This window comes from Papaver somniferum, chromosome 4 (genome assembly GCF_003573695.1).
Source record: "Papaver somniferum cultivar HN1 chromosome 4, ASM357369v1, whole genome shotgun sequence".
Lineage (NCBI taxonomy): Eukaryota > Viridiplantae > Streptophyta > Magnoliopsida > Ranunculales > Papaveraceae > Papaver > Papaver somniferum.
In genome coordinates, this window is record NC_039361.1 from 116,977,890 (window position 1) to 117,040,896 (window position 63,007).

Genomic DNA, 63,007 nt, shown 5'->3' on the forward strand with positions numbered 1-63,007 from the left:
AAAATTGTTATGCGTGCCTTTCTTCAAGCGCGTGATTTTCAATCATGGGTTTACGTTGTTAATGGTTATGATCCTCCGGTTATTACTATAGGCATTGTAAATGTTCCAAAGGATATTGGTGAATATGATGCTGTCGAGATCTTGCTGCAAAGAAAAATTCTGACGGATTGGATGCAATCATCCATGCTATTACCCCAGATCTAAAGATGCTTGGGATATATTAGAAACCGTATTTAAAGGGAATACCGGTGAAAAAGAATCTAGGCTTCAAAACCTAAATTCTGATTGGGAAAACCTTCGTATGGCAGATGAATATTCATTTGATGAGTTTAATCACAAAGTTTCTGAAATTGTTAATGCATCTTTTGCATTGGGTAAGACTATTCCTGAAAAGGGCATTGTGATGAAAATTCTCAGATCATTGCCATCTAAATACGATTCTAAGAAACATGCCATCGTTGAATCAAATAACCTTGATGTGCTTTCCATAAATGCTCTTGTTGGAAAGTTAAAATTACTTGATCTTGATCAGAAAACAGTCAGAACATCTGCGTTCAAAGATGTTACCAACACAGGTGAATCTAACTTGTTTTGGGCTGATGAATGTTGTTCCTATCATATTGATTTTGATAAATCACTGATTTCACAAAAGATCAAGGATATTGTAAGAAGAAGAAAAAGATGTGAGAAAAGTCTCTCTCTAGTTAATGCTTTAGATGATTCAATAGGAAAAACATCATCCCAGGTTGTCAAAACCGTGCATACTTCCGATGTGTGCAATGAACTTTCAGCTCTCACAGCAGAAACTTCTTCCTACTCAAATTCTGATTCAGAGTTTGAGTCTGACACTGAGATTTTTGAATTCTTGGATAAGTGGGGAGAATTTCACCAAGAAAATCTCCAACTAAAGTCTTCGTTGGAGAAACTTGAATCATCACTTCAGGTGAAAATCGTGAGATAGATTGTCTTAATGATGAATTCACTAGAACCCTGTCTCTGAAGGAAAAAGAGATTAATACCTTTAAGTGTGACCTGCAAAGATTGTCTAGAAGTTCTGACAAAATCTCAGCAATGTTATTCGGTCAGAAATCTTTTAGAAACACAAATGGTTTAGGTTCAAAAGCAAAACTGTGACCACAAACAACTCATTTGTTCCAGCCGGTTTTGGAATAATTAATGATGAATGTTGTGATAAACAGGAGGCAAATAAGCAAGACAATAAATCTTCCTTGATTTGTTCATTTTGTGGAAATGCAAATCATGTCCAAGATAAGCGTTGGAAATTCAAGAGGAATAACAAAAGGATTGCCAAACTTCAAAATGACATGCAAAGAATGAGTCTGGCCCACTACACCAAAATTGTGGGATTCGTTACACGCCTGAGCCGTTACTAAACGGGTTGTAATGGCTGTTGCCTGTTCAAAAAGGGGTGTTACATTTTTTGTAACGGCAACGGGGCCATTACGATTTTAGTTGTAAAGGCTTTAGTAACATTTTTACGCCGTTACGAATGGACACGTGGCCGATACGTGTTTTTGGTAACAACGTGTTCGTAACATGCACAAACCGTTACTACGTGGAAAATTAGTAACACGCATGAATCGTTACTTCGTGGCAAGTTGAAACAGCTCAGAGCCTTTACGAACTTTTTTGTGACAGCAAAAAAATTACTGCCAGTCAACATTGACCTGGTCAAAATTGGTTAATTTTGACTAGGCCAAGGCTGACTGGCAGTTCATTTTCTGCCGGAATTCTAAATTCAATACCTGCATACATTCATCATCCACACTCAACAACAATTTCTTCAATCTATTCATATCACATTCATTCAATTCATATCAGATTCATATAACAAAAAACTGAAATTTCTCTAAGTACCAAACTTTTTTTTTTGTTGAGTATCAAATTTCTAAGGGAATACATGGAAGGTTCACTTGATAGATGTTTACATACTATAAGTCTATAACATATAGTGAAACTTATAGAAAAGAAGGGCTACCAGGAACTTTTAACGTATCAACCGTGAACTGTCTGAACTGTAGGTGGTAGAGTTGCAGGTGCTGAAGCTTCAACTTGTGCAAAATCTTGTCCCTCGAAGCTTTTTCATCAACCGTGAACTGTCTGAACTGTAGGTGGTAGAGTTGCGGGTGCTGAAGCTTCAACTTGTGCAAAATCTTGTCCCTCGAAGCCTTTTCATCATAACTGCGAGTTAAGAAAAACAAAAAGGAAATCAGACCATTACATGTTAAATTACAATCACAAAACCAGGCAATAGAGTACATAATTTCTTTGATAAGTCCCTTGTGCAAAATCATGCCATACTTAGTTGGCAGTGCCGCCCAGCCAGTTACAGCATGTTGTGATTGAGTTAAGCAAATAAAAGTGTTTAATACAAGAGATTACTATACATGAAATATTATGCTAAATACCCTACACATTTGCAGAATCAATTAAAGTCACTGATGCTTTGCTGGAAAATAAAGGGAGACAAAAATCTGATGCTCCTGCAACTTTGTCTATCCAAATTATCTGATTATGTAGCCAATGTTGATTATCTGCAACTGGCACAAACATGGCGAGCCAATCCAAGTCCATGGATTCCTGATAACTATGATGAGGATAGTGTTTGTTCAAGGTATAGGTGAACAACATTCAACAGCTAAGATTCTGAGATATCAATATGAGCTCGTATACCAGAGATGTAAACTCTAACTCAAACTCTAGACTATAAGTCCTAGTGCTAGGATAAAATATGAACGATACAATGAGAAAGATCTTTCAGATTACCTTAGAGGAGGCTCAAGGGATTTGACACAAGGACTGTATTCAATACGGTTAACTATTCATACTTGAATTCTCATTCTCCATAGATATGATGCACGCAAGCCTATCATGAACCTGTAACAATATTTTACAAGGCCCACCGTGAAATTCAAGAAGAGAGTCCTTTAAGGATTCGTAGTAACAAGCATCCGAGTAGGCATACCTCTAAAAGTTGCTTGCTCTCGTCCAGCAACTCTTTGCAATCATCGTACCTAGGTACATAGATGTGGAACCCAGGAAACTCAGTCACTCAAATAAAAGACATTCTAAAGTTTAGCAGAACAAATTTCTTTTGGCGGAATTCAGTAAATTCTCACCAATGACGAGGGAGTCCAGCTTCTTCTCAAGCTGAATAATTGAAGGGGCCCTTCATATCCACATTGTACTCTTTTAGTAAGTCATTCATTTTCTGGTTTCTCGCAAAAAAGCGGAATGTATTATGAAGAAAGTATGTACACAGTATGAGAACAAAATTAGAAATAGTTGTTGCTAACTTCTTTGAGTTTCGCATAAAAAAAAAGCTCTCTTTGAGTTAGCAACAGTATGAGAAAGAAAGTATGTACACAGTATGAGAACAAAAAGCGGAATGTATTACAGTAGGTGTTGAGTCTCCTCTAACTTCAGCTGCTCCACTTTTCGAGATGGAACTGGTCTTGGTGGCCCTTCATATCAAGTCCTTCCTAAAATCAAACATACACAGAAACATTAACAATATCTCAACCCAGGGGATGTGGGTAACGACAACCAACTGAACCAAGTAGGAATAGACAAATTTTCAATGGACATTGTATTCATTACCTCTTTTGGCCCTGTTGATAGCACCACTTCTTGTTGTGGCTGCAAAAGAGAAAGGAGTCATACCAAGATCAAACTAACGAAGAACTCCAAAAGAAAATAAACCAAACGAAAAAGAAGAAGTAAATGATAAGCCCCTGCATCTTGCAAGCTAACTCATGCTTCAGTACGAATAGTGCCAACTTCGCATACCACAGAGTATAAATCTTTTTAGATTTTTTTTAAATAACATCACTTTTGTACTTAAAAATAGCACGACAAAAGTCCTTGTCGTATTTGTGGGTACAATAAACAGACCTGCATACAAAGTTAGACCTAGGCTTTAAGCATGAAAAGAAAAATAAATGGAAATGCAATCAAGTGCGACAATGCAAAGTGCATGGTATTTAGAAATATAGAAGGTATGCACAATCGCAGAGAATGGCATTTCGTTGAGGTTTATGAATCTGCAAGGTAACCCAATTCCATATATAGAATATACGCTTGCTTATGATAAGATCCAATAATCATTTATATTCCATAATATCGGAAAAAATGCACAAAGAGGTTACATCAATGATTATCGACATGCCGTTGTACCACAACCACAACGTATGTGCCCAGAAAGTATTCACTCAATATTGGAGTATAAGCTTCATATGACCATGCCTTAGATTGAAGAGGTGCATTTTCAAAGAAACACATACCCCATTGTTTAAGAACCGGTGACCGACATATGAAACTTTGATGGGTAGACAGTTTAGTTGCCTCCAACCAAAATATTATATCATAAAATGACCTACAAAAGTAGAGATATTTATCTTAGTCAAACTGCATCATAAAAATAGTATAATCAACAAATCCCTATAGATCAATTTACAACAACAACGACAACCAAAAAAAGGCCCGTCTAGCTTACATTACATATATCGTGTATGGTTCGTTGGATCCCGACATTGTACTGGGATCAAGAACAACATCAACTTATTTGCTACGAATCGTCAAGTACGACATAATAGAAACATTGCAAGTTGAATGAGGAAAACAGGATCTATAGCCAAAGTTTCTGAAAACCGGCTCCACATCACAAATTGGGATCACCCATATCCTAGATAATTCATTGTGTTACATTGTGTTGTTATTACATTGTGTTGTTAATCCCAAGCCATCAATTTTGGATGATGCAATTGCAAAGTCAGAAATAAAGATGGAACTTGTATTAAGAAGGCAAAGAAAGATACGGAGGCTTACTATCGGAACCGACATCTTTCTAGCACAGTCTAGGGTTAACAATTGGAGTAGAGGTTATGGCAGAGAACCAATATTCGAACAACCTATTATCACCTACAGCATAAGAAAAAGAAGGAAAAAAAAGGTGAAAATCAACACCAAATTTTTTAAAAGTAATTAGAGAAAATAAGTAAAATGAAAATCAAAAGAGAACCCAATTTTAGAATCAACCTATTATCAACTAGAATATTATTCAACAAAAAAGAAAAAGAAAAAAGAAAGTAAATTGTTGGAAACATCAATTCAAAATGCAGATGAAGAGAGTTCATATGAGAAAATCGAATAAAACAGAAACATATGTCGAAGAGAGCGAGAAAACATGACTGATTTACCTGATAAGCTCTCCATTAGAGATCAAACTGGGTTTTCACTTTTCACTCTCTGCAATCCAAATAGAAAAACCTAAGTAAACATAAAAATCCTAATCCTAAAGACAATAATTAACAATTTAAACGACATACATAGAGCAAGAAGACTGGTTACTGAGTTCGAGATCTGAGAGATAAAAAATTGAGACAAAGATGGACTGCAAACTTGCAATTTGAATTTTGAATTGGGTCTCTTCTCTCGAAAATTCTACCTAATACGTAGGTGAAATGGACTTTTTCTTTGCCCCTAGTTTTCTAGTCATTCATCTTCAACAACAACCTTCAACCCATTTCAATCTTCTAATTTCTATCCACTGTTCACACGAGCAACACAATGAGAACCCTAATTTCAAATCCTCAACTTCATTTCACAATCCACAATACCGAAAACCTCACCTGAATCAAACCCATCTTCAATTTCAGATCCATTCAAACCGTCATCTGAATCTTCACGTTCTTCAATTCGACTCAAACCCTAGATTTCTGCTTAATTGATATTAAAAATTTCTCATTTTGAGAAGAATAAAAACAAAGAACAGAAGAAGAAGAAGAGAAATGAGATTCTTTTCGATCTTGTTTTTTCAGGATTTTGAGTATCTGTTTTTTCTTCCTGTGTAGAGAGATCGAGAGAGAGAGGAAGAGGGAAGATGAGGCGGAGATAAAAAAGAAAAGAAAAAGAGATAGAGAAGAATAAATATGGTAGAGATATTAGTTTAGGGTTTTATGATTGAGGTGCATCTCGAGACTAGAACGAAGGGTAGATATATTAGCTTAGGAATACACGGTGTAGATGAAACATAATACCACGCATGTGAATGGCACGCACACATAATTCAAGGTGTTACGTCGTGTGACCAAGCATGTGAGTGGCACGCCTATAAAACAATCGTAACGGCTTGACCCTGTTACGACTTTTTTAAAATTTAGTAACGGCTCTTAACGGGAAATTTGTAACGGCTCATAAGCCGTTACGAAATCCTGTTACTAATCCGGGAATTTGGTGTAGTGGCCGTGGGTAATCAACGTGGAACTCCTAAAGACAAGAAAAAGTCCAAAAGAACCAGATTCAGACGAGGTAAGAAGTCTGTTTATACAACGAACCTTGATATATCACTGTGTGATAAAAGATGTGAGCATTCGGCTCACTCCGTCACTATTTAATTGTAGTGATGTCTGCATATCCTCATCTTTATCTTGAGAAAATGAGTATTGCATCAAGGTTGCTCAAGTTTTGTATTTTTATTAATTTTTCTTATTAAGAAAATATCTTCTTGTTAAAATAGATAATGGATCATGAACCGTAAAAGACTTGTTCAAAGTTCTTCTAGGGTTTGGCAGTCCATAGGTCTATTTATATTCATTTGTGATCAAAATTTCATTCACTTCTCTTATCTTTGAAAGATACAGTTTCATGGCTCCTATGACTAGAGGTACCACAAAAAGGGATGTTGTTGAAGCAGTTAATGTATATCTTTGTGAAGGAATCATTTCCTCAAGGAAGAAGAATGGGAGATCCACAAACGATGAAGAAGGTTCTTCCTCTAACTGCCTCTTGTCTGTATGTCATTTTGATAATAACTTTAGAGGTATGGTGAAGGATTTCATCAACAAAAGAAATGATTTAAAGTCTCAAATCATTTTATCTTTATAAAAGATAGCTCTCTATGAACGTATATTGTCTCTAACAAAGAACAACTTGTGTGGATTAAAAGAGAACTTGTGAGTTAACTAATATTTCCGAAGATTTGGAGGAGTTGAACGATCCCATAATCAATGAGTTTTCCGATAATGAGAAGGAATTCTCAGTAGATGCTCTGAGAAAGCTCTACGATGTCTAGGAAACTTCTTATGAGAATTTATTCTTGTGTTTTAAAAAGGATAACTAGGGTTTGGAATAGAAATTATTATGAGTACACATAGTTATTTCCAACGTGTTTCATCTTGCAATGGTTTTAGATTTATTTATTTCAATTCTAAAGTTTATTTGGAAGATGAATTTGCAGTATAAATCTTTATGGTTTTATATATTGCAACTTGTTATGGGATATGTGTTTGTGTCCGTGAATTATGATTATCCCATACTTGATCAAAAGTTAAGTCTATCATATGTCTTTATTGATAAAAGATAGAATGAACTTTTGACAACAAAAGTTAAGCCTATTATGTCATTATGCAAATATTGATGGAAGATAGGATGAACTTTTGTCTACAAAGATTAAGTCTATTACGTCTCTATGCAAATATTGATGAAAAATAGAATGAATCTTTGAATATTTCGCAGTATTGGTCTTTCTCTGATCTACATCTTTGTGTAAGTGTTGTGCGGCTCCATAAGTTCTCCTATGTTGAGCATTTTCAATTAAATTAATCATGGGTTCACTTGTGGTTAATTTAATTGATTATTTTGGATACAAATTCATGTTTCATGTGATTTGTTAATGTCCAAAGAAATCCTTCTTTTCTTGTGAAAGTAAGGTCGCTCTTGTTGTTCTTTCGGGAATGACATTTTATGGGGGAGAGTTCTTATTTGAACTTGTACTTAATTGACAAATCTTTGTGGGGAATGCGGCTGTGGAATATTGTAGGAGTTTTATTGTATCTTTATAAACTCCTTGATGAATACACTAGTTTCGGCTATGTGAAATCATCGAAACAAAGTTGATATGTTCTCTTTTGTTCATGAAGTATCTCTATAGAAATTTCATTAGGATCCCACTCGTTTTCGTACCTTTGACAATTTATATTGACAAAAGGGGGGAGAATTGATGTGTAGTTCACACTACAAATACATATGGTTTACGGATCATTATGTAAGGGGAAGTGGTTTTCATGTGAGATGAAGTATTGACTAAGGGGGAGTGATACATATCACCATAGTATTGTGGCCAAGTTGTGATAAAATTAGACTTTGATGTATAACAATGATTGAGAGCAACTGTTTTCTCATTGTTATAGCTACGGATCTTCAACAACGAAAATGATGAGTTGAACACGTTCAGAATCACTGGAGTACTTGGAAGTGATGAAGATTTCGAGTAATGTTGAAGAACCAAGGAAAACAAACATTTGGATTGAAAGCTACAAAGTTTATTTATTTTGTAATCCATATGTATTGATAGTTTTGTTACTAAAATTGGCAAAGGGGAGGATTGTTAGAGCACTGCTCGATCGAACTCGCAAGCGTTTCTATCTCAAGCTTGTTTGTCAAGTTTAATTCCAAAACTATAAGTCTTGATTTCTAGTCAACTTATAGCTAAGTCTCGGATTAGACTTCACGGCGTTCATCTATTGAAGACGAAGAACTACTAAGGGGAGCTTGTGGAACTTCATCAACAAAAGGTATGTGGAGACCTAAACTCATCTATCACTCAAAAGTCTATCTACTATATCTCATATTTGAGACAAAATTCGTATAGCTATATAGACTTCAATTATGCACAATTGATATTTCGAGCTGAGTTTAACTCGCTTACATATTTCTCGAAATATGTGTTGGTAAGCTTTCGCTTTAACCAAGTTTACCTTATATTCTTGACGAAAGTCAAAAGATGATCATGTGAAAATTGCCTTATGAAAAAGCGGGGGTCTAACAACCACACCCAATATTTCATTTGGCAATCTGAATATAGAAACTCCAATATACTTTCAGGAAAATCAATAGACAGTTAGACTCAATGTAGAGAAAAATATATCAAAGAGTTTTATATCTCTATCTCTCAATTCAATCTACAATCAGCAAATAGAAATTTGCAAGCCCGATTGAATATAAGAGAAATAACTTGAATGGTACCGCAAGACCAATGTTCAAGGATCAATCAACTTCAATCAACAACCAAAGGTTGGATTTCCCAATTGATCGATACAACTCACAATCTGTGATATCTCAATTATATAACAAAATATAATGCGGAAAAAAAATAACACAGATACCAGAAGTTTTGTTAACGAGAAAACCGAAAATGTAGAAAAACCCCGGGACCTAATCCATATTTGAACACCACTGTATTAAGCCGCTATAGACACTAGCCTACTACCAATGAACTTCGGACTGGACTGTATGTGAACCCTAATCAATCTCACACTGATTCAAGGTACAGTTCCGCTCCTTACGTCTCTGATCCCAGCAGGATACTATGCACCTGATTCCTTAGCTGATCTCATCCACAACTAAGAGTTGTTACGACCCAAAGTCGAAGACTTTATAAGAAAATCTGTCTCACACAGAAAAGTCTATAGGAATAAATAAATTTGTCTCCCACAGAAATATCTACAAGTTTTGTTCCGTCTTTTGATAAATCAAGGTGAACGGGAACCAATTGATAACCCGGACTTATATTCCCGAAGAACAGCCTAGTATTATCAATCACCTCACAATAATCTTAATCGTATTGTAGCGAAACAAGATATTGTGGAATCACAAACGATGAGACGAATATGTTTGTGACTACTTTTTATCTTGCCTATCGAAGATATAAATCTCGAGCCAATCTTAAAGAAGATCGTACTCAAATACGATAGAAACAGCAAGATCAGATCATGCAACTATAGAGAAAATAGTTGCGTCTCACTTCACAATCCCAATGAAGTCTTCAAGTCGTTAACCTACAGGGTTTCATGAAAAACCTTAGGTTAAAGGAGAATCGACTCTAGCTTATGCAACTAGTATCACACAGGAGGTGTGGGGATTAGGTTTCCCAGTTGCTAGAGTTTTCCTTTATATAGTTTTCAAATCAGGGTTTGCAACCTAAGTTACCTTGGTAACAAAGCATTCAATATTCACCGTTAGATGAGAACCTGATTAGTTTCAAGCTAATATATTTCAACCGTCAGATTGAACTTAGCTTGTTACACACAAATGAAATGTACCTTCATTTAGGTTTATGTAGACGTACCTAAACGTGTACACCATGTTGGCTCAACAATAATTAATCAAGGTTAGCCATATGAACACTCTCATATCAACCTTATTCATCTTAACCATAACTAGTTCAAATGACTCAAATGAAACTAGTTAAAGAGTTGTTCAATTGCTACATTCTCATAGAAGTATGCAAGAACACAATTGAAGCAAAATCGGTTTGATTCACTCGAATCAATTCATGAACATTATGGCCACGGTTTGCAAAGAATGAATTTTTTATCATATAAATATATTATCTCATGTACTAAACCGATTTTAGAACTTTAACCTTCAAGTACGCGAACGGGTACGCATACTTGAAATACCCCGGACTGAAATTGGGTTTCGCCAGTATGCGAACGGGTATGCATACCACCAATCCCAGCAGAAAATCTCGGACATGAATCTTACGCAAGTACGCATACGGATACGCATATTTAGGTTCCCGGACTTCTCAAACCAACAGGTACACATACGGGTACGCATACTATGGTTACCATACATGGATCACATATGTGCAAGAATAAACAACATGTCATAATCCAATAATGGTTAAGTGTTGTAAACTCTTATTTCAATCATTGGAACTTTCTTAGAAGATGACAATAGCCATTTTCACACACTATTAGCATCAAAGAAATTTTCAAATTATTGAAATAATCATAACGAAACATTCCAAGTCTACATCAAATGATTGTATCACACAAACCATGCAAGATGTTACTCGGAAAATTTTACATGATCATCTTTTGACTTTCGTCAAGAATATAAGATGAACTTGGTCGAAGCGAAATCTTGCAACACATAGTCCGAGAAATATATAAGCGAGTTAAACTAAGCTCGAAATATCAAATGTGTATAATGGAAAACTATATCGTCGCACGACTTATGTCTCAATACAGAAGATAAAGTAGAAATAGACTTTCCAAGTGATAGATGAGTTTCAGTCTCCACATAACTTTTTGTTGATGAAGTTCTGAAAAGGCGAGGGTACCCAAATATACCTCAAGCTAAAACTTTTCCTACCTATAAGTCCTTTCTCTGAAAGTGATTGTCTATGGACTGAGTCGAAACAACAAAACTAATCGGTTCACACTTTGTGTGATCGTCCATGGATACGAGATCGAGACAATACAACAACGAAGTATGTTTACTTGATACAAAGGTTCGGACTTAACCAAACACAATAGGATTGCTTATCAAGTAAATAGGAATTAACGTTTGTGTAATTTACTTTAATTATAATAAAACAATTATAATGCGGAAAATAAAAGTAAATGACACAGCAAGATTTTGTTGACGAGGAAAACTGCAAATGCAGAAAAACTCCGGGACTTAGTCCAGAATTGAATACTCTCAGGATTAAGCCGCTACACAAAATTACACTAACTTCGTATAGTTGAGACCAAGTAACTAACCCTATAGTTCACCTAGTTCCGTCTGTATTCCCACGCCTCCAACTTATAAATAAGTCACGTACTTGGATAAATCCCTTTGGTTCGTATTCCAAACAGTAAAGGAACAAGAAATCTGTTTGGTATCAACTTTATTCAACCAAGTGATATGAGTCGGACAAAGGTTCTTCCGTTTATCTCAACATAAACTCCTTCGTGAGGTCTAGATCTATCTTATGTTCAATAACCCAAAGGTAATCGATTAAGATTAAGCCAACAACACCTTTAATCCGAAGAACCGTGTTGATGCCGATCTACTCAATTAATCAATCCAATCTACCACAAGGATAAACAATTTATTAATTGGATCCTCTTTTACCGAAACAAGTATTGTGCACACCAAAGATTGTAAAACCCAAGTCAGATCTTCAATATCTTCTTTGTCTTCAAATCTTCTTAAATCTTCAATAAAAACCTGCACACAATCACTCGAATCTCTTGTGATCAATAACGCACAGAACGGAGTCTGTTAACAATGGATTATCACAAGATCATCTTTAGAACTAATAACAGTCTAAAGATCCCTGTCGAAACTCTGAACTAGTTTGAGTGAATCTTATATCATAAGAGAAGATTCTCAAGAATAAACAAACTAGGTGCAATCAGATTTCAACCACTGTGAGTCAATCAAATCAATCGAAAACAAAGATAAACCGCAATTATCTAGTTTTCCACCAACGCGTAGCGCTAGAGCTTCTCAATCTCAAAGAAGACTTTAAACTGAGCGGCCATAAGAGATTTCACCTAATTAGATTACTCTCCTCTCCGATAGGCGGCTACACCAATAACAACAACAAAAGAGTAAATCTGTTGTTACGAAGGATTAGTTTGCTAGAAAGGCAAACTTCGTGTATTTATAGACAAGGAAGTTTGGACACCAAGGAATTTCCAAAACCGAAAATATTCTCAAGATATTCATTAAAGCACAAATTCGGTTTCCATACTTCCTGGAAATGAAATCTCTCGGAAGATCTAATTAGTAAATGCATATTACTAATTCTGTAATTTCCCTACAAAATGAAATTAATAACCTTAATTAAAATATTCTTAACTTACTTATGTTTCGATCCTGGGGCCGTTAAGGAATATCTTTGAACAATTATAGAAATAAACATTCACAACACGTGTTCAAAGTTTGTCGACATCTTTACTTTGTAAGATCTCTTTCACACTTACAACCTTGAAACCGATTTGCCACACTTCCAAACAAGTTTAGAATTGGTTCATCTGACTTTCAAGAACTATGTGATTGATCAAACCAACATTCAATCACAATCATGGGTTTAACGGTTCTACCAAAACAAGTTTCGGTTCTACCTCCATGTGAGTACTACATAGTCACACTAGATTACCAAAGATTCGGTTGACTAGGTACTAGGATCGGTTCCCCACATATATATGATATCTAACTTATATGTGTTGCACATGTCCATAGGATCGGTTTCCCTTTCTGCTATAAATCTTGTTGCATCCCATACAAGGATCGGTTCCCCTTGATGTACTACACCCCTTACAAGGATCGGTTCCCTTTCCCTTACTAGGATAGGTTCCCTTTCCCTTATAAGGATCAGTTCCCTTTCCCTTACTAGGATCGGTTCTGTTTCCCCAAGGTCAGACATAATCCGATCATACCACCGGTGGTTACTTAAGATTGGTTTTACTAATAAAAGTTATACCAATACATAAGTCAGGACTTTATGAATAGTTATACCAAGAACACAACAAGGTGTAAGCGATTATACTCTATGACACATATTGGTTGTTTATAAGATATGCAATGAATAACAAAACCAATAACTCCTGGAAATTTCCTTGTACTCAACTCTTGTGGATGAAACAAATGCTCATCGATTATGGAATAGATTCTGAAACTATGAAAATATTTTATGATAAGTCAAGTGCGATTTGAATAGAGTTGCACAAGAACTGACCCATCAAACCAAACCCGTCCACACCCAATGAAACAATGGGTTTTAAACGGAACCCTCCCGTAGTGGGTTGGTAATATGGTTATGAATCCAAAAACCCGATGTATATGGATCGGTTTATGGTTTGATGCTAAACCATCCGAACCCGCCCGTAAAAACTGATAGTGTTAATTGTTTAACTTGTTTTTATTGGAAGTATTGTTGTTAGTATTGAACTTTGAAGACTTATGGTTATGGTTTATCTTGTTTAAGTAATTAAGAACTTAAAGAAGTATGTTTAAACTTTAAAACATGTGTATAGGCATATGAATGATCATTGAATATATACGGCAGGTTCAAGTATAGACAATATTAAAGGTGAAAAATTAGCAGGAAATGCTGAAATATATACATTATAGGTGAACCGGGTTAACATGGGTATAAACCCAAAACCGACCGACCCGTAATGAGAGGGTTTAAACCCGAACCGAAAATAGATCGGGCGGTTTCGGTTTTAAATTGTAAACCAAAGTACTAACGGGTTGGTAGGTGGTTTTAGGTGAAACCCGAACTGACCGACCCATGTGCAGCTCTAGATTTGAATTACTAAGAATCATGTTGGGCACTCAAGAACAAAGCACATTAACATAATTGGAAGATATTCTTACCAAACCATTAGATACCCAAACCTTTCAAAGTATTCGGAAAGGCATTGGTGTTGCTCTAGTTCATTAGTTTATGCTCATTGTTTCCCCTGATCTTATTCATATATATTTTGGGAAATTCAACTCGAGCTTCGGTATCTTCTATTATCTGAGATTGTGATTCATTTGTTTGTATGTCTTCCTACCAAGGAATTATATGAAACATGACTTCCTGATGTCTTTTGCCTGGTGTCTAGTAAAAGATAAAGGTTATCTTGTGATTTTTGTTCTATGTTGTTATTATTGGTGATTAGAACATATATCTCATATTTTCTCCTATGTTAAACTCTTTCACTCTTGCAAAAAAGGAGTAAACTATTTTGAGAATGGCAATTTTTAAACTTCATGGTTACACTTTTTATGAATAAACTGCTACATGATTCCATAAGATGTTCTTTAGGGATCGACTTACTTCCTTGATTGTGTCACCACCAGAGAATAATTGGTGAGATTTAATCTCTACGTTTATACATGGATAGAGAAGTTATAATTCTTATGTTGATTCATATCGCATTAGATGTTCTCTTGTTCGTAACCGGTGTAGAGAATAGTATGTGATCATGATTTTTCTCACAAAAATATTGTATCTTAGTGCCTCTAGCATTAAGATCGTTATTTTTAACTTCTTTTTTCATAACTGGCGAGAAGAGAGAAAAATATTGGATACAAATTTATTTTTTTCGTAGCTGGCCTATTAAATATAAAGTCCAAAAAAATCTTTCTCTTGTGACTAGAGTAAGGTCGCTCATGTCATTCTTTCGGGAAAGACTTAAATGAGGGAGAGTTCTTTTTGAACTTGTGCTTAATGGTAATTTATTTATGGGGAGTGCGGATGTGGAATTGTAGGAGATGTTTGTGTCTTATGTCTCCTAGAAGAAAACTGAGATTTCTTGTATGAAATCGTCTAAACCAAAGGTTAGTATGTCTTCTCTATTCTTGAAGCTCTTTTGATTAACGGTCCGCGGGTTATAACCCAAAGGTGTCACTATCCATCAACAAAAAATCCGTCCAAACAAAAATGACACAAAAACCCAAAATATCATCAACTGTCTAAACCACCCTCCCTAATTCAAACGAAAAGAAACTGAAAAAAAGACCCACTTATCATTACTTTACATCATGCGGTAACAGACAAAAAATTCTTAAAACCTTCGCTCTTCTTCTGTAACTCCTTCAAAGCCAACCCATAAACTCTCAGATCTGCTCTAACTTCTTCATCCCGTAGCGAAAATCATCTCTGAATCTCGATTTCACCTTCTTCTCTTCTTCGATGGTTACGTATTTCAACCATTGAAGCAAAATCTGACCTAACTAGCTTCATTTTTCTGACCTAATTAGTCTAAAGCAACAAAAATGGTGAAGAAAAAAAATCAACAGGAGAAAAAGAAATATGATAAGCTAAAGAAAACTGCGAAACTATTTAGAAAAGGTTAGAAATCTCGTCGATTATTAGTTTTCAATGGTTTAATGTTTCATTTTCTTGATGTAACCAGATTTTTAGATTTAGGTTTGATTTGATTTTTTGGGTTTTCAGTTTGCTTTTAGGTTTCATTTGTTAGTTTTAGGTTTCATTTGATAGGTTTAGGGTTCAATTGAAAACTAATTCAATCTTGGATGTGTTTATTTTTCTGCTGTTGAAATTCAATTTTGGGTGTCTTTAATTCTTATGGTTTCATCAGTTTTCAAGTGTAAACTTATGGTTTCATCATTTTTCTGTTTAATTTTATGGTTACAACATTTTTCAAGTGTAACTTATGCTTATGGTTTCATCACTTTTCAGTTGATGCTTTCATTACTTTCTTAGTGCTTATGGTTTCATCATTACAAGAGTAATCTTAGGGTTTCACCATTTTTCAATTATGCTTATGGTTTCATCATTTTTATTCTCTTATGGTTTACTTTTGGTTTCACAATAGGTAAAAAAAAAGAGAGACAAAACCGTTCAGGTGTTCATTGCATCACTTGTGCGAGCTAGCAGTGGAAATTAAGGCGTTGATACAAAACAAGCAACTGCATTTGAAAGATCTTAAATCATGTCCATTCTGGCATTTCTTTGAGCCGTATATGATGGCATAATGAACGAAGAAAAGATCGTCAAAAAGACAAAAGCATTAATTATGTTTTTAAGTTCAATAGAAAATAGACTTGATGGTAAGCGCCCGTATTGTTTCAGGATAACTAGATCAAGGGACATGACTCTGCGGACCATTCCCAAACATTTTTCTGTGACTTTTGGTCTACAAATGGTGAATTGTATAGAAGAAGACGACATAGATGAAGAGCTGGTTAAAAAGGTTAACGTCTTCGTGGCTAAGTATTTTCGTGGAAATAAGAAGACGAACAAAGGCGATACTAAACGTTGTATGTTGGAAGCCGCAGCTGATGAAACCAGAGCTGATGACTTTGTCAAGTTTTTCGTCATGTTCCTTTTGGTGTCGGTATTTGTCCCTAAAAAATGTAGGCAAACTCTGGCAGCGAAGTACTCTTACATGGTGTTTGATACGAATAAGGTGTGCTGGCCTGAAGTCTTTCATGACTATCTACTTGATTCGGTAATGACAAACAGAAAAGATGTGGAAAATGTAGTTGGTTGCGTCATTTACCCGCTGGTAAGTTAAGATTTGTTCTGGTTTCATCATAAGTTAAGTATTTTTATAATGTTTTTGATGATTAATTTGAATATTGTTTTTTTTTTTAGTATTGGTTAGCAGAGATGACAAAGATCTCACAAAGAAAGGATGGGATTGACAAGTGTAACACCCTGTGTTTTTAGCATGGCGAATGCTAAAAGATGCGCCATGGCCTGAGATGAAGCTTCATCTAAAGCTTCTGTTGCGTGGTACGCGGTAGATTGGCTTAAGGCCAATGTCGCGCCAAAATGGCGCATTATTTTTGGCATTTGGCCAAGGGTCAATTGTTGCATCATCATTATGCATTAGGCCAGTTAGGTAGGTGGCCTTGAGCTTGCAGCGTAATAATTGCGCATTACGAAAGTTATTGGCCTAGAGCCAATATCGCACAATCATTGGGCATCAGGCCAGAGAGGGCTGGCCGAACGAGTGTTGCGCAATCATTGTACACAATCATTGCGAAGTAAATCAATCATTACGAATGAACACAATCATTGCGAGGTAACGCAATCATTTCGAAGTAACGCAATCATTGCGAATGAACACAATCATTGCGAAGTAACGCAATCATTGCGATGAACAGTGAAGCAAGCATGTCAATTTGCTCCCTTAAACATACTTGTAGAAATTCCATCAAGACATATATAGGGAGGGATACTTGGTTGAAGGTGCATATGCGGACTATGTACCAAGTAAGCTTCATAGCTTAGATGGAAGAGTATAAATGATGCTTAAGGCTCATTTATAGCTATGTAGACTTTCGAAGAGGGAATTTGATGCTTAGGTATCATTATGCCATGTCGCGGACCCGATGATGCATAATCATCGTGCATCTTGACGGAATGGCCTACGGACCAGGCTATTACCATTTTTTGCTAGGCTACGGCCTTGCAAACGAGTTGGTTAAGCTTCTGTCTCTTCGTGGATGAACTACGGTCTGTTCTTGATCCATTTAGAGTAGGGAAGGGTACGTAGGCAGCCGCAATGAGTTGTACCATTGCCGGTCCAGCACTTTGTCGCTCATATCATCTAATTGTGAGATGATTGCGACATTCTGACCTCTCATATCATCTGGCTCGGAAGCTCGATGCAAGAGATGATTGCGGCCATACTTGATGAGGCTTAGTTGCATGCCAGCAAGTGGATGCCTATACTTCCTATCAAGCTACAAAGAGCAAACTATCGCCTATTTGGAGGCTAAAAACCCGAGTGTCGTCATTTAGCTCAAGAGGAGTACATTTTGATGGGAAACGACCTAAAGATCAAGACATGTTGATTTATAGATCCACATGGTCACCAGAATTTAGCCAAATTCCATCTTTTAGGGCCTCAAAAAGGCGTTTTTGCCGTTTTAAGAAAGTTTTTGGTTTTCTTAATAAACCCTTCGCGGAACAATGGTAAGTTGGAACGACGTGGAAGCTAAGTTAGCTGCATCATGCTCCACGAGCATGCTTGCAAGGGCAGATGGACGTGCATTTGCCTAGCTTTTAGGCCAGGATCGTAGCTTCATCATGGCGCATCGGGGAAGTTATCGCCTGCGAGGCAACGCGTCAAAGGCGTAATTTTACGGTCCGTCACAACAAGTATCCGAGGTTTGCTAGATGGAACCTTAGCAACATCTGCCAACAAGTATTGTCTAACTTCGAGGATCTTACCGATAAAAAAGAACTTTGGTCTGAGGTAAATATTTACTTGGAATATTTACTATTGGTTTCATCAAAATTTCTAGCTGAATTTTTGTTCCTTTAACTTCGAGGGTCTTATATGATGTATTTGTTAGACAATATTCGAAATCTTCTATGTTTTAGATATCGTCCATGTCTCAATTGTATATCATGCCATGTTCCACCAATAAAGCTTCACACCACAAGTGTAGCAACTCCTCATCTTGTACTTTGTTTGAAGTCGTTGGAATATGTGTTTCAAGTTCATGTCCGTTTAATTTTTTAGATGAAACAAATTTTTCTTGTGTATTGTAGGAGAATATTGGTCACCGAGAGGGATCATTCTTGCTTCAGTATGACGAACAAGAAATGCACTTGGTTGAGCCCATAGATGAAGTGGATATTGTTGTTGAAGATTATGTTGAACCTGAAATGCCAGTTGGTGATACTGAAAATGAAGTGCCAGTTGGTGATTCTGAAAATGAAGTGCCTGCGCCAGTTGAAGAAAATGTTGGTACTAGCAGTGAAGCTAACTCCTACAAAGCCAAATAACAATGGGCGCGAAGCGTGATTGAAAAGCTTAGGACCAACACTACAAATGTTCTTTCTGAAGAAGATGAATCATTGCTGAAAAATATGATGCAGAGGACAGGGCACAACAACCGGTACAAGCGGATGTTCCAATAGTACATGAAGGGGTTTCGAACCGTGAATAAGATGTTGAGGCAATATGTTAGATCTAGTTTTATTAGGTTGCTTTGTGCGTTGTTTGATGGAATCAGAAAGGGTTTCATTGCATATAAATAACATTGTTGACTTAAAATTCAAGAAACTTGTATGAGTTAAATTGAGGAGAAAGGTTAAATTTCTAACTTGTTTCATAAATTTCAGTTTATTGGTAGTCTTTTAATATTTGTTTCATCCTTTTTTGTTGAAACCAGATTTGGTTTCATCCTTTTTTGATGAAACCAGATTTGGTTTCATCATTTTTTTGATTGGTTTCATCATTTCAAGTTAATGTTTGTTTGATGAATTAGCCAGTTCTTTTTTTTCTTTCAGAAGATTTAGATTTTTACAACATTAGGTTTTGAAACACAGCATTAGATTTTTCATCAAAATGACTTAGATATCTTAATATTGCAGGTTATAACAAGGGATGTTAACATGATAGACGTTGCTCAAACTCTTGAAGATGCTGCTCAAACTCTTGAAGATATTCTGATGCAACCAGAAAAGGATTCAACCCATGGAGAAACAAAACAAGATGCGGAACAAGAAAGAGTGGAAGAAATAGAATGAGTAGCAAAAGAGCAGGTCGTATCTTATTTGTCGAAGCCATTCACCGAGGAAGAACAAGAAACAGATGGTACTGAGTTGACACCGAATACTATAGAGGATATCAAGGTGGCCGAGCGGGTCGAATCTGAAATGGAGAAAGCTACTTCATCGATGCCAGTCACCAAGGAAGAACAAGAAGGAGATGGTACTGAGTTGACTCCGAATACTATCGAGGATATCAAGGTGGTCGAGCGAGTCGAATCTGAAATGGAGAAAGCTACTTCATCGATGCCAGTCACCGAGGAAGAACAATAAGAAGATGGTACTGAGTTGACTCCGAATACTATCGAGGATATCAAGGTGGCCGAGCTTGTCGAATCTGAAATGGAGAAAGTTACTTCGTTGAAGAAAAATATTGAGCAAGAAGACAATGAAACTCAATTTATAATTGATGAAGATGAAATTCGAAAAATGGAATCCGAATACAATAAGAAAGGTTATTCGTCGTCAAAGCCAAATATTGGAAGCGTATACTACGACTCAGCCGTAAAAATGGCGAAGGATTTACTTGATTAGGACTGTCGCAGACTGACAACGAAGAGCAAGGACAGGGAGAAGTCAGTGCTGAAAAAAGGATGAGTAACATGGTTACAATAATGAGGGAAGACATAAAGAATTTGGGACAACCTATCAGAATGCAGGATTACACCACTGTGAAAAAAAGAAGAAAGGTTATAGCTCGTAAGTGCAAGGAGAACAAGGAGGTGCAGGAAGTACAGGGGGTGAAGTTGAAACCAGTTGATAACTTGAATATCTTGAAGGTACTCAAAAGAAATGAGAAATCCGTCGTGACCAATTTTTTCAGAAAGAACAATGAAAGGTAAGTGGGTAATAACTGATGAAACCAAGACCGGTTTCATCAAAAATTTGTTCCAAGTTATGCATTGTTTCTCCTTTTTTGATCCATCATTTACTAGCTTTTAAAAAATAAAATTAACAGGACAACGGCGTGGGAGCATTTAAATCTTCAATTACGGATATCGGGAAAGAATATGGATAATTTGATGAGAAAGGGTGACGTCGCAGGAGACATCATTGAGTTCTACATGTTGAAACTGCAAAACAACATAAAAAAAGAGTTGAAACAAGATGGTTCTCCAAAGTACCAGAGAGTTGTGTTTCTAAGCACATTTGTCTATGTAAGTTTGCTCTGAACTTCTCTAATGTAATTTTGTTGGCAGAAAAAATAGTTGTGGAAAACAAAAAATGATGTTGTTTATATGGTTAATTTTGATGGAACCAAGTTTGGTTTCATCAAACTTGCATGTCTGTAACTCATTAAGGGGATGTTATGTATTTTGTTTCAGACATGTCATTCATTAGGAAAGAAATATGGTGATGTAATAGAAGGTTTCATCGATAACATGGATTACATCATGCGGTTTTTGTTCGTTCCGTTGCTGACAACACCTGGAGATGTAAACCATTGGACATTACTTTCTTTTGATTTTGAAAACCGGAGAATTTTATCACTATAACTCCTTGGCTTCCACGGAATAAGAATGCCGAAAAAGTGATGAAAGCATGAGACAACGTATAGTATCAACATTTGCACAGCACGACGCAAAACTCCCCCGTAATCAGCAGACAAGTCAGCCAACAACATACTCTTTGCACAACCCTACATGTTGTGAACAAATGGGGCAAGTTATGTTTGGAAGTTTATAGTTCACATATTCATATGCTTGAAATCATTACATCACTTGTAAACAGTTAGAAACAGAATGCTTTACATATAGCTACTAATATCAGAACTCTCTCGGCTAGTCACTTTGTAACAATTGAGACATTGTTTTGGTTTTTCAGGAATGACTGTGGCCTGCATCTTTGCTATTACATGAAGATCCTCTTGAAAGGAAACATGTCTACAGATGATATACGGGAAAGGTGCATAATATAAGACCAAAGTTGGCGTTGAAGATACTCCTTGACAATATAGAATAGTACTCGCATGTCGTGCCCGTCCTCTTGAACATTCAGTTTTAGTTGAAGTTTAAATTACTTTTGAAATGGTTATTGTAATAATGATACTCCTTGACATACAGTTCTTCTTGCAAATTCAAGTTTTAGTTGAAGTTTAAAGTACTTGTGAAATGATTACAGTTTATATAAAAAATGATTTCGTGTGATTTCAGTTGTGTTGTATCATAAATATGATGTCTACAGAAATATGAGTATTATTCTATATTAAAGTTATGTCTACAGAAATATGATGTCTCATTTTTATAAAACAGTATCCATAAATGTTGTATCATATATTTGCGACACCAATAAACAGTATACAAAACATCATCTACTGTGTTGTCAAAAGATGTAGAAGAAAAGTGACAATAAAAAAATGGTGAAACCAAAAAGGGTTCCATCAAAAAATGATGAAACCTATTTCCATTTCCATCAAAAAATGATGAAACCTAATTCTGTTGCACCAAACTATAAAGGCCTGCAAAAATTCTGACAAACTTAATCAAACAAAAAATATGACAAACTTAATCAAACTTATTTATTCTTAGACAAATTATAAAATGAAAACACCTGCAGCACATTAACTTCTAAAACAAAAATCTGAAATAGTAGATGAAACACATATTGTAGTCTAAAAACGAAACTAAGAGTGAAATTCGATGACTTGTAGTCGAAATGACTTCAAGTTCTCATGGAATCTGACGAGAAGGGCATGTCCGTTTATTGTGGGTGGTCAAAACCTTGCAGGAACCACAGGTTCTCATCTTTTTATTGAGAACTGAAGCTGTATTAGGAATCCTCTTCTTCTTCGATGGACGTGCTGGCCGTGGTCCATTATTCTGACCAAAAACCATCGATTTCGAAGACACTGTCACGGGCTTTTCAACTGTGGGAACAGGATTGATTGCATGTTTATATGATTCTCGATAGAACTTTACTGTAAAGTAGTGTTCAACATACTTGTAAGGATCTTCTCCATTCACCATGATACAACGGACAATATGGGCACACGGGAAACCGTCAATACGCCAACGATTGCAAGAACATGTTTTTCTTTTCAAATATACCGTCTGTGTTAATGAAGCATGAACTTCAAACACATATTCCGACGACTTGGTGACTCGATAGTTACAGCCATGCATCTTGTTGTCGTGGAGCAGAGCTTCATATTCTGGACATAGAGTTTGACGCCAATTCATCAAGTTTGAAGAGTCCTCGCGACGTTTACACATTTGGTCCATAAGCTTCACCCTGATCTCATCAACCATGATGGCTATAGGATTCTCTCTCTCTTCAACGACCGAACCATTGAAACTCTCAGCAATATTTGAACACAACCTACCATATCGTCTACCCTTGAAGAAAAAACTCTCCCACTTATCAACAGGAGCCCTGCTTAGATAGCCTTGAAACTTATGATTTTCAACCTTCCTCAACTTTTCCCAATTCTCTGCAAATTCTTTATGAGTAGAAGCATACGCACATTTCTTAAACAGTCCCAATACATATTTGTTATAAACCTTGCAATTCTTTGCTAAGAATGTATTGATATTGCATTCCATGTGCCAGTAACACCAAGGATGAAAAGCCTCAGGAAATACAACAGGAATTTGAGTTACCAATCCAATACCTTGATCACTCACAAAAGTAAGCTTTAGTCGCAAAGGAGAAAGGACTTCCTTCAAATTTTCCAAAAACCATTTCCATTTCGGTTCATTCTCCGATGAAACCACAACATAAGCAAGAGGGTAGATTTCTGTAACATGAACAAAAAGTACAACACAAGCATACCATGAAAAACAAAAATAAAAAATGATGAAACCAAAAATAAAAATGATGAAACCAACAGAAAAAAAAATGATGAAAACCTTACCGTCATTCCCGGTTAGACCTTTTGCTGCCATCATATGACCAAGGTATTTGCTTTTCAAGTGGTCCACATCAACGAATAATACAGGACGACAGAAATTGAATCTGCGACTACAAGCTTCAAAACAGATAAACATTCTCTGAAATTTTTGAGTCCCTTCTTCAACTTCCAAAACGACATGAGAACCATGATTGGTTTCAATCAACTTGTTTTTATACCAGTTCAAGAACATAAAAGATTTCTCGTTCTCTCCCCATGTGGTATTCAGTGCATGCTTTTTCCCTGAGTATGCATAATAACGACTAATGTCAAAGTCGTATTCTCTCTTAAACTGATCCATAATATGCTTAGTTTTCTTAGTAGGATCATGTTTAATTTCATCAATAATCAAGCTACTAATTAGTTTCTTCGATATCCGTGGCTTGTTAACAAATCCACCAACACAAGCATGATGATTATCTAGTTCCTTGATAATAAAAGGACTTCCTACAACACCATCAACAGACACAACATATAAATGCCAATTACATTTCTCCTCTTTCTTATTAGCACAACATGCACCAATCCTTAACTTCTCATTCCTGTAAATCTTGAATTCATAACCGGATGCTGCGTGATACTTTTGTATATCACAACGAATTTGTTGAACACCTCCCGGGAACAACTGTTCAACTCCCTCAAAAAGATGTAACCAGTGAGCAGACTTCAACGGTTCCTTAATTTTATATGGAACATCATAATCAAATCGTGGCTTCTCAAAAGGTATAATTCCAGAACTCCGTGGCTGGTCAAAAGCTATAATTCCTGAACTTATTGAACCATAACACTCAGCTTTGTGACTTACATGTAACTCCATAATTCCTTCTTTATTATACACACTAAATAGAGCCAACGATTGCAATATCAGAATGAATGGCCTTTTGCTTATCATCAACCATGTGAAAAATCTCCATAGAAGGAGGAGAGAATTCACACCAACTTGAGCACATACTAGTCTTCAAATTAGCAAAAGACTCTTGGAGGCCAATACGAAAATTTAAACAATCTTCTTTGTGACATACAACTGCGAGAACAGAATCCATAATCTACAGAACAAAATGATGCAACTAAAAAAAGTTTCACCATATGTGAATATCAACAACAACAACAACAATATGAATTTCATAACAATAACAAATGTTCATTCCAAATAGATAGAATCGTTCATAAGAACATCAACAAAAACATAAGAAATCATATGAACATCATCAATTCAATTTATTAATTTATTCATAAGAACATCATCAATTCAGTTGATTCACTAGAAATCAAAATTCAACAGAAAAAAGTAAATTGAATACCTGAAAACTTGATTGATTCTTCAATGAATAATCCAAATACTACACGGAGCTTAAAATGAAGACGAAGATGATCAATACGAAGTTGATTGATTCGTTGATGAATAACTCGAATATAACACACAGCTTAATCTGAAGACGAAGTTGATACGGTTTCTATAGTCTTCTTCGATTAAACACCAGATCTCTGAATCTGTAGCTTGTCGTAACCTATTGAATCAGTATTAACCTACAAAAAAAAACTCTATGAATTGAATCGAAATCAGGAGAATATGATTTTTCTTATTTGAATTAAAATCTGGAACTGAAAAAATGAAGAAGAAATCGTTTTCTCTGAATCTGTAAACTACGAAGAAGAAGATGATGCAAATCTGATTTCGCCGGAACAGAAATCTCGTTTTCTTTTTTGTTTCCTGATTCCTGTTTATGTTTATTTCCGCCACGATTTCTTTGAAACAGATATTTTTATACCAAAGGTCAGTTTAGGAAATTATAAATTTAGACAAAACTAAATTTTCTAATTATTGTTTGAGCTGGAGTTTTTGTGCCACTATTTAATGAAATTGATTTAATTTATTAAAAATAATATGGTTGGTTTTTTTGTACCTTTAAGTTGGTCGCCTTGGGTTTTTATGACTAGTTTTGTTTGATTAATTCATGATTATCCCAATTTTTCACCTTTGCCAATTTTGTTGACAAAAGAGGGGAGAATTATTAAAAAGTACTTATTACATACATATGGCTTTATGAAACATCATGTAAGGGGGAGTGAATTATTATCTATAGGTGTTATCTATTTTGAAAAAGTAGTATGTATTGACAAAGTGGGAGAACATATCACCGTAGTATTGCTTCAAAATTGTGGTGCAATTCATTTTTGAGGAAGGTGACAATACTATGTTTTTGTATAATGACTAATGAGTAGAATGTGTTTACCTCATTCTATAAAATCTCTAACGAGTATTCTAATAAGTTGTCGCTACGGATCTTCAACAACAAAGTGTTGAACGAACACATGCATAACATTAGAACATCTTGAAGTACGGAGAATTCAAGACGTGTTTTGAAGAAGCAAGGAAATCAAGCATAGTGGATTGACCTGAAAAGTTTAATTATTGTATCCATATATCCCAATCTTGTTGTTAATGTTAGGTGATCAAAACTATATCTTGATTTCTAGTCTACCAAGTCAAGTTTTGGATAGGTTAGAATTGTAGTTGAGTATCATAGATCACCCTTGAAGACTGCAGATCGACGAAGACATTTGGAGAACTTTTGTATCGGGTATGTGAAGACTAAACCACTCTATTTTACTCACTATAACATCATTCTACCTGTACTATGTCGTATGACTTTTAGTAGATTCACAAAAAAGATGTTTCGAGTCAAGCTTGTCTTGTGAAAAATATCGAAATATGATTTAGCTATTAGATGTTCAAAGGTCCTTAAAAATATTAGTTATATGAATTAATTTGTGGTACAATTGAAAATTTCCCATGCAAATGATTATATCACTTCGGAATGTTTCAAACATCATAAGAGAGAAATATGAACAACTAAAATTTCTACTCAGGGAAGGTAGGCGAACTTAGTTTGTAAACCATAGATATATGAGATATAGAAATACATGAAGGTTTGCGAAACAATACGCAAACCACAAGTTCATTTGGGAATAGTTCACGAACCTGGTTGGAGAATCGTGGTGAACGGATTTTATAAGTTGGATAAATTGGATAGCAGTTGGCGAACCCGGTTCACGAACCGTGTTCAACTGAGTTTGGTAGTCTAGTAAGTATTTTCGAACCCCGTTCACGAACCATAGCACCCTGACTCGTGAACAAGCCCTACGGTTGGCAAACCGTTATACCAACTGTCCCGATAATGTTTAGTAGATGCTTAAAGACTTATTATTTTAATATGTTTACCATTGCAAGAACTCTCTTAAACACTTCTAAGAATTAATTGATCACTTAAACACTTATGTGTGTGAACTTTGATTAATTTCTTAGGTGTTTAAATGAACATCAAATAAATTTTAATTATTTGGCCAACTTGCCAAACCGAATAATCATTGTACATGGTTCCGTAACAGAACCTATGTGTATAGTCTTCTATTGTAGTTTGAAGACCTAATTAGTTGGCTTCATCCTCAAGTTATCTTAGATTGAATTCTAAGCTAACCCTAGGTTTTGAAAACTATAAATAATATATTTCTGTCAACTGGGAAAATTAATCCCTGACACCTTGTGTCCTAGTTGATTCTAGAGTCGCCTTTATTGACATTTAAGGTCTACGACTAAAAGACTTCATTTGGGGAATTGTGAAGCCAGATCCGACTATCTTTAACTTGATAGTTCATGAATGCAGATCTTGCTTTTCTGTTATCAATGTTTTTGTAATCTCTTTCGGGCAAGATTTATAGTAACCGCAAAGTTCTCTTCATTTCAGATTTTATGATCCTTCCAGATAAATATCTAAAGACTGATCCTAGTTGATCTTTCTATGATTGTTCTTGAGATGTGGTTAAGAATCTTGGCTACTCTTTGGGAGTCGTAAGTTCCGTATTTGTGAGGTTTTCTAGCTTGTCTATTGCAAACAGATCTCCACACCTTGATCTTTGATCTAAATGTAAATCAAATAAGGTTATCTGTTTCGGATGAAGCAACTCTTAGGCTGTAAAGGACGTCAGCTAAGGGAATTAAGTGTGTAGATCCTTGCGAGGTTCAAGAGACATAAGTAGCGTGATTGTAAATGAATCTCTTGGAGGATGGATTCGGTATCAACTACGTTCCGGTCCGAAGTCTGATAGTAAGCTAGTATCTGTAGCGGCTTAATACAATGTGATGTTCAATCTGGACGGGGTCCTGAGGTTAGTCTGCTATTGCGGTTTCCTTGTTAGCAAAATTCGTGTGTGTGTTTTTTTTACTTTTCCGCATCTTTTGATTGTCTAAAGTACTACATACGTTCGTACTCCTATAAAAACAAAAAAGTTGGGTGTATTTGATATACCCTGCATTTTCATCATGAAATCGAGATGATTTTTGAGATTTGAGTTTTTCTCAAGTTTGTTCATTAATAAAGATCATCTCCGAATGAACAATAGAAGACGAGAGTTTTCAGGAGATGGTGAAATTTTGGGGAAGGAGAAGAAGAAAATAGTTAATATTTATTATTGTTTTGGACCGTAATATTACATCTGATGGGATAACATAGTCACAACAAATTACTTAAGACATTTCCCCACTAATGGTAATAGGAATCGATCGTTCCCACAGAAGGCTGTTTAATTGAGATATTATTCTGATTAGTTAAACATATACAAAAACAAATACTAAAAGGGGATTGGGTTGTAACTTAAAACAGGAAGAATAAAGAGGCGATTAGAGAATCCTCCGTTGTTACTAAATATTAACTTAATTAACATACTTGTTTATCTTTTGGTTAGAATCATATATCACCAACCATAGAATAACAATAAGCATTGCTATCCCCAAAATTCTTTCCCTCACTAGATATGGAAGGGCTCTCCTAGCATATTTTATCTATCTGATCCATGATGAATAAGATCTTAAGGTGTAACCTAATCGAATGTATTAGGGTTCGTGAATCTAGGTTGATCATAGCATCAAACGCATAAGCCTGTTTTTTCCTACTAGTGTTTTCTTCATACGAGTGGAACATAGAATCCCTCTACTTGTGTAAGGAGGTGTTTGACTATTCCAATATCTCCCAAATCTCTACTATTAATAGAATGATCAATAGATTAATTTAGTTGCGCACCTAAATAATATAGAAATCAATTATAAACCTTAGATATCATGAAGACAAACGATAAGATGATTCAAACTCTAAACAAACTTGTATAACCAAATAAGATTCATATTTAGAATATTGGATTCATCCTTAATGAACAAAAGATTAGATATTCATGACATAAAGAAATAAAGAACTAATAAGATATATCATAGTTCCCTAAAAGGTAAACCCTAGAATATAGATATAGAACCTCACCCCTATCTATCTTTCGATGATAAAACCTAATCAAGAACTGTCTTGAGAACCTTAAATATTCCCGACAACCCTAGTTTTGGGGTTAATTCGAACCTAATTTATCCTTTTAAATAATATTTTAGCAAATTGGGACCGAACATGAAAGTTGTTCTGCCATAACTTCCTTATACGAAATTGGAATGACCTTATTCTTTTTCGTTGGCTTTGTCTCTTCATTCTCCACAACATAAAGTTGAGTACTCCTGAATCTGCTCGAATCCCACTTGGTCATTATTCATGTTCACTAATATGTCCGTTCAACACCCATTTGCTCCTTTTGGATGATTTTACCTGAATAAGACAAACATAAGAAAAACAAGTATAATATAAGGTAATATGTAAGAAATATAGGAAATACAAGCATGAAATTAATAACTGCAGTAAATTATGCACTTATCAAATCAATGATCTTCCAACATGTGCCTATATTTGGATTTATGTAAAATGGTATTTTGGGGTAAATTATGTATCTCTCTTTGTCTCTTCGAATTACCAACAATCTTCATATTGCATTCTTCCTTTATAGTTACTACATTAGTTGGCATCCGAGCCACGAATTCTAGATTCTCATCAAAAAATTGATCCTTAGTATCGCTTCCCCAAATCAAAACCTTAGTCGTAAAAGAAAAAAACTTTTCTTTCTCAGAAAGTTTTATTCGTTTTAGACAATGGAAAAATAAATTATTATAGAATTAATTATTTCCAAACTCGAGAAGTTTTCGAAAGAATTGACCAATAAGTTTCACAAAAAATACAAGGAAATTTCAGCTGGACATGGGAGACATTAAATGGAAAGATGGCAATGCCAAGGAAGAATCTCCTACACATAACAAGGAACAGACGGCAGAACAGAGAATAAAAAGGATTTGTTAGTAACTAATACTAGTACCAGATTAACATCTTTTGCATCAGTTGGTGAGGGCTATATGAAATTTAATTCTCAAAAGGATGATGAAAATTCTTATCTTGGTGAAGAAAATCAGGTCAATGAGGTCTCGCATGATTCTATAAAAGTTATTGGGGAGTCATTAAATTGTAATAAACTTGTAGATCATATGGAAATTTTCGATAGTGATTTATTTTCTTCTAAGGTTGAGAATAATTAAGTTATTGATCAGTGCAATACCCCAATGGTGTTGCACACATTCCCCAACTAGATAAAACTTGTTGAATCAGCTAATGAGTTTTATATGTCTGCCTATGCGTTCGAATCTTGATCTCAGTAAGACATAACTATAAAAGATTATTTTGGAAGAATTCCCAGAAGTGTTTTCTCGAACTCTTGGATTAGGATTTATGTGGATATTTAACAATCCTAAAAATTCCGAGGTATCCAATTAGGATATGTAAGGAATCATTAAATATCCATGGTATTCAATTAGGATTGTTTTAAATTCTACAAATATCCTAGGTATTTAATTTATTTAAGATTTCTTAGGATAGTTAAGGGACAAGATATATATAGATTCTTATGGATATTTGTAGGCAAAATAGGTACTCCTTCCATTTCTAAAAAGTAGGCTTGTTTGGTTTTCACAAAAATTTAGAAAACTAATCATTGGAGCCACTTTTTCATGTTTTTCCTAATCTGTTCGTTGGTCCCCACTCATTTGAATTTAAAGAAAGAGGAGAGAGAAGTGGACCCCTTTTTGTATTAGGAGAGAAAATGGAGAGAGAGAAGTGGTCCCTCTATGGGTATAGTAGTAAAATCATAACATTTGACTTTCTACATATGAAAGCAAGCCTATTTTTTTGACATACCCAAAAAAGGAAACCTGCCTATTTTTTAGAAACGGAGAGAGTATGTTATTATTCCATATCAATCTTAACCCAAACCACAAGAGTTTCATGGATTCTTATGGACAATTTTTTTTTATCACAACATTTTATGTTTTTCCACCAACACCGTTAACAAAACAACACCACCAACCAACACCAGCATAACCACCACCGTCGACCATCGCTGCCACCACCAACCATCACCGCCCATGCCCACCACCATCACCACCATTGACCACCGCCACTACCACTAACCATCACCGCCACCACCACATCACACACACCAACCACCACCGCCCACCACCACCTCCACCCACCACCTCAACTTTTGAATTTTTTTTAAGGGAATCATGATGACCTTGGTTTTTTCAAATATATTACTAACTGGTAATATACTTCAATTTTTAAGAACCTAACTACTCCTAAGACAACCCATTATAATCCAGAATCATATATCTATAAGAATCTTAAAGATTCTGTAAGAAACATTATAAATCCACTAGATTCGTGAAAAAGTAGTATTTAATTTTATCTAGATAAACCCTGATCCAATACACCCCTGTGAGTTCATCTTATGCTACCGGACTCACGTGCTAACGGTGATGGCGTTAATAAATAAAAAACAAAATATAACAAAAATTAATTTTTTAACAGTCAAGGAGGTCAATTATGGTCTTGGGACCCAAACTCTAATTTGAAACTTTCTAGAACTCAAAATGCAACACTGGTCACATTTTGGGGACCCAAAGTCAAAATATCCCTTATTTTTAAATCCAATAAAACTGAATAAGACTATTTTCAGAGATATGTCTGTTTTTGTCATTTGCCACAACCAATGTAGTTAATATCGGATATTGGTTTATCTCGGCCAGGATCGATACACTGGTACGACTTTATATCGGGGATATTATCGTTGGAATATTGGTGTGATATCGGTTCCAAATTTTAAGACTATAATTTTATAGCAAACATTTTCTATTAAGATATAATAGATACCATTAGTTTTATCAAAAACACAAAAGAGTAACTTCAATAACCTGGCTTGATTGGGGTATACCCAAATTAATTGGGGTATACCTAATGAGACAAAAGCTAGGTCATTTTGAAGTAAAAGAATCCACCCCTTAACCTTGTATTTTCTAAATGGCTGATATACTCTTGTTTAATTAACACTAAAAATTCTGATTAGGTTAATTAATTGAATTTAGATTAAAACTTATGAGTAGATTAAAACTTATGAATTAAGTTATGAAATTTTGTTTTTGATTGAACTCATGTGGGAAGATTTTTGATGAAAAAAATTGTTTTGAAAAAGGTTTTTGCAACGGAAATGAAAGCATACTACCCAAACACTTCTCCAAAGGGGATTGCAAAGCTGATGTATGAAATCATACTCAAAATGATAGAAGAAATCAACACTTACAGTTCTGAAACCATGAAAATCTGCAAGGTCGACGAATGAAGAAGATGCCGACTGTACTTTGGCCGGAAAGGTCGTCGAAAGAAGAAGATGCCGACTATACTTCAGCCGGCAAGGTCATCGAATGAAGAAGATGCCGACTTTTTTTTTTGACACACAAGAGACTGTTGTAATGCTTCACTAGTCGGCATCTTATTGATTTTTTACCTTGCCGGCTAACTTATAGCCGGCAAGGTCGACAAAAAAATACCATGCCGACTATAAGATTTTTGCAATACAGAGAAAGGAGTTACAAATGCATGATTAGTCGGCAAGGTACTAAATTCGTAACCTGCCGGCTAAACTATAGTCGCCAAGGTATAAGGATGAATACCTTGCCGACCCTGTAAATGCTAATTTCAGAGATGAAAAGTCGGCATGATATTCAATCTAGGAAGCTGCCGACTAGTATTAGTCGGCAAGGTCGACAAAAATTACCCTGCCGATTTTTAGCAAAAATGTTGAATTCATAAGGGATTTGAGATTGGGTATGATTTTGTACCCAATCTCAAATCGTGTATGAATTTGTACTCGGTTTGAGATTGGGTACAAAATCATACCCAATCTCAAATCCCGTAGCCACTTTTTTTTTTTTTGGTTTTGTTTTGATTTGGATTTTTGATTTTGTTTTGATTTTCGATTTCATCACAGATGAACCTCATAGGGTGAATTGGTTCGACATGGTTTTTTAGTATGGGCAATTTGGTCTTTTAACATCTTTTAGATACCCCTTAGCACACTAGTTTGGATAGGAATAAAATGGGTATACCCCAATAAATCTTGTTATACCCCAATCTCGCTAGGTTCAATAACTTTAAAGTTCACTACCAAAAATGATTATTAAACAAGTTCAAACTAGAAACATGAGAATAACTTCAACAACTTTAAAGTTTACTACCTAAAATGGTAATTAAACAAGAATATTACAATTTTAATCAAAATAATACGAGTCATTATAAATATCGGCCGATATTATCGAAAAAATACCCTTAATCTTTACCTAAAACGACTAATTTATACCAATACCGGATTATCGTACAAATTTCGTATCGGCTCATATCGGCAGATATTATCAGGAAGATATCGTATCGCCGATATATTGCTTCTCGTATCGCTCCAGAGCGATATCCGATATTTCGCCGATATATCAGCCGATATGGCCGATATTGACTACATTGGCCACAACAATAATGGTTGAATTTCATATTTTACCAAACACACGTTGATGTTTTTTTAATCATCTTTAACTTTAATTAATATTTTATCAAACATATAACTGTTTTTTTACTCACAGCACAACACAACAACGCACAGTAGAAATTAGGCAAGGGAGGAAACACTGTTTGGGGTTTGGGCTTTAGAGTCTCTGGACCGTAAATAAAAATAATTTTCCAGACGTCGAACCAGTATTTTCCAAGTAGAAATTGAGCTGAGACGAATGGGGTTGGTTACCTAGGCTGTGATATTAAGCCTTTCACAAATCTCATCTTGGAGCTGCTTGCCCCTTCCACAACCAATGCAGGATAAGTTCCACTGGCAGTGAGGCAGTGACATACATAAGAGTGAGCCAGTAACAATAATGTGGAACAAGGTAAAAGAAAGCAATACTAGATTGCTATAAGCAAGAAGAGAAAAGAATTCAAGCAAGAAGAGAAAGATAAGTTTTGTGTTTAATAATTTGATTGAGTAATAGATAGCTCTTACAAGACTTAATCTAGCCTTTATATAGGCTTGAAGAATAACTAAACTAGGAAACATAAAACTAAAAGGAAATCTAAAAGAATCCTAAAAATAAGAAAGACTGAAACTAGGAAACGATGGAAGCCAAACCTCTAAGCGGAATCTTCTGGAATTGTAGTATGCTCTGCATCAGTACCCCCTTCTAGAGTAAAGCTCGTCCTCGAGTTGTCCAAACAAACCAGAATTTCATTGTCACCATGAAACGTAAAAATCTCTTGAACATTAAATGTGTTGGAGATATTCCAATCATTTGGTAGATCAATAACATAAGCATTATCATTGATCTTCTTTAAAACCTTGAAAGGATCATATTTCTTCATCTTGGTTTTGTTATAAGTACCCACTGGAAATCTCTCTTTTCTTAGATGTATCATCACGAGCTCCCCTTCCTTGAAGGTTTTAAACCTCTTGTGTTTATCAGCATCCTCTTTATATTTAGAGTTGGACTTCTCCAGTTTATATTTTACTTCATTATGTAATTCAGTTGCTTTGTCTACAAAAGAGTCGGCTGCAGTGTTTGTACTCTGTGTGGTGGGTAAGGCTACCAAATCAAGAGTATGATTAGGTACTTTAGAGTACACAATCTCAAATGGAGTTTTCCCAGTAGAACGATTCACAGAAGTGTTGAAAGCGAATTCCATATGTGGCAATAACATATCCCACTGCTTACTATTATCCAGGCACTTATCTCTAATCAAATTCCCAAGTGATCTATTAACAACCTCAGTCTGTCCATCAGTTTGCGGATGTGAAGTTGTGCTGAATTGTAGAACTGTGCCTAAGCGCATCCATAAACTTTTCCAGAAATAACTCAAAAATTTGGTATCTCTGTCAGAAGTGATAAACTTTGGAACCCCATGCAATCTTACTACTTCTTTAAAGAACAAAGAAGCAATATTAGAAGCGTCAGTTGATTTCTTACAAGCCACGAAGTGAGCCATTTTAGAGTAACGATCAACTACGACCATAACAGAATCATTACCTCTAGCAGTACGAGGTAAACCAAGTATAAAATCCATACTTATATCAACCCAAGGTGCATCAGGAACTGGTAAAGGAGTATACAACCCGGTATTTTGAATTGTACCCTTTGCTCTCTGACAGACCATGCATTTTTGTACGAACTTTTGTACATCACGTTTCAAAGATGGCCAGAAATATCTTTCTTCAATCAGGGCAATGGTTTTATCTCTCCCAAAATGACCACCAAGACCACTGCCATGTAATTCTCGCATAAGATGTAAACGTAAAGACCCTTGAGGAATACATAATCGATTCCCTTTAAAAAGAAAACCTTCTTGTATAAGAAAATCATCAACCCCATGAGTTTGAGAACTGCATTGATCCCATAGTTTGCCAAAATCTTCATCTTCTGGATAAATGTCTTTGATATAGTCAAATGCATAACTCTCATTACGAATTGTAGTTAATAGATGACTTCTTCTACTTAAGGCATCACAACTTGATTCAATTTGCCACTTTTATGTCTCACGGAGAAAGTGTATTTGTTGAGTGTGGAAAGCCATCGATCATGCATTCTGTTAACTTTAGCAGAAGTATTCAAAAACTTCAAAGCATGGTTGTCAGTGTTGACAACAAATTCCCTATGTATAAGATAAGTATGCCACTGCTTAAGAGATTGAACAAGAGCCAATAACTCTAATTCATATGTAGACCATTTCTTTTGTGCATCTGAATTCTTCTCACTGTAATATGCAATTGGATGACCCTCCTGTGATAATACTGCACCAATACCAACAACAGATGCATCACAATCTATTTCAAAAGGCTTGTTGAAATTCGGAAGTGCAAGAATTGGTCCGTACAAAGCTTTTCTTTAAGAAGAATAAAGCTTTTATCCATTGCTTCCGTCCACTCAAACTTCTCCTTCTTGAGACAGTCAGTCAAAGGTGCAGAAATAGAGCTAAAGTTCTTCACAAATCTTCGATAGAAAGAAGCCAAACCATGAAAACTACGAACATCACGAATAGAAGTAGGAACTGGCCAATCTTCAATTGCTTGAACTTTAGAAGGATCGACATGAATACCATCAGTAGAAATCACATATCCCAAAAATGTTACTGAAGAAGCCATGAAGGTACACTTCTTCAAATTAACATATAAAGAGTTGTCAGCAAGAACTTGAAACACTTGTGAAAGATGTTGGAGGTGTTCTGGCTCACTGCGACTAAAAATTAGTATGTCATCAAAATAGACAATAACAAATTTACTGAGAAAGGGTTGGAGAACCTGATTCATAAGTCGCATAAAAGTACTAGGTGCATTAGATAACCCAAATGGCATGACCAGCCATTCATATAAACCTTCACGTGTCTTGAATGCTGTTTTCCACTCATCTCCACCTCGAATGCGTATTTGGTGGTAACCACTGCGTAAATCCAACTTAGTAAAAATAATAGAGCCCGACAGTAAATCAATCATATCATCAATACGGGATCGGAAATCTATAAGGAATGGTGATGCGATTTAATGCTCTGCAATCGATACACATCCTCCATCCATTGTCTTTTTTACTAACCAAGAAGGCAGGACTGGCACAAGGACTGTTGCTAGGTCGTATCAAACCCTTTGTAAGCAAATCATTTACCTGTCCCTGTAATATCTCATGCTCAGCAGGACTCAAGCGATAGTGTGCTTGGTTTGGTAAAGAGGCTCCAGGAATAAAATCGATGCAGTGTTGAATATTCCGTAAAGGAGGTAATGCAGTTGGTAGTTCATCTGGAAATAAAACATTATATTGAAATAATAAGGGCTTCACCTTTGCAGGCAACTCAATCATAGGCTTAGAATCTTCATGGGAATGTAAAGAATGTTGTGGGTGCAAAGAACGAATAACAGTGGCTACGACAGCATCAGTCTGCGCACAAGAGTTTGAAGTGGAATTGGATGGACTAAGAACCTTGGTTTTCCCATTATGAACAAAAGTGTAAGTATTCTCGAATCCATTGTGAACCGCGTGAAGATCGTATTGCCAAGGTCTGCCAAGAAGAAGATGGGTTGCCGTCATATTAATGACATCACATAGAACTGTGTCTTCATAACCCTCAAAAGAGAATGACACATAACACTGAAGAGTAATCTTCTGTGTGCTAGAGGCATTAACCCATCCTACAGTGTAAGGTTCTGGATGAGAAGTTACTGGTAGTTCAAGCTTCTTAACTACGTGATCAGCAATATAATTATCCACACTGCCACTATCAATTATCATCTTGCAGATTTTACCCCCAATATAACATCTTGATTTAAAATACTGTGTCTCTGAGACTTGCATTGTTGAGTAAGAATGGACGAATCATCCCAACAAACTCGTCATCACCAGGTGAGTCTTCATCTTCGAACTCATTAAGCGCACCAGTGACTTCATTAATGAACTGAGGTTCACCAATCAAAGCATTGAATTTCCGACAATCACTAGAAGTGTGCCCCGATTGCTGACATTTATTGCACTTATCTCCACGAAATTTGTATAAGCATTATTAGCTCGCTGTTGCGGTGGAAATTGTTGTTGCCTGTTATGAAACCGATTCCCTGTAGTAGGAGGAGTTGGTTGCAGAGAGTGAGACTGCTGACCCGGCTGAAGATCAACTGGATTGGCTAAGATAGGTGTAGCCAGAGGTGGAGTATAAGGCACAATATGGCTAGGTTGTCGATGTGAATGGCTAACATCATCAAGGAGGCCTGGGAATATTCAAAACAGTATCTGGAGAAAAGTTTTGAGATGAATTGGTACCCCTGTAAGTATTTTGATAACGCCCTTGTCTGGATGGATAAATCCTAGAAGAACGAATAAGACGATTTTCTATCTTAATAGCTTGGCAAGCTTCGACCATAGTAAAAACTGAATGAGTCATACCATTTTGTATTAATCTATTCAGTCCCTCAATGAATCTTGCAACTAACTGTTCTTCAGATTCTTTGAGTTGATTTCGTGTGACCAAATTATAAAAATCTGACACATATTCTTCAACAGTTCGTGCCCCCTGCTGAATGTTTTGTAATTTGATGAAAAGTTGCTGCATAAAGTCTCTAGGTAAGAACTTATCCCTGATCAAAGTTTTCATACGTTTCCAAGTACGTATTTTCGGTTTGTTAGCGTTTCTACGATCATCACAGATCTTATCCCACCAAGCTGCAGCTCCTCCTTTGAGTTTGTATGTCACAAGTTTAACCTTAGAATCTTCAGGGACTTCCATGAATTCGAAAAAAGCTTCTACCTCAAAGAACCAATCAGTTAGTTCTTCAATACGAAAATTTCCAGAGAAGTTGGGAATATCAGCTTTTAGTTTATATTCTGGTAAAGAACTGTAAGGGTTGTGACCAGTTTTTAAACGTCGTTCTTCAATCCAATTCTTCTCTAGATCGTTCTCACGTTCATCTTCATCATCACTGTCAAGTGCAGGAGAAACTATCTTCTTCTTTGAATGACCTATGAAACCTTCATACGGTTTCTTAATGTTTAAAGTACGCAATACATCTTCAGGTACTTCATCATTCTGTAAAAACTGAAGTATATCTTCTTTAGTTTTTCCTTCTAAGTCTACAAGCTCAGGCATATCCAAATCTAGATTTATATGTTTTGCAACCTTCAAAAGTTGATTCTGCATGGTTTCAAGCTTGGTATCTCTTAACCCTAATTTGTCCTCCATGGACTTCTCAAGAGCTTCAGTAATGTTTTTTGCCAAAATCTCGGTATGAGATTTGATGAGAGCTTCGATTGCTGCTAGAGTAACTGGTTGAGCAGTCATATTTTTTTTTTTTTTTGTATACGAAAAGGAACTAAAAAAGGACTGAAAGGTGTTGCGGAAGCGATGTAAAGGATCAAGTTATAGGATGAAAACCTAAAACTAAGCGGTTGATACCAACTAATGTGGAACAAGGTAAAAGAAAGCAATACTAGATTGCTATAAGCAAGAAGAGAAGAGAATTCAAGCAAGAAGAGAAAGATAAGTTTTGTGTTTAATAATTTGATTGAGTAATAGATAGCTCTTACAAGACTTAATCTAGCCTTTATATAGGCTTGAAGAATAACTAAACTAGGAAACAGAAAACTAAAAGGAAATCTAAAAGAATCCTAAAAATAAGAAAGACTGAAACTAGGAAACCATGGAAGCCAAACCTCTAAGCGGAATCTTCTGGAATTGTAGTATGCCCTGCATCAAACAAGTTCAAATGCATAGAGTTCATTCAGCTCGTAATTCTGGATAAGGAACCCATCATTTATAGTGCCTGTTCCACCCTGCAGTGCTGCGCTGATTGACGGTGGCATTCCCAAATTGGTAGGGGTTGTCGTTTTGGTTGCACAATGTCACAACATCCGTTCTCTAGCTAGAATAACACTATAGCGTCAACGAGTCTAATATTGTGCATAATCCCAAAGAGTTTCAAGTGACATTTCGGTGTCGTCCTTTGATTAAATTTTAATAGTTATATAACTAGAGACTTGATTTTAGTACAGAGGTAACGTCAGATAGTTTCTGATATTTCCCTCTTTGAGATTCACTACCCATGGACCATGATTTATCTAAACAGTGTGCATAAAATGGAACTCACGACCGATGGTCTGTCCAAACTGTTTGAACAGTTTCCTTGAGCATTTATTTTTGAAATTTCCTTCTTATGCAGTAAATGTTGATAATTATTTCTTTTTGATCGATATGTCTCCCTATAATAAAGTTTAACCTTACGCGGTGGTTACTACAGAATGACCCAGGATTCCTAGACTGTGCTGAGTATTTGTTTTCATATGGTTATGGAAGCTGATGTGAATATGTGATGAAATCGCATTGGTTCTGTACTATAAGGTGTTTTACCTTTTGGCGACGCTTCGACTGATTATCCACTTCAATAGCAAATCTTGTACACTGATTTGTTTTCTAAGTTGTAATTATCATGCACAGAGTCAACATAAATACAAATTTGATCACTAAACCTTGTTTGTTTGTACCTGACTCATAGGCTACATATCTCACTGGATTTGAATTTGTTTGATTAACTTCAACATAGAAGTCACTAACAAGTTGGTTAGGACAAGATTAGGAAATTGATGTAATTCTAAGGGAATTAGAAGTCATCTAGTTCTAAGAAAAGGAAATACATGTAATAAGGTAATAGGACTATGAAAAGAAATTCATAGTTCTATATATATATGATCACCAAAGTTGTGGTTGATCATATGAGCAAGATTAGAGTTTGTGTTTAGTTTTGAGAGATTTTCTAAACATCAATAAAGAGAGCTGTCTTTATATAAGCTAAGTTTCATCTTGCAGTTGCCATTAGAATTAAATTTTTAACGCTACTAGTTAGTAATTTTGAGTCAAATGTAATAAGTCAAGAGTCAAATTTTGTTAAGACAGTAAAAAAATAAACAACCTGTTAGTAACTTAGCATGAAAAAGGAGTTGTTGTTATCTTGTAACGTCATCTGCTGCCGTGCTACGGCAGACATGACAATTGCATAAGTGGAATTTCGCATGCCAGAGTGGGGGTTTGAAGTTGGACTAACTTGGCTGTCAAAAGTTACTTTAATTTAAAATTTTCAAACACTCTGATTTCCTTCGAATACAGAGCCTAAGATTTCTTGTATTTAATATGACATCTTAACGTACTGCAATGACGTTAACATACAGGATGGATAGGGAGGAGATTAAAAACAAGACACTCAAATTACTAATACTACTAGTATAAAACTAGCTGTAAAGAGTTAGATATAATTAAGCCACCAATTTGAAGTATCCGATCATTTAACCCGAATCGCATTTGTCAAGGACTAATTATGATTCATTCAGTGTTGTTTTGATGGCAAGGCACTGAAGTAAAATTGTTATGATCATGACCGTAATCATACATCTCCTCTTTAGCCAATTTCTTTGTTTCCATGAATGAAGGAGGCTTCTGTAACTGTACAAACTGTGGCAGTGGGGAATCGTAGTATCCTGGCGATGGAAAGGATTGCGCAGGAACAACTGATGGGAGCTTAGAGAGAAGTGCTTCTAAGCTACTCATTGATGGAGTTATCTTAACTGGTTGAGTGCTGTATTGATCATTGTAGAACTCTAAGGCCGTCGGTGGTACTGGCGCAATACTAGTATTATTCATTGCAAGGACAGGCCAAGTCTCCGGCGCCATAAAACGATTCACAGGTAGTGCATTAGATGATGGATGTGGTAAAAGTACACCAGGAATACTTTCAAGATAATTGAACTGCTTTTGAAGTGGAACAATGAAGTTCAAATCTTCCACAACCTTCACACACGAAAAAAAAAAACAATTTGGTCAGCATTGGTTCACCGCATCAAGTTCAAACGAGAGAGCGAGAGAGGGAGACTAGAACCTTGTGAAGTGATCCTAACTGAACAACTCCTTCTCTGACAGCAACCAGAGCTATAGTCATTAAACCAGACTGAAACTGGGCTTCCCAAGTTCTTGGATGCTGCAGATATCAAACAATCCAAATAAGAACTCAAATAATTAACAATTCTACTTTTATTTTGAAAAGGATAATTAAAAATATACCAATTCATAATTCAGCTAGGGGAAAGAAAAAAAAATCTTCTTACTGAGTCTCCTTGGTTATGCCATGCAGATGAGATGTTAAGCTCTTGTTCATTGTGTTCCTTATGTATATACTTATGGCTATGATCAGCAGCAACTTTTCCTATCAAACTGTTTTCACATGCCAAGAATAACATTTTCTCATCAAAATAAATTATAACAACAACAAAAAAAAAAATCATCAAAAAATTCTTGAATTAGTTCTGTTTTTTTTACCCTTCTCCATAGCTATAAATTTCATGAGACATTTTGAAAAATAGCTCAGGTTGTAGGCCTTTAAGCTGCCGGAATTCTCCATTGCCATAAATCAACGATGGGTCAATGCATTCGCCGAAGTCATTCTGAGATGCCACTGAAGCAGCAAAGTTACAAAACCCATCTTCCCATGCTAGTATCCTACAATATGTACATAATAAAAGCATCAAATTTCATTCACAACCATTGTAGTTGCATTACAGTAAGTATTCACAACCATTGTAGTTGTAGTACCAGTTCCTCCTATTTCCTCTTGACCTTTCATAACCTCCTCCTTGGATATCCCATCTGCAAGGAGATACCAAAACTTGTTAGAAATTACACCCAAAGGAAAAACCAATCATACTGTATTTTTTTAGTGGAATTGCTTACTTGGGTGGTGGGTAATTTCTTGGCAGAATTCTCCAAAAGACAGCATAAACCCATTGAGAATTTTCATGCATGCATAAACTTCTTAAAGTGTGTTGAAGGAGATGAGTGACAGACAGTGGGTTAGCATATTCTTCCATATTATCTTATCTACCCTCCTCCTAGCCAGTAGGCAGTAGGTACAGAAACCAACAAAGACTAGCTCTACTTGTTTACTACCATAGAAGGAAAGACCCCAACAACATATCTTCTCAGTGTAAAGATCACCAAGTCGGGAAACATGCATTTATACTCTCTCCGCCTCTCTTGGCACATTTAATCATGCTTTAAATGGTACCAATTTAAAGCTTTTTCCTGCAGCTACATTCCACAAATCTTACCTGTTATTTTTGAAAGGGTTATTGTCTCTTCCTTGCATGTGAAGGGTGCATGCATAGCCATAGGTTTAGTCTGTTCATACCTAACACTCTCCTAAAATTGACATGTAAGAGAAAAAGATTGTCTAAAATTCATACGTTGCACAAATTCAGAGTGTTCAAAGTGATGCGATGCCACACTATATTCGAGATAGTGTCTAGACTGGAGTCACTCGATTCTGTACATTGATCTACTATTCGCGCATTCTTCTACCTACATAAACATAAGTGGCTCTGCGAAAAAGTATCAGTAAGGACAACTATACGATAATTTGCCAACTCAACTGCCAAGTGTATAAAGAAATGCAGATGGTCTGAATGCAGCTTTAAACAGTAATTCCTGCTTCACTCCCTTAAATTACCTAGCTCGTTATAGGCGTGTAAGAGCCCACCTTTTGTCTCAGTTCCCAATGGTTTCTTTTTACAAATTCATTAACTGTTCACCTTTCTTTTGCTGTTCTTCGTGATTCCAAGTACAAAATAATTATCACTAAGACCAAAAATTGTAATTATTGATGAACAAAATTCATCACGACATAGGTAAGTTAGATATTATTCCCTTTGAAGACCCACAACTCCTTGTATTCTTCCCTGATCTGACACACCACCTTAAGTTATAAACTTTTACTCATTTCATCCAAAGAAATTACTTTAACACGCAGTTAGATTCTCTCACAATTTTGCATGCTTTCATCTGTAAAAAAAATAAATAGATTTATTAGGAAATACGATATATATGGTAAGTGTCGTAGTATTGTAGGACTCAAGAATGTGTCTTGAGTCCCAAGTATTTCCGAGACTGTGTTGGGAAGTAGTTATCTTGAGACCGATAATTAAGGGCTCAAGTTGGTGTATAGGCTTAGCTATCTTGAGACTGATAATTAAGGGCTCAAGTTGGTGTCTAGGGTTAATAACTTGTACACCAAGTATGGTCTTGTATAAACAGTAACGTGATGCATGAATGAAAAACAAGAAAGAGAATTACCCAAATCTTAACATGGCATCAAGAGCCAGTTGAGACACTGAAAGAGAAAAAAAAAAAGAACCTAAATCGTAAAGCTATACAAGATGGGTGATGAGACGGAATCATCAACCAAAGGCAAAAGTACAGAGTATGACATGAAAAAGAAGAACCCAATATATCATCTAGGGTCGAGTGATGGCCCAGGAATTATCATCACACCGATTGTTCTAATAGGAACTAACTATGATGAATGGGCTAGAGCCATAAGAAGATCTTTGATTGCCAAGAGGAAGTTCGGTTTTGTTGATGGGACTATCACAGAACCTGAAGATTGTGACCAGCTAGAAGAATGGATTGTGGTCCAGTCAATGCTTGTTTCTTGGATCAGCAACACGTTAGAGCCATCAATCAGATCAAGTTTGGGTGACTATGATAATGCAAACTTGATGTGGACACACTTGAAGAGAAGATTCTGTGTTGTAAGCGGAACAAGGATCCGTCAGCTTAAAGTGTCTCTGAGTGAGTGCAAACAAAAGAATAAGGAAGGTGTAGCTGTCTACTTTGGAAGATTAAACAAGATATGGGATGAGTTGGTGCCATATGTGAAGGTACCTCAGTGTAAGTGTGGTAAGTGCGCTTGTAATATAGCAAGCCAGGTTAGTACGTTAAGAGAAGAGGACTTCCTACATTATTTTTTGATTGGATTAGATTCTGTGTATAGCTCACTGCGTGAGCAGTTGTTGGCAAGAGATCCATTGCCATCAATAGAGGTAGCCTACCAGACAATGGTGAATTCGGAGCGTCTGAGGATAGGTGATGTAGCTGTGTCAACGGAAGTACAAGAGAATGTGATGGCTTTCAGGGTTCAGTCTGATCAGCGCCAGTTCAATAATACATATGATCCTGCCAAGTTTTGCAAGCACTGTAGCAGAGAAGGACACTCAGATGAAGGGTGTTTTCAGATCATTGGATACCCATAATGGTGGGGAGACAGACATAGAGGCGGAAAAGGAAATGGTAGAGGAGGCAGAACAGGTGGTAGAGGCCGAGCTGGTTTTGCCAATGGCAGAGGAGGTAGAGGACAAGGAAATGGCAATCAGGTTAGAGCACACAATCTGAATATATCAGAGAAGACGTATGCAGGTGGTGCGTGCTCATCAGATGGCTCAGGTTTGACGGGAGTAACAGCAACACAGCTTCAACAGGTGCTTGAGTTTTTAAATACAAGAAAATCCATGTCTCAGCTCCAAGGTAAGAAAACAATATGGATTGTAGACACAGGGGCTACAAACCATGTCACGTGTAAAAGGGATGACATGATAGATGTGAGAGATATTAAGGCATGTTCAGTTGGTCTCCCAGATGGGAAATATGCACAGTCTGAGAAAATAGGAACCGTTATTCTGCCTGGTGGTTTAAGACTAGACAACGTGCTTTATGTGCCTCAAATAACGTGTAACTTAATTTCAGTCACACAACTTATTGAGGAGTTGGAATGTAGTGTTCAATGTACTAACAACTTATGTCTTATACAAGACCGGTCAACGAGGAAGGTGATTGGAGTGGGTGAACGACAAGGTGGACTATATATTTTCTGTGGTGTGCTTCAAGTTGAAGTAATGGCTGTCAGTGGAAATACGTATGAGCTCTGGCATCGACGAATGGGACATCCATAAGACAAAGTGTTACAAAGGTTACCAGGTGGGAGTAATTTTTTAAAGAAGAATAATGATGCGTGTGATATTTGTCCACGAGCGAAACATCGTAGGAGTAGTTTTGCTAGTAGTCTGACTAAATCCAATTGTATTTTTGAGTTGGTTCATATAGATTTATGGGGTCCTTATAAGACTCAGTCATCTTGTGGAGCTAAATATTTTTTGACAATGGTAGATGATTTTTCAAGAGGTGTGTGGATATATTTGATTCCAAATAAAACAGAAGTTTCACAGACATTTCTTAACTTTATTGCTCTTGTGAAACGTCAATTTAGTAAAGAAATCAAAATTGTTAGAAGCGATAATGAAACCGAGTTTAATGCATTGCGTGGATATTTTAGGGCTAATGGGATAGTGTTTGAGACATCATGTGTTGGTACGCCTCAACAGAATGGGAGAGTTGAGAGAAAGCATCAAAATATACTGAATGTGGCAAGAGCTTTGAGATTTCAAGCCAATTTGCCAATATATTTTTGGGGAGAATGCGCCTTAGCTGCTGCATATTTAATTAATCGTACACCTACACCTATTCTAAACAATAAAACTCTATATGAAATATTATTTGGAAAGCAGCCTCCATATAATCAGTTGAAGGTGTTTGGATGCTTGTGCTATGTACATGATCAAGGTAGTAACGGAGATAAGTTTGCGAGTAGAGGAAGAAGATGTGTATTTCTTGGCTATCCTTTTGGTAAGAAGGCATGGCAAGTGTATGATTTAGATGCAAGAATGTTTATAGTGTCAAGAGACGTGAAGTTTTGTGAATATCAGTTTCCGTATAGGACTGATTTGAAGGGAGAATTGACTAAGACAGTACAGCTGGGGTCAGATCCATCGACTGAGAAGGATCAGTCGGATTCTGGAGGTTCTGAGACTGCTGTTGATGATCCAGCTGAGACCGAGTCCACTGCAGACACTGAGACCGATATGCCTAGTGTCTTGACAGGGACTGAGATCATCGATGATTGTGGCAGTGTTGATGTTAATGAAGATGACACACTAGAACAACCTGTAGAGGATGTCAATCCTAGCAATGATACTACAGCTGCAGAAGAGTTGGGCAAGGGAAGGCGTCAGAAGACTCCTTCTAGTAGGCTAAAAGGCTTTGTGACACACACCATTCGAGAAAATAGTCCATCTCATCCTCACTCAACACAATCACCATCCTCAGGTACGTCTTATCCTTTGACATATTATGTTAGTTGTGATAGGTTTTCTGCAGTTCATAAGAAATTTCTAGCAGCATTAACAGCTGGGTCTGAGCCTCGCAATTTTAAGGAAGCTATGAAGTATCCAGGGTGGCGGAAAGCCATGGAAGCAGAAATACGAGCACTGGAAGAACAAGGTACGTGGGAATTGCAAGAATTGCCACCGGGGAAGAAAGCACTTGGGAATAAATGGATTTACACAGAGAAGTATGATGCAAATGGGGAGTTGGTACGGCTAAAAGCAAGATTGGTGATCTTTGGAAATCATCAAGTTGAGGGGTTGGATTACAAAGAGACATTTGCACCAGTCGCAAAGATGACAACCGTACGTACTTTTCTGTCTGTTCCAGCAGTTAAAAACTGGGAAGTACATCAGATGGATGTACATAACGCTTTCCTTCATGGAGACTTGGAGGAAGAAGTGTATATGAAGATACCACCGGGATTTACCAAAGGTAATTCTAATCTGGTATGTAGAATGAAGAAATCATTATATGGTTTGAAACAGGCTCCACGTTGTTGGTTTGCAAAACTATCAACAACCTTGAAAATTATGGGTTCCGGCAATCGTATTCAGATTATTCTCTTTTCACTATGATCAAGGGAAAGATGCAACTTAATGTTTTGGTGTATGTAGATGATTTAATTGTTGCAGGAAATAATCTGGAAGAGATTAATAAATTTAAAACCTACTTGGGACAATGTTTCAAGATGAAAGACTTGGGAAAGTTGAAATATTTACTGAGTTTGGAGATAGCTCGCAGTAAACAAGGTTTTTATGTATGCCAGCGGAAATATGCATTGGATATTATCATGGAAGCGGGTTTATTGGGAGCTAAACCTGCAGAGTTTCCAATGGAGACTAATCATAGACTTGCTTTGGCGACGGGAGAGTTGTTCAAAGACGTGGAGAAATATAGAAGACTAATTGGTAGACTGATTTATTTGTCAGTAACCAGACCTGATCTTACTTATTCGGTTCATACATTGTCACAGTTTATGCAACAGCCGAGAATAGATCACTGGGAAGCAGCACTTCGTGTGGTGAGGTATTTAAAGAAGAATCCTGGGCAAGGAATCCTGTTGCGCTCTGATAGTAGCCTGATTTTAAAAGGCTGGTGTGATTCAGATTGGGCTAGTTGTCCTTTGACTAGACGATCTTTGACAGGATGGTTTGTACATCTTGGAGATTCGCCGGTGTCATGGAAGAAAAAGAAGCAACAAACTGTGTCACGTAGCTCAGCAGAAGCAGAATACAGATCAATGGCTGCATCTACATGTGAATTGAAATGGTTGAAACAATTACTTAGAGATTTGGGAGTTCATCATTCACACGGAATGAGTCTTCTCTGTGATAGTCAGTCTGCATTATATATTGCTCAGAATCCAGTTTTTCATGAACGTACCAAGCATATTGAGGTAGACTGTCATCCTGTCAGGGATGCTATAGTACAGAAAATTCTATCACCTTCCTACACACCTACGGAGGTACAGTTGGCGGATATCTTCACCAAATCCTTGGGGAAAGCACAGTTTCAAATACTTTTATCCAAGATGGGCATTTGTGACCTGCATGCTCCGTCTTGAGGGGGGTATTAGGAAATACGATATATATGGTAAGTGTCGTAGTATTGTAGGACTCAAGAATGTGTCTTGAGTCCCAAGTATTTCCGAGACTGTGTTGGGAAGTAGTTATCTTGAGACCGATAATTAAGGGCTCAAGTTGGTGTATAGGGTTAGCTATCTTGAGACTGATAATTAAGGGCTCAAGTTGGTGTCTAGGGTTAATAACTTGTACACCAAGTATGGTCTTGTATAAATAGTAACGTGATGCATGAATGAAAAACAAGAAAGAGAATTACCCAAGAGAATTACCCAAATCTTAACAAGATTCTCTCAAAAAATGATGCGCCAAACTTTCCTTTTATTCCATTTCATCACAGGCATGAAGTCTTTTTATTCAACGAAATAGCAAGAAAGATGCTCTAGACAACGGATTTGTATATATGATGATCACAATTGGATAGCTTTAAGATGTGCAGAAGCTTTTTTTTGATTACTCATTTTTCCTTACGTTCCTGACACCCATAGAAAAGTTCAGTAGACCTTTATAATCAACACAATCTTTGACTGATATTTCATTGCTCATACAAATTCGTTATTATGGGTGTAATAATGTGCATTATTTTTTTGCTGTACCCTCTTTTGTATAGTACTCTGTAAAACCAAAAACCAATTGCCAAAATAATAATCTGTAAACATGTAGAATGCACGGCAATATTTTAACTAAATGTTCATCCAATGACAATGTCCATGTAAATAGTAAAATGTTGCTAGCTTAATAGTGTATCTCTTGGCAAAAGAATGAATGAGAATTAAGAACTACGTGCTCAAACAGAAAAGGAGGAAAAAAAGAAGAAAAGAGAATGTTGTAGTGTATCATTAATTAATAATAAATGTTTAATTAGGTTTTAATCACAAGAATAGTACTACTGCAATTAAGGTATTTGTACATAAAGTGCATAAATAATGTAGATGTACTGTATAATGGGCAGGTATAATAGTTGTATAGCATCAGTAACATAAATTGATCTGAGCTAAATAGTAGTAGTCATTTTGGCCACACATTTTTGGATTTACCAAAGAAGCTATTATTGGTGGTGGGAATGTAACCATTTAAGAGCTAGCAAATTTAGATTTTCATGCCTAATGCTTATGAAATGAAAGTTTGGTGTGTGAGAAAGTGAGACAATACCCATGGCAGAAGAGTACATGCCTATGTGGTAGTAGTAGCAGTAGGAGTAATCTTCGGAGGAACAAGCTTAGTTAGACATGGTAGAAGAGGCTTGGACTGCTCTATCCCATGCCCTAACTTCTCATTTTTAAAATGAAGGAATGTGGAATCTCTGAATCCCTATCCTTCCCTGAATAAAATAATTATACATATAAAATTGAAGCTAATAATCCTCGCGTTTTTAGGGGCCACCCGAAAGGATTTAGGGGCCATCAATTTATACCCAGCCAAAGACTCTAATTAAGGGTACCCTATATGATATTGAAGTTACATAAATGTCCTTCTGATAAAACTGTATAAAAACCAAATCAAAAAATTCTACTCATTTCAACTATATAAGAACGCGCAGAACGCGTACCCGGCAATGTAGTCGGTGGTGGCGATTCCGATAGTCAAACACTTCGTCAACTTCAAATGGCCCCAATTAGGTAAGAATCTATCATTTTTGGGGTTTATTTCGCTTTAATTCGTCGAATCGAGAAAAAAAAATTCTAGGGTTTTCGGTTATTTATCCAGATTCGGGCGATATTCATGCTTATTTACTTCCGAATGTAGTCGTGTTCTTCATTTCTCAAGAACATCGGCAGTATTCGGGAGAAAGATTTGATAATTATCTGCCGAATATTGGTGGCCATATCTTCCTGGATACAAACTGCTAATAATCGGTAGTTTAATGAATTTTTTGGCTACCGAATATATTTAAGTAGATACACAGTATTCGGAAGAACACTCACTACCGAATGTATATATTGAAAAAATCTCAAAATTTCTGATATAGGAAAAATCCCATTTTGGGGCCAGTATTTGGACCATCGTACATTCGGAACTTTACAAAAACCTATCCTCCGAATATCACAAGTTCAAAACAAACCACGCCATGGCTCCAGGTGGTTCCAAGGGCCAATATTGAAGGTTAGACAGCCCATATTCGGAAGTTTTGGTAACTAATTTAACTTCCGATTATTTCAAAGATAAAATTTGAAAAGTATAAGTTTTTCCAAATTCTGATTTTTGGGCCATCGTACATTCGGAACTTTACAAAAAACCTATCCTCCGAATATTACAAGTTCAAAACAAACCACGCCATGGCTCCAGGTGGTTCCAAGGGACAATATTGAAGGTTAGACAGCCCATATTCGGAAGTTTTGGTAACTAATTTAACTTCCGATTATTTCAAAGACAAAATTTGAAAAGTATAAGTTTTTCCCAAATTCTGATTTTTGGGCCATCGTACATTCGGAACTTTACAAAAAAATTATCCTCCGAATATTACAAGTTCAAAACAAACCATGCCATGGCTCCAGGTGGTTCCAAGGGCCAATATTGAAGGTTAGACAGCCCATATTCGGAAGTTTTGGTAACTAATTTAACTTCCGATTATTTCAAAGACAAAATTTGAAAAGTATAAGTTTTTCCAAATTCTGATTTTTGGGCCATCGTACATTCGGAACTTTACAAAAAACCTATCCTCCGAATATCACAAGTTCAAAACAAACCACGCCATGGCTCCATGTGGTTCCAAGGGCCAATATTGAAGGTTAGACAGCCCATATTCGGAAGTTTTGATAACTAATTTAACTTCCGATTATTTCAAAGACAAAATTTGAAAAGTATAAGTTTTTCCAAATTCTGATTTTTGGGTCATCGTACATTCGGAACTTTACAAAAAAATTATCCTCCGAATATTACAAGTTCAAAACAAACCACGCCATGGCTCCAGGTGGTTCCAACGGCCAATATTGAAGGTTAGACAGCCCATATTCGGAAGTTTTGGTAACTAATTTAACTTCCGATTATTTCAAAGACAAAATTTGAAAAGTATAAGTTTTTCCAAATTCTGATTTTTGGGCCATCGTACATTCGAAACTTTACAAAAAAATTATCCTCCGAATATTACAAGTTCAAAACAAACCACGCCATGGCTCCAGGTGGTTCCAAGGGCCAATATTGAAGGTTAGACAGCCCATATTCGGAAGTTTTGGTAACTAATTTAACTTCCGATTAATTCAAAGACAAAATTTGAAAAGTATGAGTTTTTCCCAAATTCTGATTTTTGGGCCATCGTACATTCGAAACTTCCAACTTAATCGGTAGATAAGAATATAAGTTTGCCACTGAATGTCTTATTCGGGGGTAATACGTGTATCGTTAACAACCGATTGTAGTGCACCAATGATACGAAACCTCAACGGACATATTTTCAGAAACCTCAACGGCCATATTTTCAAAAATTAGATCCGTTGGAACTCTAATCTATATAAGGAGGGTAACCCCTCTCAGTTATTATTGAGTAAAAAATCGGAATGAAAAACCTTTTCAATGGCAAGTCCATCATCAATCGAAAACATACTTCGAAGATGCAAGCGAACAACTACATCAATTGCAACAATGGAAGAAGAAATACAAAAAAGGAACAAACAACCCAAAAAAATTAAACCATCGTTAGTGGCAACGGAGGAGGAGGAAGAGGAAATCAAGGCTAAGAAGCGAGGTCAAGAACAATTCCATCATAGAGAAAGATTAAAACAAGTTGAGGAAGAGACCGAATGGATAAAAAATTATTACATTGTGAAATATCTACCCAAAGAACAGCAGGACGATCGTATATTTTGGATTAACGTTTCATTGGGTCCTTTTGTTGGTAAGTACAAGAAGCCACGCCACAATTATGAACCATCGCATGTTTCTTCAAGGGTGCACCATGTTATAAAACTGTGCACCGAGTATAACCGTATTCTTGCTAGGCACAGAGACGACAGGTTTGCGGCACAAGATGCTTATTCCAAGTGGAGAGGAGAGTCGTTTCTACATTTCGAAGCCGCGTTGATTGTTGCATCTCGGACTGGGAAAAAAGAATAACATGTGATGTTTGAGTGTTGTAAATTCAAATTTTTAATATTAATCGGCTGTTTGATAAAATATGGAATTCCCGAATATGATTAATCGTATTGAAGTGTTATTATACTGTTGTTCCGATTACATAGTTTAAAAAAAAATTTATAGTAACTCAGCCGATTCCTCGAAAAAAAACGATCAAACATCGTCATCATCCGAGGGGATCAATTCGAGTAACTCAGCGGGAAAGTTGTTGTCCATAACACGATCCCAATCAACCATGTTGGACTCATATTGTTTCACCCAATCCTTGCAATGTTTCATCGGGAAGTAATCGTGCCACTTACTCAACGAAGGTAACGGACAATCTTTCTTTACTCTTAAACCGATAAAATGCATTTCATTCACAAATGCCATTACGATTCTTGTACCTTTAACCGACTCGTCGCAAGACGTTCTTGTGGGTGCAAACGTCATGCTAAGTCCATACATAGGAGGAACAAAGAAATGTACCACGCAATTCAAAACGTCCGCTAGGAGATATCCAAATTTAGGCATTGTCATCCAATACTTGGATCCGATTGTCTTCAATCCCTTTCGACACTTCACACGCGCAACTAAGTATTTGAACTCTTGTTCTTTGTCGTATCTATCTCCTCGCCTCATCATCTCCATATAAAAACCCTTGTCCTTCACTAGTTGTACCGCCATCTTATTTCTTAAATATTGGCATTGGGTGACATCTTCGATATCCGCCTCTCTAAAGTAACACATTTGTTCCGTAGCAATTTGAAACCCAAAATTTCCATCCCCATCAACCTCGTCGGTCGACAAAACAAATGGAATGATAAGTCAAGGGAGTTGTTCCAAATACTCTTTGTATATTGTATATGTGGATCGATTTGGTCTTCCATTAAGATCTCTAGGGCAACTAAGAGTACCTTTGTCTTCTTTTATAGTAAGAATTTCCATTGGTTGGGTTTGTTGCGAGGCGTTCATTTGATCAACAACTTCTTCAACAACATTGGGTTGACTTACTTGTCGGGTGGTTGGTCCACTTTGATCATTTCTTGGACGACCTCTTTTCTTAGGTTCCGGCTCATCTTCAAATTCGGCTTCCGAACACTCGTGCCTAGACAATATTCTTTTATTAGACAAATACTCCTTCAACTCTTTTCTTTGGATGGTCCTCGACACTTCGGTGTTCGACCTACCGGTGTTCTTTTGCTTAATAGATTCATCAACCTCCCTTAAACAAGGGTGAAGGTCTTCCTCCAAATTATGCATCAATATTTGCTTTTTGGTGCCGTTTGATGTAGCGTAACGCTCGGCTATTCGTGCACACAATTCCGACTCGAAGAAAGACGGACCATCAACTACCGGGGTGTTCGGAGTGAAATTTAATTGCTTCCAAAATGGGTGAATATCATCGATGTCAATCACTTCAACATACCTACCCAACTTATGACGACATGGGAGTCCAATACCTATCATATCCTTGCAAACACAAACCGTATTATCGTCATCATAAGTTTTATATAACTTCAATTGTTTCATCATGCGATTTATTTCCCATCTTGAAACTTTATGAACAACTCCCCTTAGAAGCAATTTTTCCTTAATATGTTCCATCGGGAATTGGTGTACACTAAATTGCATACATTTTCTAATCTTTACGAGATCACGATTGGTGAATTCATGGATTGCTTCTTGGATCGACACAACTCCATTTTGACTACCAATTAGTATTTTCTTTAGTCGACCATGAGACCCCTCCGCAATGCTTGTCGCCTCGTTCTTGAAGTTACGATATTCATATGTCCATGCAAACACAAACCTCTCCTTAATCGTTAACCATTGTTTTTTACAATACTCAACCGGTTTTGGGTAGTCCGTGCCGTATTCATCCTCAAATTTCTTCAAGTTACATTCGTAAATTTCCTCGGTCATCGACCAAACAATTTTGTCCCATGCTTTCATGAACATTTTCCAAATTATTCCATCCTCCTTCCACTTTTCTTCAAATAGCCTATCCTCTTCCTTACGTTCTTCCACGGTTAATTTACTAATGCGCTCATCCTCTTCCTTTGACCTCTTGGTACCCTTCCTTGGTCTTTTAGCTTGGAAATGATGATGGCAATTGGTTTTGAGATTGCATTGAATGTGCCACGTACATTGCAAGTTTTGGGCTTCCGGAAACACTACCGCTATTGCATGCATTAAGGCTTGATCGTTATCCGTTACAATAACCCTTGGAAAATTATCACCGTTATAAATGGACCTCAACGTCTCCAACATCCAAATGAAACTCACATTGTTCTCATGATCCATTAAACCCCATGCAATCGTAAACGTGTTTTTGTCCGAAGTATGGCAAGCAATGTTCAACAACGGCATGTTATACTTGTTTGTCTTATAAGTAGCATCTATCAACAAAATTTGATGAAAGCATTGAGCCAATTGGATCATTTCAGGATGTGCCAAGAAAATACGAACCACTATACCATCATTTTCTTCCCTTCTCAAGGTGTAGCCGTGTAACTCCGCTAACCACTCCGATTGTTGCATGACCGTTCTACCATCCCAATCAGTCCTTTTGATCGTAGCTAGGGCCGACTTAATTGTAGACAAAGAAGACAAGTTGTCGGGATCGTCCGCATTTATTTTACTTAAGATCGCACTCGCTTTTTGGATCCGCATAGACCTCACCGTATGCATTTGATGTGGTTTTAACTTGGCAACCATTACATGTCCAATTAAATCCAACGGATCATCATGGTTGTGACAACCGTTATCAACTTTATACATTTTATACTCTTTACCTTTAATACCATCGGGCTTATAGAAGACAATCTTAAATGGGCATCCTATCTTCTTGGTATTGCTTCGGTATTTCCTATTCGTCTTCCGTATGTACTTACTATTCTTTCCCTCGTGACTCTTTCGCGTCCCACCTCGCTCACAAATCATTTCAAATCGAGTGTCACTAACATGATTATTTTGAACTACCACGCACATGTTATCTTTTGCCTTGTTCATAAGCCATTTCTTTGCCTCCTTCTTACTTCCAAATGTCTAAACGTTCATAAAACAAAACAAATCTAATAAGCATAACCATTTAACATATAAATTTTGAAAAAAAGAAAAAAGTAGTAATGAGTATACCAAATCGTTTGCATAGTATAGGGAAGTGTCGGGCCTCAAATAGAAGTCATCAACAAACTCTTCAACGGCCTGCATATGAAAGCAACAAATTATTATACAATAATCGGAGGTTATTAAATAAGTCAAACTTCCGAATACTCTATATTCGGAATCCTATCGGTTACCCAAAACACCCGATTTATGCAAATGAATGTACACAGTTTACTGAGTGCAAAAAATGATATAATCGGAAGCTAAAATATATAGTAAACCAGCCGAATATAAATAACCGGAAGATAACTTTAATCGATAAACATCCGATTTTCAAGTTTTCGGAAATTTTATTTCGAGGCCACTGTTATATTCGGCAGTCAAAGAATGTTAAACTATTACCGATTGTAAAGGATAAGAATACTGAGTTTTGAAATTTTCTGAGGAATTCGTTTTTGGGGCCATTCGGGGGTAAATAACTCTACATAACTACCGAATGTAGATATTTTTGGAAAACCAGTTTGGGGTTTTTTCTCATCTTCGGCAGTAAACCAGTATCTTGGAACTACCGAATATACATATTTGGTACTCAGTGTGTTATATTCGTAGGTTTATTCTACAAATTATCTACCGAATCTGGGTAGTTCATGGCATTCAATGCATGCAATAATCGGTTTTTCTTGTTTACAAAAGCACACAAACGCATGCAAATCGAGTATTTGAGTTTCTTAACACAATACCTGTGTTTTACATGCATCGTTAGCTTCAATATCGGGCGATTCTCCATTTTCTTCCATGAAAGGGTCGTCTATGTTTTCCTCTCCACAAAAGTTTGGATCATTCAACATATACCCCAAATCGTCTTCTCTAAACGGTCGTGAACCCTCAACATTTTGTTCTTCGTCATGATTCTCACCTTCTTCTTCATATCCATCCATTATTGTAGTGATAAAATGGGTTTTCTCTTTTTTTCCTTCACCTTCTTCTCTATAACTCTAACAACTCAAAAATGAAAAAGAAATGAAAAAAATGAAACACAAATCATTCTAATACTGCACCGACTACAATCGGAAGTCTGGGAAATATTTTGGCTTCCGATTGCAGTCGGAGGATAACAATGTTATCATATCCTCCGAATATATAAGGGTAATTTCGCCATTACGAATTACGCGAGATAAGGGCTGGCTACATTTTCCCTTTGGGTGACCTTTTTTATTTTATTGTTGGCCCCTAAATCCTTTCGAGTGGTCCCTAAAAACGCGAGGTTAATAATAACTTGGTTGTTACAAAAACAACAATGAAGTTTGAGTTTACATACATAGCAGAGATAAGATGTTTTAAAATATTGATCACACCGACCAATAAACTCATCCTCCTAGGCAGCCTTGTTTTTTTTTCTTCTTTTTTTTTTAGAAATGAATGAACGTTCTTCGTATTGTTCAGAATATCTAGTTATGAGATGGTAGTAATAAGTTGGCCGATATTTCATTCACGCATTTTAATTAAAACGATTCTAAAATATTTCGTATTTCATGTCATTAGCACTCGCGCATTTTAGCGAATCACAATGCATTATACCGTGCGTCTATCTATATCTCCTCGGAAAATGCTACATGAAGTGATCATATGCGTCCATGTACCTACTACCCATATCTCCTCGGCCACTGCTGCATGAAGTGATCAAATGCATCCATGTACCTTACCTATCCATATCTCCTCGGCAACTGCTGCCCGAAGTGGTCGAATGGAGCCCATGTATGTTTTTTGCTAGATACAGTGAATGGAAATCATGACATGCAATACTCTCATCATCATAAGCATTAAAATCAATCGTATGGGTCACAACCGTATGGGCTTCCATACACCTAAAATAGAATTGACAGAACTGCATACGGTGTAATTCAAGATTCATCAGGAGAAGCAACATATGTGTGAAGGAAATTAATATGAAATAGATAGAACACAGAAATGAATTAGGAAGTTCAAATACAGTAAGGAATTACAGATTACCGTTGTGAAGTAATTATTAGTCAGAAAAAAGGCAATTCATAATTCAGTGCCTGTTTATATTCATTTATGTAATCAGAATGAGAGGAAAAAATACCTAATTATTGTTGAGAGATATGACATATGAATTAAGAACCTATTAACAAATTATGGTTGGGGTAAACATAATGGAACATTGAAAATCCTATTACCCTATTCTGTAATCCTAAAAAGAATCAACGAGGTTTGTTAGGCGCTTAACCAAATTATTCAATAAGAGTAATTACCAACCGTGCTAGTTGTACCTTTGAATAACTAGGGGTGAACCTGAAGATGAGATCCTAAACGCGTAGAGCAATGAAAGTAGGCCAGCGTGCATAACGTTACAAAGCCGTAAAATGTTAGAAATTTGATATTTCCGACTTAAAAGAACAGTATTACAGTTGCTTTTTTATCGATCTCATACTCAAGTGACTTGGTTAATGTGAGCACACAAACCACGCAGGGGTCCAAATGTTCACAATCAATCGTTATCATCTAAAGAGATTGTGATGATGATATCCTGGTGTTGATTCATTGGCTCAAAAACCTTCGGGTTTATCATGGCCTCATCTAACAACTCCATGCGAGGCGTTTGCGCATGGGATATAAGTACAAGTGAGGAAAACAAAACGTATAAGTAAACATCCATGGCTAAATAAATAAAGTGCTGAAATGTAAATAAGACCAAGGTTTACGTGGTTCAGCACTAAGGCCTACGTCCACGGGGTTTGTTGTTTTACTATGTTCTTCACGGTTACACGAATAGTCGAATGACTTTTGGGTTTACATGTTTCTCTCTTCTAAATGATTAACTTACACTTGCAATCTCTCTCTCTCTCTCCCTTCCCTGATTTTTCCGATCCCCTTTCCTCTTGGTGGAGACGGGGTATTTATAAGGTTAGAATGTGGGACCCATCTCTGAAGACCGTTGGAACCTTATCTTCTTGTGTCCTTGCGTCTATCACGCGGAGGTCTGCGTTTGCCCCTTGATCCCGCAGAGGCATCCTCGCTCGTTCCACAGGTTGATCGACACGTACACTGCTCAGAGTGTTTAATGTGGGTAGTTGAGGGGTCTGCTCGTGTCAGACAAGTGTCTTCTGCCCCTGTCAGTCCGTGTCAGCTAACTTTCTCTCCACCGTTGATCTTAGCTTCTCTTTTGGGGATGAGATAAAGTAACTCCTCGGGGTTTATTTGGTGTTTCGTGAGCATCATGTTTTGATGTTTTGGCCTGCATGCTTTCCACGTATCTTTTTATATACACGTGTCTGATAGTGAGATATATGTGTACACAATTTGCCCCTTTTCTTCGGGCTTGAATGTCTAATGGGTGCCTTGAAGAAAAACTATCGTCGCATATTCTTCTCACTCCTAATAACTTCTCCTAGATACTTGGGCACGTCTTTTATTCGTGCATTAACTGCTTATGTAACGGGCACGTTTCCCATTCCTCCCTTAATTTCCTTCTCTTTCTTTCGGGTATTTTAAGGATAGAAAGAAAATTTAATTTCATTCTTCCTAAACACTCTCTCAGTTTTCATTCTTTTTTCAGCCCTTAAATTCTCTGTCTTCATTGAACCTGTGACCTTAAATTCTCTGTCAGTCTTCATTGAACCTGTGATCTTAAATTCTCTGTCAGTCTTCATTGAACCTGTGATCTTAAATTCTCTCCACCTTAGCATTAATCACGCCCGCTTCCCTGTTTGTTTCTTCTACTGCTGTTTTTGCCGGTAAGTTTTTCTTTTCTTTATTTCCACTGTTTTACGCTGTGTTGATTTGTAATTCTCTGCTACTGTTGTTCCTTGTTTGTGATGAAGAACTTCTTCTGATGCTTGCATACTAGTTTGCCCCTGTTCTTCATCTTAAATTAAGGAAGCCACTTTTTGAGGGTATGAATTTTATGAAATTTTGAGCATGTATACTAATTTTAGGGTTTCTGCGTTATCGTGTGTGTATTGCTATGATGTGGTTTTTTGATCTTTGGTAATGTTTTTGATTGTGTGTAACTTGTTCTTGATTTTAATCTTTTCGCAGCCATGTCTGACCGTCCGCGGCTTACTTATCAGACTCCTGATTCTGGGCTATCGAGATCTCCTCCGCTCGAGAGTCTCAAGATGATGTTCGTCGGAGTCGAGTTTCTTCTGGAGCGAAGCCTCGTCTCTAGGGAAGAGATTCCTCCGACAATTCCTTCTGGTTCCCGAAGAGTCTTCGATCGCGCACGGCTCGTCCTCGTGATGATAGGAGTACGCAGGCTCCGCCTCGTGCTGTTGCTTTTGACATTCCTCCTCTACGTTCGTTAGTGCCCGAGCATCATCTGCGGTCTCCTCCAACTTTTAAAGGGAAGAATACGAAGGGTGTAGTCCGAGGGCTGAATCTTCAAAGAATCCCCGTGAAGAGAAAAGCTTCGAAGCGTTTTCAGTTCATCCGGCCCCCCGAGGAGGATGAGGCTGCCCCTTGATACGCAGTGTCTCGGTTAGTAGGAAAAAAGTAACCTTCAAGCATATTGATCTCGAAATATTCAAGGAAAAGCATGAGCTTCAAGCCTTCGGGGTTCGTTTCTATGCCCCTGAGGATGATATTACTTATGAGCTTATCTCAAAGTATGAGTTCGATGAATTTCATTTGTTAACGACGGTTGGAGCGTTCGAAGCTGGTCTTATGCTGCCGTTGTACAAATCAGGTGATTCCTTCTACTATGACGTGCTCGCTAGTCGTGAAGGCTCTTCCACCAATACTCACAGCCGTTCCGTATCCCAACTATCGGGGAATTATCTCCGCGCCCTGAAGGAATGCTATCTGCGGAGTAAGGGGGAGACGTCGATGACTTGCTACGTCCCCAATCCCATGGAGAAGGAATGGTATACTCCTGAGAATTTCAATAACTCCTTCGGTGATTACGTCAATAGTAGGAATCGCAAGCCGTGGAGTGTCAGCCTTCGGAATCTCCCTGCTCCTCGGGCGAGATTCGTCTGTTAAATGAGGTCAGCGATGCCAAGCTGAAGTATGTTCCTGGCACGGAGGGTCTAGTCGTCGGAAACTCTTCCCCGCGCGAGAGGATCAAGCGCGATCATGACTACGAGTGGCACGCCACCGTTATCGAGATAGTTGGTCCGTGGGCTTACGGTTGGATTCCTGGTCCCCGCGGTTGGCGGCCTACCGAGAGTAGTAAGCCACGCGAGTCTCCTCCTGCGCTATGGAGATTTCTGTCCCTGGCGTCTGAACTTTGCGGGTATGAATTTTCCTTATGCCCTTGACGTCGTAGGGACGAGGAGGAAGGTTCTGGTGCTATACTCCACCGAAGAATACCTCAACTGCTCAGGTACGCGGATTCTAGCTGCGCTTCTCTTTTTAAACTTCATCAGTCGGGAAAAATAATTCTTTTTGTGGTGTTGGTTTCAGGTGTTGAAGAAGAAAAAGATTAGGCCGAAGCAGTCTTCTACTATTGTGATGGGCGAGGCTGAAGCCCAAGAAGAAGTTACTAGTCCAGTGAACGAAGAGTTTGCTGAGGATGAGATTACAGATGGGGAGGAACGTACTGGTACCTCCCCTATCAATGTCGAAGAAGAGGTCTTCGCTGGTCATGTGGTGATGAAGGAAGGAACAAAGCCGTGGTGGCTGATGACGTTGTTATCGGGGATGTTTCCGTCCCTGCTGGTGATGTCGCGGATACCCTTCCCGCTCTCAAGAATTTTCTTTTGATCGGATGTACTCCACGGGGGAGTTCTTTGACGAAGCCCTCGATTTTCCCGAGGACTTCTCTTTACTTTCCCCCAATGATGATTGGGATGTTCTTGGTGGTGATGGTAATGGAGACGCTACTGTAGAGATGGTGGTGCGGAGGAGCATGCTGCGCATGTAGGCGCGGAGGAGCATGCCAACATTTGTGCTGAGGGGGTCGTGTCAGAGAAGGGGAAATCGGTCATTGATGCGCCTGCTGATAATCTTCCAGTCGCCGACGTCTGAGGGTGAGGACGCCATCATGGATTGGTTCAAGGAAAAATCTTCTATTTCTCATCCCGCCCTGTTGTTGCTGGGGAAAAGGAATCACTGCGTATACCCGTCGCATGATGGAGATGTCTTCTAAGGCGCGGGTGTCTGAAGCCTGGGGAAAAAGGTTGAGTGTTCCCGAAGCTACCCTTGTGCCGGAGCCTCCTACTTCCGTTGCCGATATGATGGCCATCGCCGACGGGTATCAATATGGCTTTCCGCAGCAGCGTGTGTTGGAGGTAAATTTTCGTACATACTTTTCGTGACGATCAATGCTTCGGTGAAATAATGTTTGTCATCTTGATGTGTAGATGATGAGGAGTGAGCATTGTAACCACGTGCTGTATCAGTTCTTCAAAGCGAAATCTCTGAAGCTCGAGGCTAAGCTTCGTCACAGAGAAAAGGAATTATCTGCGGCTGAGGTGGAAATAGAAGAACTGAAGAAAAGCCTTAAGGAGAAAGAAAAGCTGGGTGAAGCAGAGGCCGGTCTTCGTTCAGAGCTTGTTGTGTGCGCTGAGTTAGAGCAAACTCGCAGCCAAGTTTCCACTTTCACAGGTTTGGTTCTTTTCCCTCGCAGTATGTCGTCATTCTTCTATTTCTTAGTTGTTCTGTCTGAGTCTCCCCACCCTATCTCCAGTGGGTGGCGTCCCCGAGCTGATATGGCTTCGAAACGAAAGAGCTCGGCAAAAATCTCGTATTAGAGATTGGTTGAGAAAATTAAGAATGAAGCCGAAATGGGATGCTCGGGCTGAGGTATGGCGCCGCGGCATGTTCAGATGGTCGACATGCAAAATCTGTACAACCATGATCGTGCTTTATTTAATGGCACACTGCTGTGGACCGTGATAATCTGCGGGAAGCCCGTGAGCGTACTTCCTTGTGGAATCTAGGATTCAGCTGCTGGAAGAAGAATTACAGACGGCTCGATCCATTCCTCTTTCAGGGGTCCAGGATAATATGCTCTGTCTTGCAGAGAAAGAGATGATGCTCGTGCCGAAGTCTACGCTCTCAGCAATGCTCTTGCCGCGTCCCGTGCCGACGTAGCTCGTCAGCTGAGTCTGAGAGGAATCTTGAAGTGTGCATGTACAGACTTAGCAAAGGGGTCTCAGAGATAAATAAAGAGGTCGACCACCTTCGTCATATGGACTCGATGAAGCAGGTAGAATTAGATGCCTGTCAATTTACTCTCACCAACCTTCAACTAGACTATAAGAAATTATCCGCGGAATATGACATCTTGATGAAGCGCGAGATGCGGTTGTTAATGAGTATGAAGAGGCTTCGGCTTGTGTCGAAGGTATAATCCCATTTCATCGAGTGTGACCTGTTTTTTTTCTACGCTAACTCCGTGGTGTTGTCTTTTTCAGAGCTCGAGGGACGCCTTCGCGTCACAAATGAAAAACTTGAAAAGGCTCAATCTTCCTTAGCGCAGCAGGAAGAACAGACCAATCATTCAAGAATTTAGCAGCAACCCGCGAGGAGGCCGTTGGTGCTGCTTCTAGAGAAGTGAATCGGCTATCTTCGTTATTATCCCAAGCCCAACAGCGGACAACAGTTATTAAGCACAAGGCTCGTTGTCAATTGGCTGAGGAGACGAACAAGATGCTGGAGAGGATAGAACTTGGCCTAAGAACGAGCATGGTCTCGTGAAGAACTATCCTCGTCGTCCCGTTCCTTCTGCCTT

The 63,007-nt window shown here is 37.2% G+C and overlaps 2 protein-coding genes and 1 long non-coding RNA gene across 8 annotated transcripts; all 3 read right to left on the reverse strand.

Annotated features, from left to right (window-relative positions):
* Positions 1–1,771: 1,771 nt before the first annotated feature.
* On the reverse strand, positions 1,772–5,896 carry LOC113274215. Of its 6 annotated transcripts, XR_003322867.1 has the most exons (11): positions 5,652–5,896; positions 5,349–5,569; positions 5,220–5,268; positions 4,849–4,941; positions 4,305–4,396; positions 3,622–3,915; positions 3,419–3,503; positions 3,141–3,232; positions 2,987–3,035; positions 2,788–2,898; positions 1,772–2,202 (listed from the first exon to the last, which is right to left on the reverse strand). It is a non-coding gene; the product is annotated as an uncharacterized LOC113274215 (long non-coding RNA). The 6 variants fall into 6 exon arrangements; XR_003322869.1 differs by lacking the exon at positions 5,349–5,569; XR_003322865.1 differs by having other exon boundaries at positions 3,622–3,660; positions 5,349–5,896.
* Positions 5,897–22,503: 16,607 nt separating this feature from the next.
* LOC113273037 lies at positions 22,504–24,540 on the reverse strand. The gene is made up of 4 exons (XM_026522809.1): positions 24,127–24,540; positions 23,688–24,015; positions 22,947–23,570; positions 22,504–22,784 (listed from the first exon to the last, which is right to left on the reverse strand). The coding sequence occupies exons 1-4, from the start codon at positions 24,538–24,540 to the stop codon at positions 22,504–22,506; spliced, it is 1,647 nt and encodes a 548-aa protein (XP_026378594.1).
* Positions 24,541–40,583: 16,043 nt separating this feature from the next.
* On the reverse strand, positions 40,584–42,540 carry LOC113274216 (protein RICE SALT SENSITIVE 3-like). The gene is made up of 6 exons (XM_026523679.1): positions 42,248–42,540; positions 42,110–42,163; positions 41,837–42,016; positions 41,626–41,731; positions 41,400–41,498; positions 40,584–41,311 (listed from the first exon to the last, which is right to left on the reverse strand). The coding sequence occupies exons 1-6, from the start codon at positions 42,382–42,384 to the stop codon at positions 40,847–40,849; spliced, it is 1,041 nt and encodes a 346-aa protein (XP_026379464.1). The 5' UTR covers positions 42,385–42,540; the 3' UTR covers positions 40,584–40,846.
* Positions 42,541–63,007: the final 20,467 nt, after the last annotated feature.

Bases quoted from the DNA above. Each gene is read 5' to 3' on its own strand.
- LOC113273037 (XM_026522809.1), bottom strand. From the start codon at position 24,540: ATGGAGTTACATGTAAGTCACAAAGCTGAGTGTTATGGTTCAATAAGT. The intron at 24,016-24,126 runs GTTGGTGGATTT...ATTATGGATCAG, and splicing joins TAGATAATCATCATGCTTGT to TTTAAGAGAGAATACGACTT. The intron at 22,785-22,946 runs GTAACTATCGAG...TGAATGGAGAAG, and splicing joins CGACAACAAGATGCATGGCT to ATCCTTACAAGTATGTTGAA.
- LOC113274216 (XM_026523679.1), bottom strand. From the start codon at position 42,384: ATGGAAGAATATGCTAACCCACTGTCTGTCACTCATCTCCTTCAACAC. The intron at 41,732-41,836 runs GTAAAAAAAACA...ATGTGAAAACAG, and splicing joins ATTTATAGCTATGGAGAAGG to TTTGATAGGAAAAGTTGCTG. The intron at 41,312-41,399 runs GTTCTAGTCTCC...TCGTGTGTGAAG, and splicing joins AGTTAGGATCACTTCACAAG to GTTGTGGAAGATTTGAACTT.